The sequence below is a fragment of the Cyphomyrmex costatus genome, unplaced genomic scaffold (genome assembly GCF_001594065.2).
Source record: "Cyphomyrmex costatus isolate MS0001 unplaced genomic scaffold, Ccosl1.0 scaffold51, whole genome shotgun sequence".
NCBI classification, from domain to species: domain Eukaryota; kingdom Metazoa; phylum Arthropoda; class Insecta; order Hymenoptera; family Formicidae; genus Cyphomyrmex; species Cyphomyrmex costatus.
Window position 1 is genome coordinate 1,981,380 of NW_017279354.1, and position 72,089 is coordinate 2,053,468.

Sequence of the window (72,089 nt, forward strand, 5' to 3'; positions counted from 1 at the left end):
TCTGACATTTTTATTCGTATCTCCTGAGCACGTAAAAGCACCTACATCCACACCACATACCATTTATATCTATCATCGCGCCATAAAACAGTTACACCACCAAATACTGAACAACGGTAAATATAATTGCAACACGCTGCGCGCAATGAGATGAAAAACAAGATTTCGTCAGCATTTGAAATCGACGAAACATGTCAAACAACGTGCCGAGTCAATAATCTTCAAATAAATTGCAAGAGAAAATAGAGAGAGAAATTTTCATATTATTGTTTCTATAAAGTAGTTTGCATGTATGTTGCAATTATGTGTATTGTATTTAATTTTATAGAAACATATTGTGTTGGACATATTGCTGACAATATAATAAAATTAAATAAAAAAAATAATACGAAACTACATAAAATAATAGATATTTCTTTTTCTCAGATATGAATGTTATATTATATTGAGAAAACTATACGAGAATATAAGATTACAATTTTTACGCGAAAGCACCTAGATACAACTAGGCGACCAAATCATACTGAAAAATTTTTATTCAGTGCGCATCTCCAGCATACTTTTTCTTTTCGTATTTTACATGCAGTCGTCGTCTGTAAGAATGTTTGAATAATTAAATATATAATTTTTTGCTACGATACACTACGCGGCAGACCCTTCATCAGAACACGAAACAACCACTTTTGATTGGTCTGTGAGTAAAAGAAAGAAGCAAAAAACATTATTACGAGCTTATAGCAAATATATATAAAATTTAGCAGAGCTAAAAAAAGAAACAATCTACAATATGGAAAAAACCTAAAAGAAAAACTCAAAGAGTTATCAATAATATAGAAATGATAAATATATATGTATACGCAACACACAGAGATTTTTAGAAATAATAATAAAAAATGTATACTATACAAGACGAGAAATATCGCACTTACACACATTTAATGCAAATCAAGTGGTAATTGCATGACTTTTAGTAATAGATATATTCAAATAACCCAATTGAAAATTTATCAAATGATTAAAAATCTATGACGTCAGAAGGACAAAGAGAAAGGAATAGTGAATGTATGTTCTTCTTTCTTGCATGAATTTGCTAAAAATAGAGACCCTGCATACAAAACGTGGCTCATGTTTAAATCCTTATTGGAGAGCCTTTATATCGATCGATCATCGATAGCCAAAGTTAAAAAGAGGAAAAACGTCACTCGCATAAATTGTTCTCATCCAAATAATTGTGTCCTTGCTCAACAATTTTGTTCGGTTGCTCGATGAATAATAAAGATAGATAGATGGTATTTAGGTAAAAATCTGAACATAGCTTTAATTGTGAGTACACTCATCTCAGCTTGTTGTGTCGCGTATAGCAGTGTCGCGAAAGGTGAAACGTCGATCGTGATGCGATCGCGAGTGGCAGTAACAGGCAATAAAAGGTATATGTTCGTCTAGTGTCGTAACTCGAAATTCTCATCATAAATTCTAGAACGCGTCGCGACGCTGAAGAAAGAAATTGCGACGGTTTCATCTGTTTGCGTTTCGCATTTCGATATGTATATCGTCCATCGCGCCGCGAATAAGATTACCAACTATACTTTTTTAAAAAGTATTCTTTTTTAAGTCGTACGTAAAACATAAGCTTAAGCCTTAAGTTGCAAGAAATTGACCAATCACAGTTGAACGTGTGGAGAACAATCGACTATGATCGGTGAATTTTTTGGTTTAAAAGCTTAATAGTTACAAGTTTTATTGCAAACGTTGCTGTAAAGTCCTACGTCCACGGTGCTAGAATTCGATCCGAATTCTCGAAAAAATGTGTAACTATGCATTCAACTTGCCGATTATTTTCTTTTTGTAAAAACTATATGTTGAATGGTTACACATTACAAGACGGACCGAGTTCCAACACACAGAGCTTAAGAAAGCGGAAGTTATTGAGTGAGCGGGGAATTAAACGACCGCGTGTTCAGTCGCATCATATAGAGATTTGGAATGACGAACCGCGCGGATCGCGACGGAGTTGCACGTCGTTCAGCTCACCGCGCCGCGACGTGAAGATGGGGTGTAGAGAACGGCGCGCATGCGCGAATTAGTAGGTCGCTCGCGCTCGGACGATTTCGGCAACTCTCGGCTAAACGCTTCGAATTCGAACGCGCCCACCGAACTCCCGCCATACGTTCAGCGACGGCGGTCAGTCGGTCGATCGTACGCGACATACGAGGTTACGAGGAATCGCGAGGAGCCGCGAGGAGCCGCGAGGACTCGCGAGAGGCACACGGCCGCGCACGCGACCAGGAGGGATCGTGAGACCACAACTGGATAAAACTGCTGACGAAAAAGGGCACCGGGCTGAAGAGGACGATTCGGTGGATTTTCCATCGTCGCCGTCGTCGGCGATCGCGCGGACACGCAAGTCAATTTCTGATCTCCTCTCGAGGGATCGATTCTCGCGCGCGAGGACGACAGCTGTCAAAAGTGTCAAGTTGGAAACGAATAAGGGAAACGAGATATGGTGTACGGAGGAGGATTCGACATGGTGGAGACAGTAAGTTTTTCATTCTATTATTATTATGTTTTCTCTTCGTGCTTGATACATAAACGTTTGTCGTTTTATTACGATTTATTTTAAGTATGTCACACTCTTCAATTTTAAGAATACATTCTGTATTAAGTGGTTATATTTCAATTTGTTTCATCAGAAACTTTTATACTTGATGAAGTATAAGATTTTAATCCAATAAAATTACGTCTTTTTGTCGAACTAAAATTATTAACAGCCAAAAACAGATTTCATATTGAAACTGTATAGCTGTTTATCTCCTTAAATATGATACGATTTTCCAAACTGTCTATACTCTAATACATAATAAAAATTTGCGCTAATTTATACTAATTTCCATAGCTTGTAATACACTCTAAATTACATTAAATACCGTAAGGATACATTTGCAATGAGAAAAATTATTGAAAATGGACGAACTAGAAAATTCTGATTATATTAATAAGAGAGAATTCCGGTTATCGCATCTAAAATTCTGATAGACCAGAAAAATCTAATTCGCCCATTTTCAACCAGAATTCCAATTAAAACAATCAGATATTTTTCTCAGGGTGAAACATAAATGGATAAAAGTGTCGTAGTGATTTATAGTAATTGTAAATGTAGGCGATATATTTATATTGTTAATTATAGGACCTATTATATATTTTAAACCGATGCGACGAATTATTGACAAAACACTTAGATGCTCGATATATAGAGCATCTATATATAGAGGTACAGGTAGCGTTTTCGACCGTAGCGGATTTCAACTGATCTAGGTTGGATTAACGACATTGTATGTTCTACTATTGGTAGTGCATGTAACATCGTTAATCTAACTCGGGTCTGTTCAAACTCGCTACGGTCAAAAAATACGTCAGGACATAGAATTAAATATTAAGCGACGTCTACAATGAGATTTTATCGTATAGATAAAGCTTAAAAGTATAGATTAAGCTTGAAACCGTAAGAAATTAACCAATTGCAATCACACACAATGTGAGGAGCATAAATCGACTATGATTGGTCCATTTACACTTTAGAGCTTAAAATTTAAGTTTTATGTCTTAAAATCTCATTGTAGACGCCGGAGAGGATCTTAGAGATCTTTCGATCATATCGAGTCGTAGTAACTACGGCCCTGTCGAAGAAAGACACGAGCCGGCGCGGCGAGTCGGTCGTACGAAAGGCTAACTTTCGAATCTACCACCACTTATAAGACTGGCAATGTCGATAGTTAGGTACGAGAACCGAGAAATTCACTCGGCTGGTACGTGATGGAAAATTTCGCGGTAAAAACAGAGGCGAAACCCATCCACGGTTTTCTTAGCGGCGCACGTTTACCGAGCAGGTTTTATCATCTTCCGCAAAACATGTTCTTCAGAACTGTCATGCGATTATTGTGCGAATCGCCCTATTCTTCGATCTTTCGCGAAGCTTTTCATCACTTAGATACGCATACATCTATATTGTTTGTTCCCTCCTATTTATTTTTAACTGAATTAATTGGACTAACAATAAATTAAAGATTGGAAGAATTTTGAAGTTACTTTTTTTTTTTTTTTTTTTGAGATACACAGTTCGATGTCATTCAATATTAGCAAAGTATTATTATCATTAAGACTTTAGCTTTCCATAATGAAAAATTAAATCTGATAAAATAACTAAATTAACAGTAAACTATTTGATAGTAAGATAAAAATAAAATGAATAGAAAAGTCAGATGTGACTATTTTGTTGGTACATTACGCATTTACATTATGCACAATACGCAGACGAAAGGAAAAGAGAGACAGAGCATTGTTAATAATAAACATTACATAAATGATCTACCCTTTGAGCTTATTACATTTTTCTTGTTGTTACGCCTCAATTTAGTAAGTAATTGGTAATAATTTTACAGTAATCGACCTATCATTTCACGTAGTTGAAAACAAGCGAGCTAATTATAAAGATAGAAAGGTTTCGTGAGATCTTCGTGAGGAGAATTTATCTCTCGTGATATGCTCGGGGAACACGGTGCAAGAGATAGTTGATACAAGGCGAGCGATTAAATAACATTTTTTAATGCTTTTTCTCGACAGCTAGACTTTGACAACAAACGTCCATTATCGTTACTTATAAGAGATAATTAAAATATTTACATACGAAATCTCTGATATTCCAAGTAAACAACGTAAATTGTGTATCATTACACAACAATAACATTTTATTAGAAATGGAAAATAAGAATATAAAATATTGTTTTTATAACCAAATTTCTCGTAACAGACGCATATGCTCCGACATGCATTCGAATTTTGATCATATCCCAATTTTTGAATTAAAATACATTAAGAAAGTTTATAAAAAATTAAATAAAAAAGTTATTTGTGAAATTTTATTTTAAGCGTTAGTTTGTAAAATAAATAAATAATAAACGTTCAAGTGGTCAATATTATAAACTATAACGTTTAAACGTTAAAGTGTGCGCTTACTAAACTACCGCATACGCGATTCATGTGCAGATAGTCGGCTAAACGTAATCTGTAATTGGTTATATTTAAACCCTCACATCTCGAAAATTATTGTTTAAAATGTGCATATAATTTTTTTACTTGATTCTTTGAAAACATTTTTGCTGTAATATTTGGATTCGAGATATTCGAAATTTTGGAATATCTCATATAATTACAAAATATAAAGATACATTTCAATAAATTATGGAAATTAACCTTTATATATAAAGTTATTTTCTTTGTCTTTTCATTCTTGCATATTATCATTCGATTTTTTAAATTTCTTTAAGAAATCGCTTATCATTCGACTGACAGGAGATACATCTTTTCATATTTCTATAGCATTTATTAAATTCGTCACTTTGAATTTTTTTTAATATATGTAAATCAATCGTTGCCAAAACCACTATTCTATAATTCTTAACGACAGTGTCGGTGTTGTTACATTCTTATTATATTACGTAGTTTTTTTACCATATAAAACCTGCAACAACGACAATGTAACGATATCGCTGTTAAGAGAATTCTATAAAGTTGTCTGTTTTATCATTTTAATAAGATTTACATGTATGGTACGATTTATGTGTTAGTGATACATCACATCATTATACACTACTGCATCACTATCGCACGTATATACATACGTACAAATTTTCTAACTTTCTTAGATATCTAAGCCTAATTCCAAGAACTCAATATTGCTTGTTCATGTATTATACACTGGCCAACAAAATTAACGCAACACCTCTTTCACTCTGTAAAAATAGGCAAATTTCAAGATAGAATAATTTCGTAAAAAATTTTGAGATCTGATGTATCTTCATTCATGTTTGTATAACTTCATAAAATCTCCGTGAAAGACTGTTTTTTTCAAGTAGCGATCTGAAAAGTAGGGGTTTCAAGCTGTAAAATGCTTTTTTAAACATCTCGATACGATGATTTTTGACGAAATTATTCTATCTTGAAATTTGCCAGTGTAATATATAATCTCTAATTCAAATCAAAATTGTTTTATACATAGAAAGTATAAAACTTGTATATAAAACAATTTATTATATATTATTACATAATGTGCCTGTTATAAGAAATTTTGTTATAAAAACAATGTTTCATATTCTTATTTTCTATTTCTAATAAATGTTATTGTTGCAATGATGCACATTATACATAATTTTGTTCTTTACTTCGAATATCAGATTTCGTATGTAAAAATAGTATATTTATTATTATTATTATACGAGTCGACGCCAGCAGCGATGACAAAACTGTAATTTTCCAATTTCTTTTTATTCTTAGCCTAAAGTCGACCAATTATCGTTTATGCTTTAAATGCAGTGGAAAATATGCTTTAAGTCGTATATAAAGACAGTTGAAAAAATATTTAATTGAAAAATAATTGCCACAGATGATAAAACAGACAACCTAAAGATTTCCTTTTTAGAATTACAGACTAAGAGGAACCTGTGTGTGGAATTCAGACTTCTGACCGAAAGATCGAAACCTTCGCAGTCTTTGTTCAGGTTATCGTGAGAGTTTTTGGTTGCCGATACGGAGAAGCACGTGTTCATATCATGCGAAACTTATTGTCGGCGATAGCCGGGCAATGCCGGCATGCCGCTGGCGATCCGAGTCTCGGCCACGTAAACAGGGTGTAATTAAAAAATGTCAGTAGCGGCCGGTCTTTGTGTGCCGCGGGTGCATTGTATATAGCAGGCGTCCTTGCCAAGTCGATTCGAAATCCTGTCTCGCGCGGACTCGCATTAGCGAGGGCGTGGTTGGTCGCTCGTTCCTGGTTCGAGGATAGCCAGCCTCGTAGTAATTGCACCAGACTCGTTTCCACCGCACGACTTTTATGGTTTCGACTTCTCCCCGCGCCCCTCTCCTCCTCTCTTTCTCTCTCACCTCTTTCTTCTCTCTTTGCCGATGTCACGAAACTCAGAACTGTCACCTCACATGAAGATCTACTCTGATTTTAAATAACACGACCGGTTATAACCTTCGACTTGATCACCGTTTTGTTCACGTTGCCATCGCCTGCAGTATTTTATCTGGATTTTACCTGAAATCGGACATTCGATCCGAGTACAGTTCAGATTCCGATGTCGCGAACAAGGTACTTAATGTTAAAAGTTGCGAGAAAACATGACGGTCGATGGGACTTTCATTGAGGCAAATGTGAAATATACTTGTAAGAAAAATACTATTCTTAACTACTCTAAACTATACTTTAAAGGTCTTTTAGGTTGCCCCGTGTACTGTACGCGTGCTGTTATATGCATGAGGAAAATTATAATTAGAGGTTTGTTCTTTTTCGCTGCACAGTGCAACAAATTGAAGCAAAACGGACGTATATTTGTTTCACTTCAATTTATTGCAATGTGTGCACCAGTGCGCAGACAGTGCAGCAGAAAAGAACAAACCTATTGATATGTAGATAATGTACGACACGCTATTAAAACTGTTCAGAGATATTTCTGTTCTCACACTTATCGATAGTACCATATATACATAAATTATTCAGGAAACGTTAAACGTCAATTAAGTTCTTTGTTTTTAGAAGCTAAAGCGTGCGGTTGTTGGTATTTTCTACAATGTGTACAATAAAAAATAAAATAAAAAGTTCTCTATTTTATTGTACACATCGGAGTTGAAGGTAGAATGTGTCTTTGATCGTTAAATCATGAGAAATATGTTCGCGAGGTGAATTAAAACGATTTATTCGAGGACCAAGGCGACCCTCTTGGTTTTCTTGGAACTACGATATCGTCCTTCCTTCATACCCTTTCACCTTTCTTCTTTTTTTTTCCTACGATTTTGGCTTTGTAGAAGTTTTATATTTTATTTGCAATCAAAATTCCGTTTAAATATGCCTTAACAGTTAATTTCATTATTATTTCAACTATTTCAGTTATTTGCATACTTTTATTTCTCTTAATATTATAACTTTAGATTACACATATATGTATAAAGTCTCTCTATTGAATTTATAAATTCAGAGATTTAAATTTCTCTTAAGCCGTGATTCAATTCATGCTCACAACGCTCACGAGCATCATTTGTTTAACATTTGACAAACAACGAGAGTAAAATGATTTTTAAGCATTGTGAGGGCGAATCGGATCGCGGCCTTAAATATTCTGACATTGTCTATAGATTTTTCATTTTCGAATAGTTGTGATGAATAAATGAATAATTAAAGAATGTGTGACATTTAGCAAATTTAAGTTTTTATATTTGATATTTATATATAGTACATATAATAACGTGAGACGCATTTAGTTAGTACCCGAAATAATATCGCTTAATTCTAATGTAAGCCTGCCTGTGAATTAGCCACTATTTTCCTGTCGCTTGGGGATAAAATTCTCACGGGATTTCAGGATCTCGATATGTAATTAAAAGAATTGTCTACATTGCGTAGTCTCTGTCGGAGGGTTTGCCTATAATATGTGCCGCTTTAACTGAACGCGCGCCCATCCGTGCAGTACCGTTCTCCCGTACTTTAAGGGACATGAAAGGTCGCCGATATTTTGCTAACGCAAGCGGAGCATAAGTCGCAAGTTGCGCAATCTCAACCGGCCCTCGCAAGAGCGACGTCGGGTTGCGTGTCGGCGCGGCGCGGCGCCCGCGATCTACGATCTAGGATCGATCCCGGGCTCGAAATCGAGGACATTAATCAGCGTTCGGCGGCGGCGCTTGTACACGTGGGTGGCCGTTACTGACGCAAATCGCAATGGCTCTTTCTCCGTTTGCTGCGTGTTGCGCGAGGTAAATCGAGCGAGGTCGAATCTCCTTGGCGAAGCAAGGCAGAACAAGGCAAGGCGAAGCAAGAGCACTTGGATTTTCGAAAGGCAGTTTCAAAGGTCGATTGCCCCCTTCGATACCTCTCGGTTCCCATCGAGAAAGCGAACTCGGTGCAGCTTATGCGCTCCTGTATGAACAAAAAATGGAAAAAAAAAAAAAAACACACAAAGAAAGCGTTTCTCCGGGAAATGCCACGTGCGAATTCCCACGATTTATCGTACGCGGCGCGTATTTATCGCGAAACGATATCCGCGAATTCATTCGATCAATGTGCGAATAAATAACCGTCAAATGTATATTGCCGTAGGTCTGTCCTTTTACCTCTCAACATTATGAACTCTGCTGGATTCTCATTAGTATCAGAATACTTACGTTCAGGGAGTACATAAAAGTCAACAAAAAATCAAAATGACTTTATCTTGATTCTTAACAATTCTCTCAATAAGCGCAGTCAAATTTTATAATAAAAAATCATTATTTGTCATTTTGACTTTATCTTGGGAAGGACACACTTTTGGTGAACTCCTTGAGAACTTACGGTATTTACAACAATCATTCCACGATGTTCTTTGTCTCGTTATTGAAATAAAGCATTTACCGCCTTCGTGCCACGTCTCTTCAAGATATTTTATTAATATACGCAGTGTCGACACTCGTCGACTCTCGTAGACGTCTAGCTCTTTTTTCTTTCTTTTTATTTGATTTTTCTTACTATTGAATAGAATTAATCCTTTGAACAAACAACGAGTTTCTCGTGATTCTTCGTAACGATGTAATGCAATGTAATTTTCGAAAATATTAAAATCCTGTCTCTAAACTTATCTGTTTTCGGATTTGAGCTTGCAGAAGTTCTTTGATTTTTAATAATCTTAGGTAAGATCATAATAGATCTCTCTAAATTCGCGCAGATTCACAGATGAGGATCAAAAATATTCCCGTCGGAATATATAAATTACAATATCACAAATTACAGCGCCCTATTAGTCTACGGCATACAAGGACGCGGTCGAACGAAAAATAGATACGTGTGTTACCCCTTGGAAAAATATAACTTAAATAAAGTGAAAACGTTTTTAAAAATAATTTTTGAAATTTATTAAGTGCATAAAATGTTAATCTAAAATAACTTTAAAGTTTTTCAAGGTTAATTTAAAAATAACAATAAGATCCACACAACATAGAATAAAGGCACAGTATGAGATTTTTTATTCGTGTGTTTGTAATAAAATAATTTTTTAATTATTAAATTATTTTAATAATAAAATAAATTTGGAAATAATTTTTTTAATGGCGAGTTTTCTTATAAATGAGGAAGCTTGTATTAAAATACAAATTTGTGATTTTACAATTATTATCTTAAAGAAAACTTCACAACTGTCTCGACATTTGTTCTTCACAATTTTCAAATTTCTTTAACTTCTTTTAGTTTTTCTTATTTTTTAAGATTGTCTGTTTTAAGCAAAAGTGTCCTTACTTTTCATATTTCTTAAATTTTTTCTACAGTAAGTTTTAAGTTTTTTTTTTTTTTTTAAGTTTTCTAAGGTAAATTTTCCCAAAAGACGTGTATTCTATATTAGAAGGCTGCACACGTTTGCGCGCACCTCTGACACATTGCTAGTGTTACCGGCGCTTTACGGTTAATGCCGTCATACGGGGGCAAGATATACTGGATTAACTGTATACGGGAAGTCATAAGGGAGTAAAGTACAGTCCGATATGTCCCGACAATCGACCGGATTCCGCGATCGCAATAGCCATCGCGAAGCAGTGCGTATCCGGAGAGACGTGGGGAGACTGAATAAGTACCTACTTAGTTGCCAGTTGATCGGCGGAGGAAACAATAAAGAAGCGGCTATGAGTTTCTTTATTATAGCACGCTTTAGAGTACCGCTGCGTATGTTCCAATTACATATCTCGCACATATCGCGAACTATGTCTTACAGGCTATAGCTATCGCGCGTGTTGGACATGCGGAAGAAAATCGTAGTATAATCAAATATAAGTCGATTAAATTAAATCAGTTGATTAAATTCTTTACTCGTTTATTTTCATCAGAATCTGTGGTTAGACACATAATGATCTTGATTGAATTTTGTTAGCTCAGTCGTGTTATGCGGTAAACTTGGTTGGTTATCATTGGTATGACTAACATTTAATCTGAGGAGTAGAGCGGAGGCTGATCACTGAAGCAATTTATCATCGTTTCTATGCCTTTATTTCTTTTCTGTCGATTATTAAACTTATTGTCACGACTACAAATGTCATAACACACGCGAAAACGAGTCCCATAGTCGATTGCTACATTCTAAGCACATTACGTAGGAGTCTACTTCACGGTGTACGTCCCGTTCTCAATAGAGGAAATAGAAGTGATAATACTAACTGTCGACTTTTCTCATCGATCTAAAGAGACACTTGGCATTTCTTCAACGATTTTATTTGTAGTCGCTCCTTGCAATTTCTCTTGCATGTTATTGTTTTATTACGCGAGAAAAAAAGTGTATTTCTTTCATACACTCACGCTCTGAAGATTATTACGCCCATGATAATTTGTTTTTCGTTCCGATTCTCTGCTCTCAAATGGCTTATGATAAATGGAAACGCATGTAGATATTAATATAATATTTTCTGTATTTAAGATATCATTGAAAATATACAATCTATATCGATACATGAATATGTATAATAATTTATTGATTATTATAATTCGTTTTTAGGTTCAAAATAATTTATTTAAGACTCCTCACTGTTAATTTCCCAGTTAGTAAGAATTTCATAATATACAGTATAGCGTTCTATCTAGATAGATAAAAAAATATATACATATTATATAAGTTTTATAAGTTGTATTACGTAGGAATCAAATTTTGCAGTAACAGCTGCATGATTGAACACTTCTGTCGTCTTTCCCCCTTTTTTTTTTCAATTGGAAAATGTCAAGCGTCGTTAATGCTTTATTCGCATTTAATTTCTGTTCCCGTTTAACCGAGTACGTATGTACATACGTAGGAGAGAACTTTTTCTAGGAGTTTTAATTTCTGTGCGACTCCCTTCGGTCATTTAAAGGCGTAATCGCGCTTTCTTCCAATTCGCCTCGGTTATACTGCGTACGCTGTGGTATTTACGCGTAGCTACGTGATCCTATGTGTATGTACGTGGGTAACCGCTGCGCGGCAACCGAGTTTCTTCAGTACGTGACTTTACCGTTAGGCCGCTTCTCCGCTTCTTCTGTCCGCGAGTTGCCTACATACGGAGCAAGCCACTATATATACGCGTTTAATGAACGAGTTTTCGATGTCTCCTCTCTTCCCCCACATCTTTCTCTCTTTCTCTCTGACAGCCTTTACGCCGGTTGAACACGACACGAGCTATTGACGATCCTCGCAACATCTCCGAGCCAATAAAATTATTTTAATTTTATTGGTATCTTCAAGAAGAACGTACATAGAAAAAAAGAATTGGAAATTCTTTAACACCCTACATACGTCATATACGACATTCTGAATTCACAACAGATTAGCATATACGTGACAACGATAAAATCAAATTTTATAACAATATTACATTTTAATAACTAGAAAAATGTGTGTTTAGACCAAGTATAGCTATTTTTAAATTGTAAAACTAATCAGTAACAAGCGGTTTAAAGAATACAAGTCTGTAAAAAGAGAGAGATTTACAAAAACTTACTTTGAAATATTTGGTTCTATATAAGTAAACATTATTATACGAAGGTAGAGCAGCTTGAAATATAAGTTTTCTTTATATCTCATTAACAATGCGATTCCGAGGCAAAAGAAGATATTCTTAAGATACCGGGAAGGTTAGGTTTGCAGAAGCAACAAGAGCGCGAGAGGCATCGTCGAGAGGGAGAACACGAGTTTCATTTGAATAGAATGGGTCGATAGTGATTTACGATACTCTCGATGCTGTGCACACTCGTGACCGTTTTCCATTTCTCCTAGCTGCTCTTTACCGCTCCGGTTTGCCTCTTTATGAGTGTCGTACACACGTCGATATCAGAAAATTCAAGTATCCCCGCGTACACGACGCGAGTAAGCGCGTTATATCTGCGATTTGCGATGCGAATGGAACAAACGTGTACGATCGACAGTTACGATGAACGGCTAATGGTGAGAGTGTGAAAGTTTGGCGCGTGAATCTCTTTTCCGAAACACCAGTTATCCGCCAAATTGCAAATAAAACAGCCTACGTAATGGTTTTACAATGAATTAAGTAGAAAAGAAACATTTCATTTGAAAGTTATAGCGAAGCGTTCGAAGCAATACAGTTTCGCAATACGTGGCGCAGTAATAATCGTGTAAAGGAGTGGCAAAAAAAACTATTTTTTTATGTCGGGTATAATAAATTATACTGAAAAAAATACTAAATTGTAACAAATATAGTTATTTGAATAGTTTTAACTCAATATTTACTAAATATATAAACATATATTTATTTCATACGAAAATCATTAATTTAATTCAACTACCATTTTATTTTTGAAAATCTTTTACTGTAATAAATGTTTACTTATTGTTGGTACTATTCAAAGAAATATGTATTAAGATTTTAGTAATTTTAATTCATATATAATATACGCTTCGCGTCACGCGTGCGAAAGCCTTGCAATATGTAATAAGGGAAAGCAAGAAGATTACGATTTCTGATATTACATATACCCTGTTTCATGCACGCGGGGTGTAACGTGTGTCAGACATCTCGACGTTTGAGAATGAAGCTTCGTTGTGTAAAATTATGCGTGAACCTGCAGCAGCGGTGCATTCACGTGCAACGGTATCTCCTGGGTGACGTAGCCGTCTGACTTTGACGTGCTTCATTCACTGGGAAACGTCGACCGCGCGTAACGTATACAAGAAATGTTTCACGTAAAAGTCGGAGTCTCGGAAAAGGAAGAAACACACTTTGACGATAATTTTATAATGCGTGCCGCTTTCGTTAAGGAATGTGGCAATAATTAGAGCTCGTTATTTTAAATGAGCATCGGAAGAAAGAAAGGAGACGAATAATTACTGTTAGAGTGCACTGGATTATTATCTATGGGAGCATCGCTCATGCATCGTCTACAATGAGCAGTTATGGATTAAGGAGTACGCGTAGAAACAAACAAATCATAGTCGAATTTGAGAAGGATTATTGACTATGATTGGTCGCGATTTCTACGCCTACTCCTTGATCCACTACTGCTAGTGGATTAAGGAGTACGCGTAGAAACAAACAAATCATAGTCGAATTATGAGAAGGATTATTGACTATGATTGGTCGCGATTTCTACGCCTACTCCTTGATCCACTACTGCTACTGCCCATTGTAGACGACACATTTCATTTTTAGATTCACAAATTGCATTGTATTATATATTAATGGAATAGTTTTTATTAATATTTAGGCCAAATTAATGCTCCTGAGTAAAAACTGCGACCATATTGAATTGTGATGTCACAAGAGAGAAATGACGCGTTGTTCTTTTTGCATGACGTTTGTAAATAAAGAGAATTTGGATAAAACAAAATAATATAATAAGATTGTGCTTTAGAACACTTGAAAAAAATAGGAAAAGATCCTTTTCAAAATATTATAAACATTGATTTTGATAAATCAATATTCAAAAACTGTTACCTTCACGTCGAGAAATTATTATACCTATACTTATTTAGTTGTAATTGCTTCAATGAAATTCAATTTTTGTGTATAATGTTTTTATTTCTAAAAATTAACGTAAACTTTATGTATTTAAAATATATGATTGATTTATGCGTGTGTTCTTTGACTACATCTAAAGATTTCATAAAAAGGAAAAGAAACATGGATCGATGATAACAAATGGCATGGTGGATGACGACAACACGCGTATTCTATCTGGCGTGAATACGGAGGCGGATTCTGAGAACGGGAGGCCATTACCGGTACACGGCCGCGTACTCTGATATCTCAATATGTGCCCTTAGCTCGAATCCATTATAATACCTCGAGGTATACCGCGAGGACAATCGCGCACGGTCGTGTGGAGAGAAAGAAAGAAAGAAAAGAGAGAGAGAGAGCGCCGTTCGGTATTGCTCCGCAAGAATAGCTATCCGCCGAACCGCGCCGCGCTACGAGGTGTTCCAGGAACGCCACCCAGAGTCCTTTCGCCGCGAATTTTGCGCGACTCGTCCGCTCCATCGAAAAATTCGCCACTGCGCTTATGTTGAAAAAATGCTTTGGATAATAAAACGATATTTTATTAGTCGATATGAATTCTTAACTTGATGAGAAGGATAACACATTGGTAACCATATAATAATAATAATAAATTCGGGAGGTCGTCCATACGTGGTCCATTGTGTCTATATAATAATCATATAGTTATATTTAATTTCTGTCAGAGATTTCACTATCTTGCTGGAGATCGCAACTGCCTATCAAAATTATATCTTGTAGTGCATTCTCTAAAAGAAGAAAGTCATCAAGACTTTCATTTCTCACAATATAGAATTTTGACAGGCAATTAATATCCGGTAAGATAGCAGTTGTATTCTTATATTGCTGTAACGTAATCATTGACACACTCAACATCCATACTTAGTTCGAGGACTGCTAGTCGGCTGTGTATTATAAAACTTGTGTTTTTTAGTGATAATCACCCGTTACTAATCGCGTTGGTTATAAAAAATGAGGTTGGAGGACGTTGAGTGGTTGGAATTTATTTTTTTTTTTATTCAGTACAGATAGAAAAAGTACATTTAATCCAACTATTCGAAATCTCGTGCATAGCCTACGAAAAGTCTACACATTCCGTTCCATTTCGATTCTGCACAATGCTATAGATTGCACTTTGTGCATTCCTGTGCATGTTGTGTAAAAATGTGTTAAGTAATTGGAAAGCCCAGAGAGATTTCCAACAGGAAGGTGGCAACCGTAATAATAATATAAGTAGAGTGCTGGCGTAAAACGCATTTTAAATTTAGGATTCTGCATTATGATGCAGAGATCGATAGATCGTGATTGGGATGGACTCGGCAATTGTACGTTTCGAATTTACATTTCAATGCGAGACGATAAGAGAGCAAGTTTTCTAAAAAAAAAAAAAAAAATTAAATGTCGCATTTGCGACGGAACAAGCTCGTCGATTTTGTGCTTCGTCGTCATTTCACGAACAGCATCTCGATAAAGCCATGTTACAGCCAGTAATTTTGTAGAAAAGTTGCGGGATATTGGGGATGCATTTACGAATGCGAGTTACCGTGTCGTCGCTACGTGTCGTAAACATGGCGATGTTATGTCGTCCACATCGGAAGTACCGACGCGACGTTCTTTTTATTTATTTTTTTTTTGCAATTCCGTTCGCCCCCGTGTCGTTCATACGCGCAAGTATTTTCGCTGCGTATACCTATCGTGACATCGCAAGAGAATGCTCTCGTTATGGCACGTACTATTCTTACGTACACATTACGATATTATAGATAAATGACATTTGCGAGAGGCAGAAAATATAGATACACACTAAAAAAAAATGTATTAAATTTTAATAAATATTTAGCTGAATATATAGTGCAAAACATTTACTTAACATAAATAAATATTTACTCAATAAAAAAAGATTGTTTAAATAAATATATCTTTATATTTAGTAAATATTTAATTGGTACTATTTAACAAATGATTGATTAACTCTCTAAATTCTTCGAAGTGAAATTTTACTTCAAATAATTTAAAGAGAAAATTAGAATATTTCAGACGGATTGCGTTGGAAGTCTGATAGTAACGGCACACAGTTTTTGTATAATTATGAAATTAATTAATTTAATGAATATGTATATGAATTAGTTCAACATCTTTGGCGCTTCTTGAATTTGGGCGATGTATCTCACATAAATGGTCTTACCTTCAATCTTATTACTGTTTAGAACTGATTGGATTGTGGAAAAGATATTGCGGTATTTCTCGAAGATTATATGCAACTTACAATTAGTTTATTAAAGGCACTTGTACTACTTATATTTTTCCGAGAATGTTCGCATCTCTGTATTTCTGACGATTAATCTTTTTGACTTGAAGCAGCGCGAGAGTTCGTCTAATATGATTATCTATACAGTATCTACCTTTTACGCTCTAATTTGAGATACACTTGAGATAAATTTAAGAAAATATACGTTCCTTCTTCATCGTAGGTATATTGTGTACGTGATATAATCCGCTTCGTTCACTTCGAACAGGGATATGACAATGGTATAGTTACGTGGGTAGCGGACGAGAAAACTATGCAACGCCTACGCAAAAGGCTTTCCAGGCTTCCAAGAAGTAGTATGCTTTTGCGTTTTGCACTTATTTCGATAGCAGTCCTTTTCTTCTCTATATATTCTTGTATTTCTTCTTTCGTTGTTTGACGTTAAATGCTAAAGTAGCAATGCTACGAATAATTCGCTTATCCAAAACTGAGCGATGAAGATTCGCGTGATATTGATTAAAAGCTACACTAAATCCTTTGGAAGAAGTTTGAATAAAAAAATCGAAATTGTTTTTGAAACGTGTAAAAGTAAATTTTTGATTATTTCTATAGCTTTATCTCTTACGAAATTTGCAAGGGAAAACTATTTTTCTGTGATATCACGGTTTACGATGGAATCAATACAATTATAAGTTGATGTAAATTTTTTTGAAAATCCATTCATTTGAACTTTTTAATTTGAAACATTCACCGTGTATTGTGAGACATTTCTTATCTCTTCATATAAATTTAATAATTTTTTTAATCATCTCATAAACAAGAAAGAGGACGATTTACATACGTAACATTATAAAGCCAACCGATTTAACTCTGATGATTATTATCATCATCATTTAATTTTCAACTTGTTGCACACTCTTACGATTTTCGTCCGTTTTTTTGGGGGGACCGCACTGGGTCGGGTCTCTATATTCTCTCGACTCGACGAATCTACGCTCAATCTTACCGCATTCACCGATTCTTCTACGTATGCGAGCCACGCTTCGCACCGCTGAATTAAACATAAGTCAGCGTGCGCATAATATATGTATGCCGCAAATGTTACCGGCATGGCGGTTGTGAAATGCGATTCGATAGTTGTAATCGTGCAGATTTTTGGAAAGAATTCTCAAACCGTCTTACTCGCGACTCTGTCGCAAATACAAATCGCTTGTTTTATTTTCTCTTAACCCTTAAACACAGAATTAATTTTCGTAATCTTACATGCATATTTAAAATACATTTAATAAGAATTTATCTTTGAAATAACACTGTCGTTCTTTTTCTTCTGTAAAAAAATTTATATTTATACTATTTTACTAATTTGATACGAACGTATTAATTTGACAAAAATTTTTTGATGAAAAATGACTTTAAAATTAAAATATTTTTATAATGTATACCAGATGAATACGGATGCAAAACAATTTTCTTAAACGCGATTCTTTATGTATTATGTAAAGATCAGGAAATTAAACTGGAATTGACAATTCCAAATTGAAAATTACGAATTGAAAATTGGCACTTTTCAGGGTATGAGACGCTGATCGATAAATAACATTGTTTATCGCCAGAACTCTTCCTGAACCCTCATGTAGAACTATTCATTTTTCAAAATCTTACAAAAATCTGTGGTCAAAACTTGCGCAGAACAAAGTGAGACGCTGCGTGAAACTGGCGTCTCAGTTTGTACTTTCACTTTTTTTCCACTTTAGAGGGCAGAACTATTAGTTTTATCCATCTAGAACTACAGAACTATTGAAAATACATTCAGAACTCTCAATATGAGTTTCCACCAATGATACGCCAGTTTCACACACACAATTGCTATCGACAACAACTTACTGAGTTGTCGTTACTTTGTAGAATAGTTTAGTCAAATATTATATTAAAATCAGTCTTATCTATTGCAGATTTATTTCAACACATACTCATAAAGTACTTTAATTAACAATACAATTACTATACATAATAATAGTTTAGTCAACGTGATAAATACTTTATAGAAATAAATTCAATGTTCATTTAACAGAAGGAAGGAAGATATTATAGAAATGTTGAAATGTTTCTTGATGCAACCCGACAGTTAATTCGCCATGTTTAACTTTGAGATTGAGTTGGTTGAATCATCAATTCGAATGGTTTGTATATACTGAATTCTCGCATGCTACCAAAATATAAGACACATCTTTTTTTGGAGATATATTTATTTTATTTCCTTATTAAATATTAATAATATTATATATATAAACATAGAGAGAGAGAATATTATATTAATATTTATTTAACTATTTATTATGTAATGTTTAGAAGATAGGACGCAGTAATCATATAATCGGAGAAAAAATGCAAAGGGGTATTTATTTATCGCGTGATTGTCATGTCACGCGTCCGATACGATCGAAAAGTACATACTGCATTTCCGGACTGCATGGCGCAGTCTATGTACCGTTGCGTCTTGCCATCCATCGCGATAAAGCGCGGCGACCTAGAGAGAGAGAGAGAGAGAGAGAGAGACTCCCGTAATTATCGTCATTATCGTCGTTATTCTATGTAGCGCGGATATTCGCCCCTCTGCTCGCTCTCGCTTCGCTTCGGATCGCCGCTTATTACCGAATAAATTATGTCATAACGGTTTGATCGGCATCGCAACGCGTGTGATTGGAATGCTACTTGCATAAGGAAAAAAAAGATCAATGCTTTTTAAATAATGTATCAACTAGTTTACTAATGAACTTCTGCCATCCGATGTCTGGAGTCTTATCTGTTTTCTTATAATGAAGTAATAAACTGTACGAGAGCATCTAATCATTGCAAAGAAATAATTTTATCTACTGTTTACTAATATAATACACTACTCAAAAAAAAAATTAAAGATATCACTTGTTCCACCTTACAAAAATAGGCAAATTTCAAGGTAGAATAATATCGTCAAAAATCATCATATCGAGATTTTTAAAAAAGTTATTCTATCTCGAAATTTGCCTATTTTTGCAGGGTGAAACAAATCCTTCAATTCTTTTGAATAATTTATATCTATTAAAAAGTAATGTATACCTACTTTTTTATTGTAATATCTTAATTTCTTTATTTTTGCAATATTTATGATTGTTTATCATACAATTTATCACTTAAAAATTTTCATTATTATATTATTTAACACATGAGTGAATTTAACAGTAACATTTAATTTGCTCATGACATGTTTATACGTATTACATAGAATATACGTATAAGATATAATAAATAAAGATATTCTTATAGTCGCTGCAACATTCTGTTTCTTCTTCCTTTGCCCCTCCCTTCGTACTTCTGATCTCGACGAGTTATATTCACTCATCGAGCTATTCACAGTCGTCTTACAACTGGAGGTGTAACCGTTCCTTCTCATTCTCCTTCTTTTTCTCTCCTTGTCTTTTTTGATTCGTCTTTTTCTTCACCGTTCCCTTTTACGGGATGCAGATATTCTCTCTTGCCGCATATTGAAGAGAGAGATGGTCATTCCTCTCCTCTACCAGTAGAGTGGACCAGCCGCTTCAAGGTCGGTTACTTCAGGTTTTCCAAATTGTGGTCCTGCATGACGGGCAACTTCCTATCGCCATCCTCGTCTCGCTCGTGGGCTCCAAAGCGAGCGAAAGGAGTATAGAGAGAAGGCAGGGGAACAGCGTCGATGTAATTTCGACGGACAAAAAGTCGCATAACTACTCGACGGCAACCCTTCAATGTCGATATCGAATGTGGGACACGTGCAAAGATACAATTTTACCGATAATTTAATATTAGTTTATATTAGAGATATTATCTCGGGAATGTCGAATGACACAAGGAAAAAATTAGAAAGAAACTCATGAGTTAGAGGACTGGTCTCTCGATTCTATCGAATTGATGACGTACTTCTATTTGGTATTTATTTGCACATTTAATTCATAAACGGTTTTTTTTTTTTTATTTTCTCGACTTGTTTGCGTAACATTTTTATTCTGGAAACTTAATAAACTTTTACGAATTATACGAGTCTCTTTCTTCTTGCCTATATCCTTTTTATATTTTACTTCAATTGCTTTACATTGTCTTTGTTATTCTTATCACCAATTCTTAAAACGCTGTGTTATTGAAAAGATAAAAATAAATTTATTCTTTAATTAGAAATTGATATAAAAAAGATTATCCTTAATGTTTAAACTGCATAATGATAGATAATGATATAAATAACAACAATGACAATAATAAATAATGACAATTAAATTATTACAAGAAGATATGTATTGACAAATTAATTAATCTTTTTCTAATATTTCAAAAGGATAATAAAACCATAAATTCCAGAAACGGATTTGATTTTTTTATTCTTTCAGAGTTCAGCAAATAGCTTAAAGATTTTGCGTGGTCGACTTTTTGTTGATCAATCTTTCGATTGATTGATACTCGAAGAACGGTCCATATTAAATTAAACTAGCAATAATATTTTTTTACCATTACTAATTTAAAAGCAGCGCGCAAAGTCTACGTCAAAAATGACAAGGAGCCCCTTTGAACACGGAAGCTATCAAAATCATTTATTACATACTAATCTAACGTTGAAATCAACGTTAATATTATCTTTCTGTGATATGCACAGAATAACAAAGCGATTATACATATATAGGCAATCTTTTGTACTTATCAATCATAATTTTTTGATATTTACAACACAAATATTGAAACTGTTATTATTTTAATTAGTTTAATTCCAAATTCTACGGATGATAAATACAATATATATGTTACATCGACATTTTTATCGAAATAAATATCTTTCTTTAGCACGAATATATTATAAAAAAGTATTCTAAGTATTCTGAATAATATTTCTAAATATGGTTTCTTTAAAAAGCAAGTATAATAGAATTCCACAAATGAAATATCAATACACACGCACACACATCATAAAATATTGAATTAAAATAATTTATTAGTCCTGTTAAACAGGAGATATACATATATCGTATATGCAGCCCAATTTTTAAAAGAAATGCGATTAGTAGCAATAATCTCGAAAAAAGGTAAAAGATACAAAAGATGTTTTGCATGATATTTGTCTTTTGATGTCATCTAAACTATTTAATTTTATTATAAATATATACAATTTGTATACATATCTCCAAATTCAAAGATTTGATCCATGTTTTGGTCAGACTATTTTTTCCATGTAATAAATATGCTTTTTTATTTAGCAATATATAAATTTGAAAATAATTTATTTTTAAAAATATGAATATATTAAATTAAATGTCTTCTTTGTGAATTGCAAATTTCATAACAAAAAAATACCCAAACAAGATTTTACAGCAAGCAGAGAACTTTAGATCTCTGAAAAGGAAATGCCACTCTAAATATCTTCCATACGTAATCGAAGAATTCGATTGCGTGAAACCTGGCGCGAATTTTTCGCGATTGTAACGCTTGGTGTAACACGTCGTGCAACATGCAAGTGAATACACACGCACATAAGACATTATAGCCGCGAAGGCGATGCGTGGGCGGTAAAGTGTTATTAATAGCGTACGCCGTCGATATATCGGCTACGGGCAGCGCAACGATGCGCAATAATGAGGCAATTATTAACGAGAGTCGATTAACGGTCGTGAGAGAGTATACGAGCGCTCGAGGGAAAGATGTTTCAACGAATTTCCCATAAAATTATCACATGCGTGATTGTTACAAAGAAAAAAGTTTCATATGACACTACCGTGTATCGGCGTTTCTATTAACGTCTTCCATTATCGAGTCGTATTGTGATCATTTAATATCGGACATTTAAGATTAAATTTTCGAAATTCTTGAAATAGATGTTTGCAATTTTATTTCAAGAATACTGTAAGTGAAAAAAAAGTATAATAAGATATATCTCTCAACAATTAACATTATTAATACAAACAAATATTATATCAAGGTTAAAATTTGGTAGGAATATACATATAATAAGTATTTGTTTTCCGGACAAATGTTTTAAATTATAAATTAAATATTTTTATCTTTACGTATATATTATTAGATCCATTTATTGAAGATATATTCTACATTTTCTGGATTTAATAAGAAATAGATATCTTGGGAAGAAATACTACTAAAATAAAATAATAAGCAAGAGCCTAAGGGAAAGAAAGAGATGAAAGATGAAGGAATAAACGGAACCGACATTTGCGAATTTATCTTGCTGGATAAACGTGATGTTCGAGATCTGTAGTCTCTCTCCCTTCTGTGAGAATGAAGCTACGAGAGGTCCACTATGTAGCTGAGACTTGTGGGCCTCGGACGCAAATTTACGATCCTTGCTGGATTATATCCACTGACGTAGGATAGTGCCCTAGGACACGATCCTGTTGGGGGATCCGAGGCGCCCGTGAGGCACTTAATAACGCTACTTTAAAGCTCACTTGCGCCGGACAAAAGCCGACCTGCCATAACTTCTTCACGGTGATGCACTGACGGCATTACTGTGGCGCGTTATGCCCCCATTATGTGGTATTATGTTACTATTTACGCTATCGCGGCTGCCTATTTATTTGTCTTGCCTCGCTGACCGTTCTCGATCTTCCGTTTTTTTCTTCCGCGAGTGTTCATTCTTCGCCGGAAGGCACACACACGATTGTGAATTAAGGAACCACTGAAAATTTGTAATAACTATTAACAAGGTATTAATTACTGAAAATTGCCGATTATTGGCTTTTGATAATTTTTTACTAAAGTACTATCAACTTTACAAAAAATGTTTTAGAAAGTATAATAACAAATTTTAAATATCGTGTTTATGAAAATTTATTTTGCAAAATAAAAAAGCAGAAGACTTTGAAGCGATTTTAAAAGGTCTAACCTCATCCGATAAACGATGAGAGAGGTGGGATTTCCCTTGGGTCAGCAACGCGTTTTTCACTGCAGAGTACCGCAAGTATTCCGTGCGACGAAGAAAACGCAGCTGTTATCCCGAGATAAAGTGCAGGACTTAATGGCGACGCATACAAGAGACACGAAAATAGAGGAAACGCAGTCATTAGGACTCGCGATGCCATCGTTTACCCACCCTGTGACGATATACATATAAAGTAGCCATCGGGGTTTCGTCCCCGTGTAAAACGCGACGCTGCATTAAGCCGTCCGTAACGTTCACTCGCAGCCATCGTTGCATTTCCGTACACGAAATGCTAGTACGGACTTTTAAGAAAAAGAATACTGCTCACAAACACGAATGTCCGAATATTCGCGTTTGGTGTTCGTTCGTTCGTTAATAAAAATATATATACGCGGCTTTACGTGCATCATCGTTCGCCTATAATTTCCGTTCTCGAGTGTTACGCGGACAATAGCTATGCAACCATACTCGCACATCTGCTCTTATACCGCTGATACGTTGATTGTTACACGCTTTCTTAGCGCATTACCTGGTTTTTAAATGCGATTTCCTCTACCTTTTACGCTTGCATCATAATATACTTTACTTGATTTATAATTCAAGGAGAATCGCTCGCGCTCACTGGTCTTCTAAACATGCACTCTCTACTAATCTTTAAATTAATTGATCAATTAACGATCAATATGCGGCGCATTTTCTTACTTATCTTTGTAAAATGTGAACGCTAAAGATAATTTTATTCACTTATATTTAAATATAATAAGTGAGTGATTCTATGATGTGAATGATTCTTGATTATATTTATAAAATTGTCACGTCATATAATTTGTTCAAGAAATGGATGAATAAAAATTTTAAGAATTCAATTAAATTGCACGCGTAAAAAACACATTATACAGGATGTCCTGCGTTTGTCACAATCTGTGAAATGTTGTAAATGATTGTAAATTAATTAACGAGCGATCGCTATCATTTTTTCTACTTACTCATTGCTCGCACGCTAGGTAATTGATTGTGCGAATAACCACGCGACCGCGAAAAAATATTCTTCGCGCCGAGATTACACTTAATGTGTAATAGGGACTTTTTTCATCGGAATTAAATATCCGAAATGACCTTGAGGCATGTAGGACATAATTAATGTAACATCCACAGGTGAGATTTCATGTAAAACAGCTACCTTGAGATGAGAGAATAATCCGATCTTGATTATACGGCGAAAAAGAATTAATGTATAAGAAAAAAGTATAGATAATACGTAATGTTTAAATAAAGCAAGAAAGCTCTCATATCAAGCGCTTATTTGTTACAAAAATGATAGAAAGAAGAGATAATAAAGAGAAATAGAGAGTATTTGTTGATTTAATATAAACAACTAGAAAATGAGTAAATTATGTGTTAGAATACATTAACTTTTTATTACTTAAAAAATATACGAAAATGAAAACGTTTCGACTAACATAGAGTCTTTACCAAAAAATTAATAATAAGAAAAATAAGATAGCGCAATTTTATATGTTAATAATGATGTTTGAACGCGTAAAGAGGTAAAGTCAAAACTAGACTATACCGATTCAAGAAATTATTGTAATCACCACACAACGTGAACTAAAAAAAATTTAAAAAAAGATTCATAAAGTTGATTAATTGATTAGAAATCGATAAAAGATGCGTAGGATTGGGCAAACTGTATGTGTGATTTAAAAATATGGCTTTCACGCCATAAGATTTAATGACAATATAAAATAGAAGATATTCAGGTAGAAAAAGATGTAATCGCGAGTGTAGTGTACGGAATTGAAGTGGGGAAAACCTACGATCCACTCATAATGTTTGTATCTTCCGTAGTGATGCTGCGATACTATTTTAATGCGGCTTTATGATGTCACGGATGACACACACACACACACAGGCGCGCGCGCGCGCGATGACGATTAATCCGGGGAGAAAAAATATGCAGATGAGGTTCAAGTGTATCGGTGTTCCGTTGTCTCCGTTGTACTAATAATGCATAGAAATTAACCGCATATAATAAGTCGCAAAAATACTTCCTGCATCTTCATTCGAGAAACAAGTGAATAATCCTCGACAGTTGATGTGCTGCGCGATTGTAACGAGGTAGTAATGGCTGATTTCTCCACAGACGCATAATGAATACTCCGTATGTCGCTTTTGATACGCTAAAAGCAGAACCGCTCGACAAAGATGAACAGTGTTGTATGATTATAATATGGAATATGTAATAAGACTATAATATGTAATATCACGAAATTAATTGAAGCTGGATAAAAAAATTTAATAGAACAAGTTAATTTTTAACTAATTATTTCATGAACTATTCAGTGTGATAAATATGTTATATCTATTAAATCAAAGTATGTATTTTTCTTTCATTCTAAATATATTTCAATGTAATATGCATGAAATTATATATTTCTTAGTTTTTATGATCAAATGACTGGAAGCTGAAAGATATTTAGAATGTATTTATGTTAAATATTGATTTCATATTTGCTTGCCATTTTTATGTAAGATGCATATTTATATAGTTTTCACATTTTTTTACTTCTTTATTACTTACTTATTCACATTGTATTTATTTGCTTGTTCAAAATGTTGGCCTCTTGCAGTAATGCAAGCGTTGCATCTAATACGAATAGCTCGTGTTGCAGCCAAACACTAATCTGGTGATATTTGGTGTACTGCAGCCTTGATGCGATTTTTCAATTGCTCTCTTGAGTTAATTGACAACGAATAAACTTTCTGCTTTAGGACTCCTTCATACAAAGAAGTCTACTGGTGTTAGATAAGGTGATCGGGATGGCCAAGATATTATTCCTTCATGTCCAAGAACAAAGTAACGTTTTGTGTTTTTATTGCGATTTTCTTTAAAATGAAGCAAAAGCGAGCATATCTCTATAGGATTTTTCTTCTTAATTTATCGATCCCCTACACGCTTTCAAAATTTTGATATTTAAATTTCAAACACTTCGTATATATGTATATATAATATATATATATATATGTGTATGTATATATAATATGTATGTGAATATATAGATACATATACACATGTATGTAGGTATATGTATATATATTGAGCGTCTCTCTTTTTGATAATTAACTTTTAATTGTATATGTATGTATGCCTTGAGAAATTTCCTAATTATTTCGTCTAATTAACGTCCTCCGTGGAACGCATAAGCAATGTTTTACGCTTATGCCTATTTACTTTATATAAACATTTAATTTTAATGGCCGAAAGCGTGTCCTGGACCGAGACGAGTTTGAATGGGCGACGAACTGGAAATGGGGTTTCTAGAGTAATTCAGCGGTATGACGCACGCGAGCCGCAATTCTCGCGTTCAGGTTGAGGCGGCCTGACATCAGTTTGCCGTATTTAGCGTTAGTGGAATTAATTGCACGATACACGAACGTCCGAGCGAAATGAATACCGAACAAGGTGGAGGAATACCGGTCGCGATTGGCCATTCGCGCATCGCGTCTTGTCACAATCATAATTCTAGAGAAAATTCCTCTCATAAATATTCCAGCCCGTAAAACGACATGATGATGGAAAATAAAGATATATATTTTGTGTATATGAATATGCTTAAATTTGTATATAGTTTTATTTCTCTCATTTACATTTTAATGACAGATTCTTTAGTCAACTTTGTGTTAATCTTATCGTAGGAAAAAAAATGTTGAAATCGGTATACTTTCTGTACAACACTTTATATATAGGAAGAAGATACGTTTGCGCGATTGACTTTTTTGTGAATTCTTATAAAAATGTACTGATGAAAAATTAGAATTGCAGCATGAAGGTCCCTTTATGCTTATTTGTTTTTCATGTCGCACATTAATAACGACATTATGAAGCGATATAACTACAGATGAGGTAATTAACAAGAATATCAGGTATAGTGGAATGACTCCTTTTAATTTAATTGTTCAGTGGAATTTATATGGCAAAGACACAATCGGGAGACAAAGACGTAGTTGTGTCAATTTAAATAAAGATATCTCTTTATATTTCTCATTAAAATCCCAAGAAAATATGTAAGAATTTCAATTACGAGACTAAAAAGCTTAAGTTCATGAGATAGTTAAAATCAAAATTTAGAAATGCAGAGTAAAATTGTAGATGGATTTATATTTTGCTCTATAATACATATAAAGATCACAAAATTATTTATAAAGCTTTTACGTCAAAATAAAATCAAAAAGAATCGTGCAAATATATATTATGCGATATCATTGCTCTGATTATTTCCGCACATCTTTCTTTATAAATATTCGAAAGATCTCTAACAATGCCATGTCATATATAAAAATAACTTCTTTCAACTTAGATTGCCATTCCTTTAAGTTAGAACATCATACAAACATGTTAATTAAGATTTATCAAGGCTTTAATTAAGTCTTATTTTTGTATTTAAATCGTTCACTCGAAAGTTTCCAAGTATATTGTAATTATGAAATGACAACGTTACCATTAAGCTAATGAAGACAAAAATAAACTAATTGTGCATGTTATGTATAAAAGTCACACTTACATTAGACATGTCTGTAGTATTTTGATTTTACAATGTTAGTGAAAATGCATACACAAAATTTATACATATATGTGTGTGTGTGTGTGTGTTTATGTGCAAATATATAGGCAAAAGTAACAGCACTTCTCAGAGTGCATCTTAGGCACTCCTGTTTTTATTAACTGTCTCGTAACTTTTCACCTTTTTTGTCGTGAGCGTGCTTGGAATGCTTATTCAAATATGATGACTCGGTAGACGCCACGAAGACATTTTTACAACGCACAAACGAAAACCGCGTCTCGAGGAGAGTGCCTCGTCTCTTATTTCGTGGCCGCAGTGTTATCGAAGGTCGTGATTTCTCGCTCGAAATGTCAACGTGCACGTCCGAAGTCCGACGAGATCGTGAAAACTCGAATCGTATTACGAAACCGCGTAGCCGATAAGTCGCACGTTATCATACTCGACGGCAAACGACTCACAATGATAATAAAATTCTTGTCATCACAACATACATGTTTCTCGTAGTTAATAACAAGATGCATCGCGTCATAACAATCCGCGATAATTCACTGTTTATTGATTTTCAATTAGTGAGTGAGAAAATTGATTGTCGCTTTGGAACGACGATTAGCGTTCCTTCATGTGATGATTCGTATTAATTTTATTTATATATTTTTATATTTTTTTAACTAAAGAAAAAAAGAAGAAATAATAAAAGATATATAATAGACTCCTTCGTACACACACAATTGGCTTATTCATGTCCTGCACATATTTTTTCTTCGAAAAACTAGGAGCATATTAAGTGAATTTTTTTACACAGTCTCTTATAAATATATGCTAAAGATGTTAAAGTACAGTATATATAAAAATGACTTAGTAACTTATATATGTCTGTTAAAATGATGAAAATTAACTCGAGACACGAATAACCCATTGTATAGTAAAGGATTGTAAAATCATCGTGTAACAGATTTTAATATCAATATGTGTGTGTGTGGTTTAATTTTAATCTCGGTTCAACTAACTTCTCATCTTTTTCTATAGTTTTAAGAATTAGAAAAAGATGAAGAATAAGTTAAAAACTGGGATTAAAGTTAATTTACATTGATGGAAAAGGGGATTAGGGTTAAGTTTCAATTAAGTCTTTGGCCGGTATTCATAATCGATCCTTAATTAAGTCTCTTATATCTATTAAGTACGATCTTAAAATGTCATGAAGCAATCGGAGAGGCTGTATTAGCATCCTAAAACATTACTTAAAACGGTCTTGAAATAAGAACAGACTATGAATATGGACCAAAGAGCCATTAGCATATTATTAGATATTACTTAATTAATATTAACATATTAAAATGTTACTTAAAATAAACAATAGACTATGAATATCGGCTTTTATCTCTTGAAATCATCATATTACAAGATGTTGTAAGCGCGATGTTTTTAGATTCTCTGTTGTACCAAATGATATAGTTATGCGTACAAAAAGGTTCACACATTTTGGGGAAATTATTTACGTGGAAGCTCGATTGTGGAGAAATATGGTATACGGTGACGGGATACCGCGTGCCGCCGTGTAGTTGCGAATAAATAACGGTCTTTAAACAGGACGACCGTCTCGCGAAAATTATGAGGTCGCCCCGTGGCTGTGCAGCCCGTGACTCCGGTGGAATCCCGTGTTTTGCGCACGGAAGGGGAGAATGCAGCTGCACCAGCGATTAGTCGAACGCGTGACGTCAATGGCTTGTCTTTGCGAAAGTCTCGAGAGGGAGGTAGCAAAACTCAAGGAGAACCATTAAATGATTCTCCATAGAAGCACCGGTCTCGTGCATTTGCCACGCGAGTGTTTTATCGGCGAAGCCAATTAGATTTTCCAAAATTCCTTTGTTTCTTAATAACTAGGATATTAATTACATTTCGCAATATAAAGTGATGAGAGAACGATATTGAATGATAATCGATCGATGAGATTAAATACATGAGTGAAGGATGCCATATTTGGTTAAGGAGATTTTTTGTGCCCCAATATAATACTTCTTGTAAATCGACAATTTGCAATTATATCAAAATTGTAATATCGAAAACTGTAAATAATTTATTGCGAAAAATATTACATCTCAGCATGTATCAATCCCGATAAATATAATCGGCGCACAGTTTGCTTAAATTGGAGATTGTATAAATACACAAGTAATATTATTAGGTGCGAAAAGAACCATGCCTTGATCGAATATGGTGTTTTTCATTCATGTATGACGAGAGAAAACATAGAATATCTACTCGGGCTTATTATTGTAAGCGTGAAAAAATTTTCGAATATAAATGTCTCAACGTTAATGATTATACATTTTGGTTGAAAGTGTCGATCAGGCGTTTTTCAGATGCGATTAAGTATTTTCACGGTTGGGAGTCGCGGTCTCATGATTTTGCGCGTAAAGTAAGTCCAGGAAGGTTCGTTCTCCCGAGAGGTGCATCATCGTTCTTAGATTCCATCAGTATATAGATAAACATTCTCTTTCACCTCTCGGTGCCTTTCGAGAAGCCCCGGGAGAGAATAAGTACGTTTTTGCAGTGCTCGCTCGTATCTCTTTGGAGCTCCCATTGCATCGGTGTTCGCGTGCGTTCACGTGCACGTGAAACGTTCTCGTGCCCGTATACGATCAAAGTGGGAGAGGTATTGTGTCTCTACGTTGTCTGAGAGGGTGCGCGCTCGCGCTCGCGCGGTGTGTCTGTGGGCATAATCGTTTATTTCGCGTCGACCTTTGCGGGGCACTACGTCAAAATGTCAGATGCGACCCCGCCTGAGCGCGAGGGAAGATGTACTGGGAACGTTGTAATGGGCTTACAAAGCGTAACAAACTGATGCGAGGTCAAACACACGACGGGCAATAAACACACGTAGAGATAAATGGGCCCTTAAGGTGCACCACACCGGGCCCGCCGGGAGGCGGGCGTTTCGTCTCTCGACGCGTATCTCTCCGACGTTTTGTTTGCCGCGAAATGAGCGTCGACGATCCGAGGCCGCGATAGCCGAAACTCACGCTTGTCTCCCTCGTTTTCAGACATCAGCTAGTTATTCTCGTTCGTAAACGCGGGGGTTTGCGAGAGCAAGTCTCTCTTTATCATCAGGCGCGGACGCTTTAACGGATTTATTAATATAGAAGACATATTCCACCTTTTTCTATTTGTAGATAACTCGTATTACGTACAATATATATATATATATATTTCTAGATATACTTTTAGATATACTATATATAGATATTTCCTGAATATTAGCATTAAGACTTCTTTTTCACGTTGTGACGTATTTCTTCTTGAGCTTTGTATCGACTTTCTCTTTATGAGAATTTATGCGAACATTCCGCAACGTTCATAATTCAACTCGTAACTTTTATAGACTCCGTCGTATATTCTTGTTCATATTTCTCGTTGTCAACATAAGTACAGTTAAGTACAATTGATTAAAGATAATTTTTAGTTTATTCTCTCTGTTAATTTTTTCGTTTCATTAAGGATGTACTGAGGCGTATCACATCTTAAAATATTCAAAAGTATAAAAATTTTATAAATAGTTTTATTATTACTTCTGAATATTTGTGTAAAATTTGAGCACAATTATCTTATTGTTTAAGAATTGTTTCATTTTTTTGTCAATCTTGATTCTTATATAAAATCGTGTTTAGTAATATTTGCAAATTTGATGAGATAGCAACATTAAGAATTAAATCAAATTTTATACTAATGTACTAATCAAATAATAAATTACTCGTACAAAAATTTATTTGAATCCACTTACTTCCTTGGAAAAATTTACTTAAGGAGAACTAAAAGAAATTTAAGAAACTTAAAAATTGTTAAAAATAAATACGAACAATTTTAAAGTTTTTCTTAAAATTGTAAAATTGTGTGTGATATGAATTTGTAGGCTCTTTTCGAGTAAACTTTATGAACTTGACCTTATATATATTTTAAAACTTCAAAGCACTTAAACAATTTCAGGTGCAACGGAAATAATAAAAAATAATATAGAACCTTCAGTTTTTCTAAGATATTTTAACGTAAGTCTTTGAAATACTTAAAAGTTCTTAGGTCACTTTAGATTAACCTTTTACACATCTTGAATTACTCCAAAATTTTTTAGATAATTAACCGCATTAAAAACCTTAGCTTTATTTAAAGTAGATTTTCCCAAAAGGGTGCATAACCATTGTATAGCAAAACATCCTTAGGTATCGAAACAGTCGCACGTTCCAGGCTGCAGACAGCCGGAGTAGGATGATCGCCATGAGCGACTCGCGAAGCGTAACAAACTGACGCGGGGTCAAACGCACGACGGGCAATAAACACGCTGAAAGATAAACGGGCGATCGGGTCCAGCCCGGGGTTCAGGTCTCGGGGAAAGTATTTTGTCCGTGGATATATTGGCGCGCAGCAGTTTTCGCTTTCGATATGAAGAACAACGTATCATTCGGACTACAAAAGATGATTGGGTTTATTGTTTCTTCCCTTTGTACATTTATAACGTACACTCGCGTTTACTTTACGATCCAGCCACGAACAAATATATCGAGGCTCACCTTACCGTGCGTTATCTCCCGTGGGAATTATTTCTAACGTTGAGACAATGTACTTGGAAACGTATTGCGAACTCTGACGTGATTATCCGTTATTATCCGCGTCGAGAGACACATCATTTTTACAAAATTTGACCTTCGCGGAAGTAATCGAATAGTCTGGAATGCAATCTGGGGTAAATGTTGTATATGATTAATATAATGCATTATTTCTTGACACATTAATGTTATTTGTTCATTTATGGCCTGTTTTGAAATACCTATATCGTTTTATTTTAATTTTTCGAGCCACTTAATAAGCTTTCGAGAAATATAGAATATATAGATCTATTACAGATCTATTCTCTTTCTCTCTCTCTCTCTTTCTCTCTGACGCATCTCTTTCTCACGTTTATGCAATGTTACCGCGGTTGGTGCTACCATTATGCGTTTGCATAGGCGCGATTACAAATAGACTACCACAAAACTTCAATCGCGTTCTAATTACAAATATTAGCCACTTAAGGTTAGAGTGCTCCTCGATGGATACTCTCGGATCAATTTTGCCTTAGCCACGACCAAAGACATACACAGAAAGAAAATATTTGGTTGTATTAACTACATAGAATTCTGATAAAAAATTAATTAATTTCGAATTCTGGTTGAGTCTACTAAAATTCTGGTAGAATGGTTAAAATCTACTAAAATTACAGTATACAAGAATTCTAGTAGGAAATTCTGAATATCGGTTATCTCAACTAAATATCTAGTAGTTTAACCAAAATTCTGGACCATTTATTTTTCTGCATGTAGAGTATGGACTATATGCTATCCGTATCTAAATTAGTATATCAAATACGACAATATCAACAAAAATAAGAAGGAAGAAGTCTAAAGAGACGGCCATACTGAAAAAAATAAATCTAAATTAAAATAAATATTTATTTAAATAATGCTCTAACTAAACATTTATACTTACGGTAAATAAATATTTATTTAAAAAAGAATAATTGTTAAATCAAATTAATGTTTCTTATTGTATTAAATAATTATATTTTTATATATAATCAATATTTACTTAGCACTATGAAAATAAAGAATTTATTAAAATGTAACATTTTTTTCAGTGCAATCTTCCTGTCTTTCTAAGATATTATGATTGATTGAATAGACAGAGATATAGAAACTGTCTTTGCGTTCCATGTCTCTCATTTTTGTCGATTAATTTTATACACAGATGACAGTCCATACTTTGACTGGTTTTGACCACGACAGACATGAGAAACGCGCCCGGGCCGCGTCTCGCACGTCAGACGGCGGGCGAACGTCTTAGCGCTCCGCTTTCTCTTTTCTACATTTTTTGCAAACTAATCGTGTCGAATGACGGTATGTACGATCTACGATCTTCGATTCTCTTTCAGATGCCGCAGACGGTGCCAACCGCGGCCGGTTACTCGCCGTCATTCGACTACAACACCTTTCAGTTCGATTTGTCTCTCCTGCCGGACGATTACAGCCCAACCGGCGGCCAGATCTGTTTGAAAAGTTCGCAAATCAAGCAGGAGGTATGCTCGCCGCGCTCGGGATCGCCCACGATCTACCAGAGTCCACCATATCCGAACGGCGAGTTGCCGTTGTCGCCTAACTACTCGCATGAGGGTTCCTCGCCGGGATATCCGACGAGCCCCTATTACGTACCCAGAAGCCCTCAGAGCGCTCAGTTTTACCCCACCAGCCCGGAACCGTCCGCTAAGCAACCGGTCAAGAGGGAGAAGAGCCTTGATCTTTTGGCTATTCTTCAGGAATCCAGGTAGACACCGCATCGCGACTAATTATTTTATAGTTACCGTAAAACGGGATTTTTCTTTGGCCCAAAATTTTTAAATATCTTGATATTACGCGTTCAAAATTAGGTCAAAATTTCTTACATAATCTGATTTAATCTGTGTAAAAGTATGCAAATATTTCGAAAATTTATAAAACACAGATTTTAACAGCACAATAAATTAAATGTATTGAGGATTTCGTAGTTTAACCCGTTTTTATGTTTATATTGTACACATATCTTTTATACGTCAATTTGTGTACGATATAGCTTTAATGTGCATCGGTATATACAATGAGTAAACATGCATAAAAAACACAATTGATTAGGTATCGCAGAACAAAACGCGTCGGTGTTAGATTTTGTTTTTACTTTCACGGAAAATTTAATTTTTTGATGTATGTAAAATGCTGTTACACTGTGTTATATACGATCATTACGTGTGAGATTAAAAATCGCTAATCGCTCGCACTTAGAACCATACTTGGATGCCATACCATTATTTCTCGTGTCCCGTCATTTTCTTCGTTTACAATCTTTTAACGGTAATGGATCGCGCATTTTCGCATGATTACAGACTCTTAGCCGAGAGTCTGGGTTACCGTGAAGACTCAACCGACTGCACGGTGCCCTGTACTCCGCCTCGAAGCGAGGAGGATATCTATAACAGTCTCGACGCCGACTTTCTGCCGAAGAAGGAGAATACTGGCGTGCAGGGGCATCCGTTGCTGAAAGAGATCCTTTTCAAGGAGGAACCGCGATCAGTTTCTAGTAACAACGGTTCGTCGCCATCCTCTTTGTCCTCCTCTTCATCTTCGCCTAGTCCATCGAGTGAATTTGAGGGTAGTTCAGCGTTGCACGAACTTCTCTTCAAGGGCGCCGCCCTTCGTAAAGACCTTGTCATAATTTCCAAGACGAGTCCGCCTAAGGTGGAACGAGAATCGCGAGAAGAACTGGCGAATCCTTTGCGAAAGGAGGAAGAACTCTTCAAGGACGGTCAGAAGAGCGATCATCAGTTGCTGCGAGAAGTACTGAGGGATACTAGTTTCCAGAGGAAGTACAATCTAAGACCTGTCGATCTCGGCGGCGTCGGCACTGGCTTCGTCGAGGACATGGAGACCGGCGAATGCGTCGGTGACCTCGCCCGCGAACAGCTCGAGCCGGTCCTCAGTCTGGCTATCCAGCAATTACAGAAAGACTTCGACAACACCTGCGTGGCGCTCGGCATTCATCCAGGTGAGCCAATTCTTTTAAAATATGTATGTTTAATTAGAATTCTATAAAACAATGTTCTCTTGTCCATATTTCTGCAAATTGAGTCGTGTATTAACTTGATTATTATATAATATATCTCTTGAAGATCTCTGGAAATTTATAAGAAATGCACGGAATTTTTGTGTAATGCAAATCAAATTAATTGAGACAGCACAAATTATTGGATCACAATTTGCGTATTTATGCGTATAGGTAATCATTATAATCCATACGTATTATTGTAATCGTAAATACCGGGTAATGAATTGGAGAGCTAAAATGATAAAAGATATGATATAAAATCATACATCTTACGATTATCGATATTATCTCGCTAAAGATTAATTGCAAGTAATGGAGAGTAAGTGAGTGTGTCTTATATAAGCACGCTATTTCTATAATAGTCGCCGTGACAATGGCTGTAATCACGTGCGCGTTAATTATTATTATTACCAACCTTATGGTAATCACAAAGTAAGATTTATTCCTGCGTTTCTTAAGGTTTTATCATTACACCTTTTACTGTAAGATTATCTCGACAATGTAACTCGCGCGAGAATTATCTATTCGTGATTTTCGATGGTGTTTTATATGGTAAATTGTAGCACTTATTATCATTCCAAAACTTATGAAAGCACCAAAATTGAGTCAAGCACCTCTTTCTTTAGCTGTCTTTTAAGCTATTTATCGTGTCCATATTGGTTCCAATGCGAAATGCTGAGATTCGTTAGTATATCTCACTTCTCCATCTATAATATAAACTCTCTCTTCGTGGTCAGATACTGTGGAAATATTCACTTCGTGCCATTCGATGATGTATAGACGACATGATTATGAGCGAGCCATCAGAAATTCCGACGCGCACTTCGGTTTTCTCGGTTAAGTATCAACTATAGTCCCGTTCCGTTAGGCCTTCTCGTTACCTTGCCGCGGGCAGTAATTTCGATGATGACGATATCGTCGTCGTCGTTATATTTGTATTCGTTGTTGCACAGAAAAAAATGTTGCGGTTGCCACAACCGGAAATAATGATAATTTTCGCCCATTAATACATTTGGTTGTGATAACAATAAGATGGACATATTTTAACAGTGATAATCGTAAGATATGGCATTAATCAAAAAAACGTATTGCTATAGGTAACTTTCAGTCAGTTGGCAACCGTAACTGTTTTTCTCGTGCGTAAATGCAACTATAGTTGATCTGTTAATTTGAACCATGACGTCACGATTGAAACAAATTACCAAAGCATGTTGTGTCGGCATGCTTTCACGAGTTACGAAATTATGGTGCTGTGCCGTGACGAAGATCCACGTCATCGGTATAATTATACCTTACAGATTTGTTATTCGTAATATCCTACGCTCGCGCGTATACGCAACTATATTTCCGCGCGATGTCTTCTCAATAAGTAAGAAACGTTTAAAAATATAGCAACAATATTGCTGCAATGCTGCTGGAATATTTCATAGTGTTTCTTGCTTCCTGGGTTAACACCTCAAGATTTTTCTTGGAGGATACGAATATTTATGTAATTTTAAATCTCGTTTGCGGTCCTTCAAGCTTCTAATTTTTTACTGCTGCGTTTTTTGATTGGCGACTGTAATGTCAGATTTCCGACACTTAATTGCAGAGCCCAGACGCTGGAGCGCGGCGGATGTGGCGGCTTGGGTGCAGTGGGCCAGGCGGCAACTGCAATTGCCTTCGGTGCCTATGGAGAGCTTCAACGTGGATGGCGCGACGCTGGCCTCCTTCACAGAAGAAGAATTCTGCCAGAGAGCTCCCCAGGTAAACTCAAATATAACTCCGTTTAACTTTATAACTATCGCTTTATAATGAAACTAACAGGTAAACCTACCCAAGTGTTACACTCCGATTTTGATAAATTCTTAGTATGTTGTTCTCCAGATAAAAACAAGCGACACATTTTTTTATACGGGCCCATACGCACCTTTAAGGGGTGAAACACCTCTTTAAAAAATCGGTTTTTCTCTTTCGAAGCGAATATCTTCGAAACTATAAAAGGTAGAAAAAAATTTCTAAAATAAAAATTGAATGTTTTCAAGAGTATACTTTATAACTAAAAAAAAATTTTTTTTATTATTACATCCCTTAAAAGTGCGTATGGGTCCGTATAAAAAAATACGTATCGCTTATTGTTATCTAGAGAACAACATACTAAAAACTCATCAAAATCGGTGTGTAACTTGGGTATAGGTTTACTTGTGAGACACAGGGACGCTTAGAGAGTTATATAGATGATGAAAGTTCTCTTTCTTAAATAATGTTATTAAACTTTTTTTTTTAAATTCTTATTATTTTTCCTTGGCAGCAAATATTTTATTTAAGTGACCTATTTTTTTCAATTTTTCCATTTTTCCATTAAATATCTTACGTAATGATTAAACTTGTTTGTCTAAAAATTCTGATCTATAAAGCTTGATTAAACGGGAAATAAGATTTCGTTGTTTATTTCTGTTTTCTACGTTTAAAAATATAGCAACAATATTGCTGCAATGCTGCTGGAATAGTGTTTCTTGCTTCCTGGGTTAACACCTCAAGATTTTTCTTGGAGGATACGAATATTTATGTAATTTTAAATCTCGTTTGCGGTCCTTCAAGCTTCTAATTTTTTACTGCTGCGTTTTTTGATTGGCGACTGTAATGTCAGATTTCCGACACTTAATTGCAGAGCCCAGACGCTGGAGCGCGGCGGATGTGGCGGCTTGGGTGCAGTGGGCCAGGCGGCAACTGCAATTGCCTTCGGTGCCTATGGAGAGCTTCAACGTGGATGGCGCGACGCTGGCCTCCTTCACAGAAGAAGAATTCTGCCAGAGAGCTCCCCAGGTAAACTCAAATATAACTCCGTTTAACTTTATAACTATCGCTTTATAATGAAACTAACAGGTAAACCTACCCAAGTGTTACACTCCGATTTTGATAAATTCTTAGTATGTTGTTCTCCAGATAAAAACAAGCGACACATTTTTTTATACGGGCCCATACGCACCTTTAAGGGGTGAAACACCTCTTTAAAAAATCGGTTTTTCTCTTTCGAAGCGAATATCTTCGAAACTATAAAAGGTAGAAAAAAATTTCTAAAATAAAAATTGAATGTTTTCAAGAGTATACTTTATAACTAAAAAAAAATTTTTTTTATTATTACATCCCTTAAAAGTGCGTATGGGTCCGTATAAAAAAATACGTATCGCTTATTGTTATCTAGAGAACAACATACTAAAAACTCATCAAAATCGGTGTGTAACTTGGGTATAGGTTTACTTGTGAGACACAGGGACGCTTAGAGAGTTATATAGATGATGAAAGTTCTCTTTCTTAAATAATGTTATTAAACTTTTTTTTTTAAATTCTTATTATTTTTCCTTGGCAGCAAATATTTTATTTAAGTGACCTATTTTTTTCAATTTTTCCATTTTTCCATTAAATATCTTACGTAATGATTAAACTTGTTTGTCTAAAAATTCTGATCTATAAAGCTTGATTAAACGGGAAATAAGATTTCGTTGTTTATTTCTGTTTTCTAGCGTTAGAATTAAATGTAGGTAAATTATGTAAATATCTATTATATATTCAGACATCGATTTTAACCTCCGAGCAAAAAAGAAATTGTTAAAGATATTACAAAAAAAAATTTCGCATTAAATTTTTATTTTTTACTTTTACATCTTATCGTGTTCAACTTTTTTTTCTCGTACACTACGTACGTTAAGCATGCACAACTTACAACTTTGACGTGTACCGTTACGCAATCCTTGCGCCTGCAATGATCGACCTCATCGGGGGAAATCGTACATACGTGTTTTCGATAAATTAATCAGCCGCGTGATTTTCGAAATAATTTTATTTTATGTTAATGTAAGAAGGTTTGAGGCAAAAAGAAACACTTAAATTTACGCATGGGTGTTTTGCATGACATTTTCTCTGTATTGCAATATGAATACCTACTTGACAATGCTAGCTACAATGATACTCAATCCTGCGAAAATGTATTTTTACCTGTCTCTCATTGATAACATTGGATTTTTCATGGAACTTATCTCTCGTTACGTCGAAAATTTATAATAGATTTTGCATTTATCGCGGTAATTGTCATACGCACGATGTGTGTTTATAATTTCTATTTTCGATTCGAAAAATATGTTCATAAATAATCACATATTTCAAATTGAATTACTATACTGTATTTCATGACTGATTAATTTTGAATAAATGTCAGTATTTATCAGTGAAAGTAAAACGTGATATAATGACAGGATAGATGTAAATTGGTAAATTCATGTTTCAGTGAAATTATGGCAATTAAGTTTGAATTTGATAACCTGGAAAGTTACACGCATTGAGCGTGATTTTAACTTTATTCTTCATTATCGTAACAATTTGCGATCGTCGTGAGCAAGTTATTTGCACTCGTTCGTTGAAGAAACCAGAGGGGGACTTGAGAAATGTCCGTTGCCAAGATCTGGTGAAAGTGAATTTCCTAGTAATCGATATGCGTTATGTCCCTTCCACGTAATCAGTACCTGAAGAATTAGTGGTTAAATATACGTTGCTTATGGTTTCGACGTAACAGAATTGGAATTCCCCCTAAGAATCATCTGACGCATGAAAGTTACATGTTTGCGTCAGAGCCGGATACGATTTCAGGAAAGAGGCCCTTAAGATTGTTCACACAGAAAAAACCGCTACAGTTGCCACGATCAAAAGTCACCTATCGATACATTTTTCGTTATAAGTATAGTACAATTGCGATAACCATAAGATTTCTTTTATTAACCTATTTTTTTTTATTAGATTAAATCTCACTTGTGTATCATAATTTGATTACGTATTAACATTGACGATAAATATCAATGAGAAAGTTTAAATCAAAATATAAATTTTAACACAATTAATTATTTCTTTGCCTATACTATTTTATTTTATCTTATACAGGGTGTCTCGTAAAGATCATAATAACGCTTAAGGGTAGATTTCTGAGATAATTTCAAGACAAAAATTCTAATACCAAAATATTAAGGCTATAATAGGGTAGTTTTTTAATTAATACCATTTTAATTATAACGTTTAATTGTACCGTATAAAACTTGCGCATCTAGATGTGATACAATGTAAAATGCTAAAAGCGAAAGTTAATTATCACCTGTTGTCAATATCGATATAAATATTACACATGCGAAGATAAAATTATTGATATTTCTAATTAATGATATTTATTACTTGTAGCTTTGATTTTTGGTTGATTCGAATTTTCATCTCAAAATGAAATCTCCTTTTAGGCAATTTTACAGTCTTTACGGAACATCCTGTATAACAAATCTTATACAGAGTGTCCTGACATTTGCAAACCAAAATACTAGAAAATGTTCAAAAAATATAAGTATAACAATTATTTGTTATAAATTTATATTTTAAGCAATAGTTTGTGAAATAATAAAAGTTGTACTGAGGTATTTTTTAATAAGCAAATTTCAGAGTATATGTTGTATAATAGTGGCAATATTGATTTTTATTACAATACGTCTAGCGTACATTTATACTGTAAATGTAATCTTCTATCTTATAAATAATGTTTGACTTAAGAAATATGCGATTGCAAGTACTATGGTTTGATTAACACATGAGTAACTTAATTATAAAGTACTGTTAATGATCAGTTGTTTATATCTCGATGTGATTATTTGACGAATCAAAGTATGAAATTATCTTTATGAATGTATTATTATTCGAAGAGAACTGAGAAAATAACAAATTACAACGGCTTCTCTCTGCTGGCTTTTCTGATATTTGTGCATACAAGTCGCATTAAATCGCTTATTAAGTAACAAGTTTTATCCATCCACGGCATCGAGCGTGCTAAAAACCGGTTGTGCCAATATTGATTATATACCAATCTGTCGACTGTAGTTAACCCTAAACTTGACAAAGCTAAGATAAAGCTAAGAAAGTGAACTTGACATTGTATTATAAAATAAATATCATTTTAACAAGTTAGTTTTTTTTTTCTAAGAAGTGCAATCTTTGTTTTACGATTATTCAATCGTTGATTATTTTTATTGTAGTAAATAATTATAATAAAATAGGATGAAAAGCAAAATACATTTCTCCATTTTATTACCTAAAAGAATTAATTGTTCTCTCCACCATCTTCCTGAGTTTGCTGAAGAAAAACAGGAAATATCAAAGGCGCAGTTAAGAGCCCGTGACGTAATCGGTGCCGTATAAACTCCGGATGATTATGTTATGTTTTTAAATTGTAAGCATAAATAGGTAAATGTTGGAGTCTCATCGATTGATGCGCATCTCATTATTCGAAGAGAATTACAGGCGTAAGTCTAACGGAAATTAATAGCGAGTAGAGTAGCTGTGTATATGACGAGCAGCGGGGAAGTAGTCATGCATAATGGATTCCGTTTTGCGTCTAGTAATTGGATAATCGCGCTGCGAAGTACCACGGTAGTTCTCCCCGTAGCGTGGAATCAGGCTTGCTTATGGTCACGTTCTATCTGCAGCGATCTTCGCCAAGTCCTTTCCTCGTTCGTTCGTGCTTCGTTGATGCGACGTGCAGTCGAGTTTTTTTCGTGGACTTCATTCAACTCACAAATATTACGCACGTATACTTTGTGCATAAAGGTTTAATTTCACTTTGCATCTTGTAAGCGCGATTTAATCTAATGGATTTAAAATTAGTAGTCAGTCGTATATTTTTCTTTTTCAAGTTGCCTATAATTAATCGCTTAGTTTCTCGAATTTCTACAAAAGTATACCACAGTATAGTAGAATCATTGAAGAGATGAAACGCGACATAAAGTTCATTTCTATTGAGTTTAAACCTTTTTTAATTGAATTTTTAAAATCGAAGAATAAAAGATAAAATATCAAAGAAGTGAAAAGAGTAGAAAATTCGATTGCATTTAATATGGTATATGAATGTGGCGTTTAATGCTGACGTGTAAACCACGGACAAGTCATGCCACGTTTGCTTGTCGACTCCTCAAGGAAATAATTACGGCATTCTTTGTGGTTTGGCATCGCATCTTAATGGCGGCGATTATCGATACGCGAGAATATTTGTTTCTCGGAACATTACGAAATATCCGAGTATGATTGCGCCGCTGCATGAGGCATAAGAATACTGCGCTCGCTGCAGATTACATTGGTAAATCGAAGGAAATGCTTTGTTAATAAGCACCATATGCGATCTAATTTCAACAATTAAATCTTTTAAATAATCGTTACGTTCGGAAACGTTGCTTTGTATAATAATAGCTTATAAATACCGCTCCAATAACTTGAGATGAAATTTCTCATGGACGAGGATCTCGTGTCTCCGGATGTCGGCACGTTTGTGCATCGTGAAGATAGACCGATGAGGATGTAACGGCGATGCAGAATAACCGCGTTCGAAATGAATGTGCGTGCGTGCGTGCGTGCGTGCGTATATACAAACCGCTTCTTGAACACTCGTTCCAAGATCAGCAGGATCGGCTTCACCATGCCTACCGGTGTGCGCGCCATTGGCTCGTCAGAAACGATCGAGAAGTGGGTCAACCGCTCGAATGTCTTACCTGTTGCGTTGCGTCTCTCTCAACGCGAGCCGCTTTCTCTTCTCTCGCGCACAACGATTCTTTCGTTGGAATTCTAACGCTCCTAACGCGCTTTTCTCTCTCAGTCTGTGTCTCTCTTTTCTTCTTTCTAGCGTCTATTCTTCCCTGTGCTCAGCTTTATTTTTAATTATCTCTATGATCTTAAAATATCATTGTAGATGCCGCTTTATAAATGTCGAAGCTATGGATAATTATGCTAATAATGCCGGTACGACTGTTTATGTTGAAGTGCGGGAGTATGCTGCATGCACAATTGGAGATTTGGAAGGCCGCCGTTGAGGAATCACCACGAAACACTCTGGCCGCTTCCTGGAGTCCCACGGGTGTAGTTCAGTCTCCAAACAGCGCTGTGACTCCGACAGTTGGAAATACAATAGTTAATCTTAAGGAATCTCCCTGCACCATTGATTTCTCAGATGGTATGTTATATACTTTTTCGATCATTATTTACCGATTGATAAACTCGTTCAACGGAAAAATTAAGTGGACTTGCCTTACTTTCTTGTTTGATTCCATATAATTTCAGACATAATAGAATAGACCGCGTATTTCTATGAAGATTGTCGGTTTAGAAAGAGTGAGATAGCTTGAATCATATCGGTCTTTTTCTCTTTTCCTCCCATCCTTCTCTATTATTTTTGCTATGCTTTTCAATCGTTAATACTATAATTATTTTTCTTTCCTTTCAATATAAATTTTTATTTTTATTTTTATTTTTTTTAAATCAAGTTATTTTATTAATTGTTGTTTTGTTTAACTGAGAGGATGTTTTGCTTGAGCGTTAAAGAAAATCTCTCTCTCTCTCTCTCTCTCTCTCTCTCCCTTATTTTACTTTTACTTTATTTTATTTTATAATATTTTCGTCAAAAATTCTTTGAGTTTATTCACATACATTGCTTTCTTTTAAAAATTTAAATAATTAATATAAAAACTAGTTATAGACTCTTTTTGTTAAAAACAAATAAACAATCGTGAAATATAAGGCTATAAAGAGTCAAACGCAGTTGATCATGCGAAAAATTAATTTAATCTTACAATTAAAAATACAGTCGAACGTTTCGGTCTGTGATTTAGACCATCTTCAGCGACCAATTGATAATAAATACAAAGCTCCATATACTCCAAGTTATAATGCCAATTGAAAAACAATTATTGTTAATTAACAAAATGTTTCCGTGCACCAACCAGAGGTAAAAGCATCGTGTGAAGATGTGTAGCAAAATTTTTTAAAACAACAGTAACATGTCTGTGAAAAGACAGTTAATAACATATATTATTCTATTAAAAATTATCTAGAGAAAATTAAAACAAAAAATTTTTTTAAAAATTTAAACACTCATTGGTTTCTTTTGTTTTTCAATGTAATTAATTTTCTTTAACTTTTGTAAGTTTTTTGTTTTTTATATATTATTTTTGCTTCAATTTATTTGTTTTTAGAGGTTACAGCTTTAGAATGATAATAAATATACTTGTTCTTCCTCTTTTTCTCCTTCCCTCTTTATTTCTAAAATATTAAATTGAAAAGGAGATGCTGATATATTTGACTCTTTTTAACGGAGTATAGATGCTAAGATCAGACTGCATACTCGCAGTCTATACCTGTTATGTCTAAAGAGAGTTATGGAAGAGTTTATAATTATCGACTCTCTATTTGGTTTCACGCGCGAGTATAAAATGTAACGCAACGTTGACAAAACGCAATTACTATGATTTTACTTGTTGTCCCTCACTTCTTGCATCTCCTTGATTCTCTGCATGCAGACGAGGATGAGGATTGCGCTTCCGCTCAGAGCGGCGGAAACGATAGCAACAGCGGCGGTAAGATGCGCAACGGCGGTAGCCACATTCACCTCTGGCAATTTCTGAAGGAGCTACTACAGAGTCCGGGCGTTCATGGTTCCTGCATACGTTGGCTGGATCGCAACAAGGGGGTCTTCAAGATCGAAGACTCGGTGCGCGTGGCGCGACTCTGGGGCAAGCGAAAGAATCGGCCCGCGATGAACTATGACAAGCTCAGCCGCAGCATCCGGCAGTATTACAAGAAGGGAATCATGAAGAAGACGGAGCGTAGCCAGAGACTGGTATACCAGTTCTGTCATCCTTATTGTTTATAAGGATTTCTCCGTCTCTCTTCCCTCTCCTCTTTATCCCGCTTCTCCTTTTTTAATTGTATCTACGAATCATCTCAATCTCTTTTTTCTTTGTGCGAGTAGGCGCGATCTGGAGCGAGTGACCTCAAGAAAAGCCCACCAAGCACAAAGATCAAAAGGTAAAAAAAGAAAAAAAAATAAAATAATGATCCGCGATGCTCGATATTATCCCGATGATAACACCGAGCCACAGCCGGGTCCGCTTAGTACGCCCGTTTTGGGCGATCACTTTCGCCTTACGTTTATTCCCTTCTTTTTCCACTTTCCTTTCACTTTCTCTCTCTGTCTCCTATGTGTACGTACGTCTTCGAGTTTTTTTTTTTTTTTTTTTTTTTTTTTTTTTTTTTTTTTTTTTTACGATTTTCTACTGGGTCGGTCTTTCGTTTCGACAAAGCTCTTGTCGCGAGGTGAAGACGCGAGCGGGTGGAAATTTGCCAGAGAAAAGGGAAGAAATGACTCTTTCCTCTCTATTCTCACAATCGCTTGTCGGCACCAGTTCGTCAGATCCTCGAGCTGTCCAATAACGTATACGCGATTCGTCGATGGGACACCACATTCAGCGCGCGGAACTATTCGTCGCAGCTTAGTTCCGCCGTTCTTCGATATGAACGGAGATGTGAAATCTAAGGAGATAAACTATTTTTATACAAAAAATTTTTCTAATTATGCAGACGCCATAACTTCGTCTTTCCCTGCTGCATCACAAAATATCAGGGTTGCTACACAAAACTGAAAATCAAGAAACTCGGGAAAATATCATAGGAAAACGATTAGGAAAATTAGGAATAATTCAAGGAATTTTACAAAATTTTTTTTGAAAAATTGAAATTCTTGACTTCAAACAAGTTTAATATGCATATACGAAGAAAAATGTTCGATTGAATTAATTAATTCTCTAATTAATTATAATTCTCGTAAAAAATGAACGACCTAGAATTATAGTTAAGTATAGTAGATCTGATTAAATCTCTTAGAATTCTAATACATTTAATCAAGGAAATTTGGAACGTGTATTGATTACCTCAATTAGAATTCTAGTATGATAGATTCAACCAGAAATCTACAATAGTTAATCAAAATTTTGGATCGTTTATTTTCTATCAGAAGTTTAATTTGATCAAACATTTTTGTCAGTGTACATCACACTTATACGGTTTTGGAATGCTCAACAATAAAATGCAAGCAACATCAGTAACATTAATGATAATTTACGTTGCTACGTTAAATTGATCTGTCAACAGATATTTAACGGTTTCCAAATTAGGACGAAAAAATTCAAAATAATATTGAAAACGTTTAAAAAAATCATGAAATTTTGTCTAGGAAGAGTTATAGAATTTTAGGATGAAGAATTTGTGACAATCCTGAAAAATAAAATAAAGAAATGCGCGAAACGTGAATTTGCAAGTGCGGCGTAGCGTAATGTCGCGTGTATCTAACGGAAGATGAAAATATCTTCGTCGACGTAATCATTGCCTGTTCGCGACGGGATAAGGTTAATTATATTTTTGCACATCTTACGACCTCTAACACGCGCCGAGTTCGCGGAAATATTTTTACGCGCGCGCGCGGAGGCGTTTATTAAGTTGTCGAGAGTGCCTTAGACGCGTGCGGTGGGAATCGTGATAATGAAAGACGCGTTGCGTTCGAGACGCGAGGATTTCTGATCGGATCACAGACGATGGTTGTCGCGTCCGTGATTGACGACCATCTCGTATTATAGATCGATCGAGTGGGTTTTCCGTTCGAGAGAACGGCGGCAGAAAGAGAACAATTACGGCGATCGCTGTTGCGCTCGAGGCGTCTCAGACGCACGGCTGGTGCTGGTGATTTTGGTCCCATATATCTATGATATATTAAATATTGTATGTTCCATGAACGATTAGGAATTAAGACTTAGTTACGTAAGTATATCGGGGATTCACGTGAGTCACCCTTAAGTTACTCCAAGAGATTTTTCTTTTCTCGTTTCTAAGGAGAACAAGAAAGTTCAATTGATGTCGTATTGGCAGAATATGAAAAAAAGTATTAATTTATTGGCCAATAATCAGTATATAACGTCAAATTGTTTTGACTTTCTGGTTATCCTTAGATTTTTTCTTGTCTTACGTTTTCTTTTCTTGCTGCAGTCTCCACGTGGTCTCGATTACAGTCGACCGCGTCGATTTTTTATACTATAATATAATTTATAAGTGATTTTCATGCGTTTCTATACTTCGTCCTTTTTCATCGTCCTTTTATCTTTTTACAGTAAGTTTTAATTAATTTTCAGATTAACAGAAATTTCTCATTCGCTTATCTACTTCATCGCGCAAATTATCTGGAGATTGGGTCATTCTTGTATCATTTTCTTTCGCTTTCTGTTATATGAAATACTTTTTTTTAAATATTTTAGTAAGTTATTTGCGATTTTGAATTACAACGTATATAAAATGTAATTAATATAAAATTTTGCGCATTTTTAGTTAAGCATTAAGATTTTTACTAACGTTATGTCCACGTTCGCTCACCAATCGGTTGTATATATAAAATATAATTATTTTATGTATTCGTTTTATTTATTTAATTGAGTTTGTTTTAAAATAATAGTACAATCTGCCGTGTAATGCTGGAAGTTCTTCGGCGTGCACCTCAAGCAGAACGAAATAGTCAAATAATGTCATAATTGAATCATGATTGAATTGTCACAAAAGAATGACATAAATTCGGTTAATAATCAATGTGGTATTAAAAATTGACATTATTTTGACTTTCTTATTTTTTTGGGGATTCCGTTAATGCTTATTCTGTGACTGATATTGGTACCATTTCAATTCGTTTATGTGTATCACTAATTTAACATTGGAGATTATTACCATAGCTGTTCTTTCTCAGCCGTGCGAAAGTGCAATTACGTCCTGTTAGCATTGGACTTAAATCATTTTCAGCTCGCTTTAATCGCGCGACATTTATTGTTCAGAATTGTATGATAAATACAACGGCTGCGTTCAGTAAAAGAAGCAGCTTTGTGTGCAACTATTAATTATTCTTTAGGATTAGTTCTTACTCTTAATTCGTCACGGACTTAAATATATAAACCATATTAAAGAATCTTACAACAGTCGCAAATATTTTTTTTCTATTGGACGCAATAGATAAGTACGTTTGTTACATAAACAAGTTGGAAAATTAATTTGCATTTATTTATTGACATTTTACAAAGTAATCGTAACAACGAATTATTTTTTCCTTGCATAATTATTTGCTAATTTAATGCTGTTCGACACGTATTAATATTTACGACGAGTGATTATCCTTTAACGATAACATTCGGGCTATTGAAAAATTCGAGTCTCTTATTTCGAACACTTAAAGCCAAAGAACATGGCGGCGTGAACGAGCGGGTACCAGTCTGTCGAGGAAATGAATTTGCTCGCGTAATTAGATCGTAAAGCGCGCTTCCACGGCTGTTGGATTTCTACGACGCGATACATTATTTTTTTATGTGGCCTGGCATAGAACGCTCATCAAATCGGAAGTAGACCGCGACGGGACCTCAAAACACTGTTGTTTAATGCATCTAAATTAAAATTAAGAAAAATATCAAATTACAAATATTATACAACTTACCAAGAAACAATGCTCGGATTAATTCTTTTTGTTGCCTTCATTTTTTTTTATATTGAACTAATTTTATCAGTAGTTTAAATTCTGTGTTTATTACTTCACAAAATTATATAAATAAAACATGCAACGTAAAAAAAAGTGTCTTGATGGCATAATAGGACGACATGCGATCGCTAAAAGTATCTCTTTAAAGATCGTCTGCTGTTCATTTTGTGCCAAGCTTCACCGCGTTCTGTAAATTTAACGGTAGTTGGTTCTTCAATTCCGTAATATAAAGCGCAAGGGAGATCCAAAAGCAGAAAGACTAAGGATTTATCCTCGATAACTGTATTATAACAGAAAGAGAGAATGCAGTTCGTTGACACGGATAAAAGCAAGGAGGGCGGTTAATTTTGCAACTAGAGAGAGAGAAATAAGAAATTATAAAATTAGGCAAAATGACATGAGTAACATTGGATAGATTCTAATCGAGCGGTATGACATCACAAAGCAGCCATTGTTGTGCGTAACTGACTGTTTATTTATTAAATTATTAATCACTATATTTAAATTTTGTAAGACTAAAGGTAAGGAATATTTTTTAATACAGCGTGTTTGTCAATAGACGTATATATTTAAATTTTTTCTTAAACGGTAGTGTGAAAGTTGTTGATATTTTATATAATCTAACGAATAAGAAAAAAGACTTATTAAAACAAATTGTAAGATTGTAGTGACAAACATTTAAGCATCAATTAATTTTAAATAGATTTAATTTTAACAGAATTTTTTAATATAAAGATTTCATTATTATTCAATATTTTCAAAGAGAAAAATCTCATTTATCAAATACGTCCATTATCAAACATTTTAATTTATACATACGTATACGTATTATAAATATATATATATATATATACGTATTATAAATTAAAATATATGTATATACATATATAAGGAATTTACATATTGTTATCGAATCGTTAAGAGATACTAATGTTGGAATTTATTAGAATCAGTGCAATTTATTGTACCTTAATGAAAGAAAAAGGGGGTAGCCTAGTGAGAGAAAATTGTGCTTCCATTTTCCCAGTGATCTATGGCAATTGCAATATAATAACTGCGCGTAAAATTTTGTAAATATTTGTGACGAGAGTATATCTCTTTTTATTCGATAACCGTACAATTGAAGCGATACTGGTTTTATACGAGCAGATATTTAATTATATAGAATTATATAGAAGCGTTGTTTTTCTATGTATAATCGATCTTGCTCTGGAAGATATTTTGTTATACATATATATTATATATATTTATATATACCCATGTTCGACTGTTTTAATGAGATTAGAGTGAATATGGCGAATAGACGTGGTAATAATCAAGGCTGATCTCAAGACACGCCAGTAAATTGATATAGAAGAAACAATGCTATCAAAAATCTGTTGCGTAATTTAAAGACAGATTAAAAACGACTATATATGACGACGACTGGAAAGTTTAATATATTTTATACGCGGACTGAGATAAGCCTCGACACGAAAGCAATAATATTATTATTATCAATAAAAAATATATACATACATACATATATTTTCTTACGCCGACATTTTTCGTTGCCGATACTCGGCGCGAGTTACTAACACGAAGCAGAGAAAAATAAAAAGAAATAAAAAAATTCGTAAAACGTGTGTATTCAATATTTGCTCCGTCCTTCGTCTCCCAAACTCCTGAAGAAATTTGCACTTGTATCATTTGCGATTCTGGAAACTTTCTGGTTACGCCAACGCTAAAATAACGGAACGCACATTTTGGACATATTAAGAATCGCTCAGTAAAGAAGCGAAAGCGACGAGGTGAAAGTCTTTTGGTCGAATTTCTAATCGTCGCCAATATTGAGATCAATGGGCAAGTAAATCATTGTATCTAAATTCTTCGGCATAGTAAATGTTTTCAACAATTCGTGAAAAGAACTTAAACTTCTTTTGTTATAACAAGTGAATATTTTTTTAATATGTAAATATATATATTTTATATATACATGTATATAATATATATATGTATATAATACAGTATATTTTAAAAATATGTAATATTTCTTTCTCTTTCTCTCTTAATATGTTTTACTAAAGGAATAGTTTTATTTATTTTTTCTTCGATATGACTATCGGTTTATGAATATCGATTTTTTATATACATATATCCAAAAAATCCAAATTTTGGATTCGGCAGTGACTACACGAATTCAAAATTCTGATTTTTTGGATGCTGAACTCTTTTGAGTTGTACGTAACTCACTGCACAATTATCATAATCTGCTCGTTTTGATCTACATATTCTACATTAAGAAATAAGAGCTATTGATAATTTTGGTTTAAAATTTTGGTTTACATTCTAAGTTTTGAGTAAAGAAAAATACATACAATTATTATTATCAAATAAATTTAAATAAATTATTATTACACTGATTTGATATGATTTATTAACAAATAGTAAAAATTTTGTTAAATAGTATGAAATATCTTGCTCGTATGATGCGAAGCTTTTCTCGTTTTCAACCGAAGAATAGGTTATCAATATTAAGACTAAAAATAATATATAACGTAGTTTTTTCTATAAACTGTATATGTAAGTGAGCTAAGATGTTTTATTAGAATTGGGGAAAATTTCACTTTTTTCCTTTATATGTTATGATAATTAATAAGTATTGAGATTTATTGCATAGCTGAGAATGATTGAGTCAAGTCGAAACGTTCCATATGTATTATTTAATAAACATACATAAATATAAAATTTCATCAAAGAATGAATTCTGAATAACAATTGTTTCACAGCTCCAGGCAAATTCACAGTCTATTACTGGAAAATTTCGCGAACACACATACGTATGCACATACATATAAACTTCATCCGACTATTAACTACACGATGAAGAGAGTATTTACTCTTGTGAGAGCTTTCCTCGGGGGGCGATCCAACCAGTGCGGAGCCGAACATTCCAATTTCTGGGATCGACGTCTCTGCAAGGCAGCGCGAGGAAGAAGAGAACGCGACCGAGAGAAGGCGAGAATCTCGCTGCCATAAAGATTCGTATCGCTCTGGAAACGTCGAGGAGGAGCGCGAAGAGGCGTGCTCTTTCTCTCTCTTTTCTCTTTCCCTTTCTTTCTTTGCACCCTCTTGTGCGCGAGTGGGCGTCCCGTTTCGAGATTTACGACGATTTAATCGCGCAATTAATCTAACACCTTGTTGCAACAACACTTCGCGCCGGAACGGCGCAAGCAAAAATTTCGAGCGCGCTAAGGAGGAAATCGGGCCCGCTTCGATCTATCGCGGTCGGTATCGCGAGGTCGGTGAAGGAGCACGAAGTTTAACCACGTGTTAAAGGGGAGTACGCAGCGGAGGAGGTGGGGGAGGGTGGGGGAGGGGCAAAGGGCGAGAGAAGAGATAGCCGCGCGGGGCAATCATAAGCGCCGCGAAGGACCGCGTATCGTTGGACCACGATAAATGAGTCCTCGCAATTTTATCGAGCCGCCATTGTTTCGCGAACGAAGCAGTATAATTCGAGAGACCGCGAGTAAGTATAGTTTGAAATATGAAAATTGCTTGGTATCGATCTCTCAAATTTTTTTGTATGTGTAACATTTTTTATCAACACAAACACGACGAAGGATGAAAACGTATTAATAGCAAATAAATCAAATGAAGCTGTTAATTAATTAATACGCGGAATGTTTGCGTAATAAAATAAGCTTTATTAATTATTTATAACAGATGACTAATTCGATTTACATAATAAAGAATTGAACTTATATAAGGTGTCAATACCCAGTCAACCAAAAATAATATAATATTCACCGATTTTATTTAAGGAGGGGGGGAGGCCAAATTAAAGTTGAAATTTATTTAATACAAAACACATTTTAAATATTTTATGATCTTCGATTGCGCGCAGATCATAAATATTTATTCTATGTATTATAAAATATTTATTGTAAATGTTGGTAGTAAATGCTATAAAAGTACTTATATATAATAAAAAAAGCATTAGAATTCAAGTAAAAATATTTAGAAGAAATATTTTAATAATATTTCAAATAAAGCTTTATGTAAAAAAAAATATAAAATGTTTATATACATATATAATATTTCAAAAAATGAATAATTATCATAAATATTTTATGCTGTCTAGATTATACTATAAATTAAATTATTATTGTTTTATAAATTAAAGTTATACAACAAGAGTTTGATATTTAAAAATGTATGTAATAATTGGCAATAAGTATAATACAATGTATATGTATATACACAGCTATATAGAAGTCCATTCTATCATAAAACTCACGCAATTTACGTAGATTGAAATTCGTCCGACCGATCATCGAAAGAGAGGCGTACATAATTCGTTTCGAGATCCTCTAGGCTGTTGTTCTCGGCGACGTACAGACAGCGGAGGACACCCCCGCAAACGTTCACGCTCGCTCTGTGTGTACGATCAAGGACAACAACATTCTCCGCAAAACTAATTGCCAGGTAAATATATATACGAACAACGAGCGGCAGCGTGCGCGTTTGTGTGCGTGCGTTGCAGACGACACACGTTGCGGGGCACCGTTGTCTATACGTCGGAATTTATTGCGTTTGCCCGCAGTGGCCGATAGCCGTTGGCAGGCACGGGAGGAGAAAAGAGAGAAAGAGTCGGTCTCTCGTACGAGAACGCGTAATTTATGCTCTCATTATGCAACAACCGAGATTCATTATGGGCGACACGCGTTGTCCCGCGGATTCGGAGATCGAGATCTCGCGAAGGACCGATCTTGATCCGGGGCAAAGGTGTCGAGGCGGCGCGGCGCGGCCAAGAAGGTCGTGCCCCTTCGATGCACTTTGGGAATCAGGGTACCATCCTGCGCGTGATTTATAGAGATCATAGAGATAGATAAAGATCACAAATCGGAAAGAATTTTATAAAAATGTTATTTTGAAAGCAAGAATAGACTTGTACGTAATCAAACTGATGTTAATACATCACCTGAATTCAAAAAGTGCCAATATTAGTGGTCAAAGTTAGATATTGAACTAATACATGTACATATTCTTTAAATTAATTTTTCAGACTTATAATTGTGCGCCGTTACTATCGAACTTTCAACACAATCCAATATAAACTATCTAAAAATTTAAATACTCTAAAATTTTTAGAGTGAAAATTGTCACTCTAAAGAGTGAAATCTTATCTTAAAGATTGCAAATCGATTATGTGAGTCACTCTTTTTCTAGAAAGACTAGCTTAATATTCACTTTTTCATTCTAAAAAATTTAGAGAGTAGATACCTACTGGTCTGAAAATAATTTTGCTGGACCGTCAAAGTAATTATGTAAGAAATTAACTCAAGCGTGATAAGCAATGCTGCAAGAAATTTCGACATTCTATGGTAATCATACGTTTGAGTGTCCTACATAATTATTTTGATAGTCTAACAAACATTTTTATATCGTCAAAAATTTTTATGCAATCCGGAACAAATATATTTGCTCTATTTCATAAAAATTTCTATTACCTGACGGAAGAATTGAAATTTATGTCGTCGCAAAGTTAAATCTAATATTTAGTATCTTTTCAATGATTCTATAAGTTATAAAATAAAACGAATATACAGGACTCTTAGTATTAAAAATTGTCAATGGAATAAAAAGGCAATTAAGAGTCAATATTATTTGTGTGAACTAATAAAACATGTAATATATTATAAATTAAAATAAAATAACAATAAACTAAAATTCACACTTTAAAAGCGCACGCAAACAGAAGTCAAATCATGATTTCTTTTTATTTCATTGACAATTTTCTATAAGTTATAACGTGAAGAAATTTAGATAAGTATATTATGTATTTATAATTGTTTACCACAGATTTATCTATCGCGGTTTTATGTGAAGAAGACTGTTTTATATAATTTGCGAAAAAAATATTCGAAGCTAGCGAAAAGTGCGTATGCCCTCTTGTGCTCCTTGACCTGCTTTATCGCAAAAGGATCGAGAGAGACGGGAGGGAAGAAGCAAAAGCTGGCGGGAGGCTTGCAGGGGGTGGGTGTACCCCGTCCAGACGCGTTGCATCGCGGAAACTATCGGTCGCCGTAGTGGGCCGCGCTGCGCCTGTAATCTACGGGGCCCATAACCGCTCTTCGACCGGCGACAAAAAACCGGCGGAGAATGAAATACGGATTACAGTGGTTGGGCCGGGGCCGGATAATGGCCGGATAATGATGACCCCGGCGCCGATTGCCCTCCGCTACCACCGCCCGCCAAGGCCCGTGGATCACATATTTTCCCCGCTTTTTTCCCCCGTTTCTCTTCCCTTTTCTACCGCTGTCTTTCTTCATCGCGCTTCTTTATCGTGTATCGAGATTTCCATACAAAGTTGCGCCCGACGATCGCCCGTATAAAACGCAGCGCGATCCGCGGCGTGCAGCTCTCGCTGCGTTTCTCACGCGCGCTTATACGCTTACGATCGAGTGCATCGGCCTCGTCGGGCATTAAAGGAAACAGAAGGAAGAAATCGGAGAATTTCCCTCGAGAATAGACTGTTCTGAGACTTAAAATTTTCGAGATAACATCTTTTGAATTTGATTTACGTAAATCGTAAAATTCATTACTTTTGCTTTACGTTACATTACTTTGTTAACAAAAAAATGTCACGGTACAAAAGACTTTTATTAACCTTGTTGTGTTGTGCCGACAAATGAATTTTATTATAGCAACAAAATTTGAATTAGGGTAAACCCGGTATATACGCCTCACCTATCGAAAACTTAATTTATCAATTATTATTTACTATGTTTAAAGTAAATTAATTATATAAATAGAAACTTTGTATCATCTACTACTGTAAAAAAAATATTAGAAATCTAAAATAATTTATTTTCCATATTAAAAAGTAACTTTTTCAAACCCCTGCATTTTTGCCATTTATCCCATAGGGGGGGGATAATATGGCCACTCATATATAATTCATAAGAAAATCACAAATAATCTATAAATAAGATGTAAAATGACGACGTAACTTGCATTGTTTATTAACACAATTTTTTAAAATAGCTTCAAATCTTTGAAAATAATCTTTAAACGTTTAAGATTTATCAACATTTATGCATTAATGCAATGTATAATTGTTAGAATTAACAAAAACTTCTTAAATAGAGCGTCTGTGCTGCGGCACAGCATCCCGCTCGCTAAAAATGCCGTATATCCCAAATAGATGGGATATATATGACAACTAATTAAACAAACAATACAGGAGCAAAGCACTTGTATTTTGCTATACAACATGCTTTACTATTCCTCTACACATATGTATTGCAAAATAACCACTAAGTCTTTTACACGCTCTATAATAATCATTTTATGTAGATTATAAATTATGATGGCACTACTTATTACAGTAAAAAATCGATTTAACTCGCAATAATTTCATTAATATTAACAGTAAAGAACTGAAATCATAACATAATACTAATATACCATAAAGGCATGTAACAAAGTAATTGACGGAAAATTATCCCCACTCCTTCTATTTTTTCTGACTTCTGCGGCGTATTTGCTGACGCGGCATATACCGGGTTTACCCTATATACATGCGCGAAACAAGCGAAAATCAAAACTAAATTTTTATTGTCGCAATGAAATGTTTTGTTACAACAAAATATTTTTCCAAGTGATGGATGAATTCAGATAAAACTTGTAAACGCAGCAGATGATGTGCTGTTGATTGCGGGGGTTAATTCATTGGTTGCTTTGCTTTGTCTTGTCCGTCGCATGCTTTGACTATACAATAGCAGTATGCGAAGCAAACCGCAAATCGTTTGGGCCCGTCGTGACTGATCGGTGAATGAAGTATCGATGGCCACCGTGCGAACGCGCAGACATAAATCCAAATTAGCGGCGACTTAGCACGCGACTGTGCGCTGATCGATCTTCTTCTTTTCTCGCATTTTTCAATGCATGACAGTAAATCGTGAGGACCTATCGGCCTCGATTCATCGCTCGACACGCGTTTCGAGGACACTATTAGCTCTGCTAATCTCTTCGCTGCGCGAACTTTGTGATATCGCAGTGATATTCGAGTTGAAAATCTATATATCTCTATAATCGCTATTACCGGATTTCATTAATTCTTTTATATAGGAAATAATACTTAAGCAAGAATTCTTCACGAACTTGGATTTGCAAAAATTTATTACAAAAGAAAAGAGATAATGCTATTATATCAAATTTTATTCAAAAACTTTTATTTTCAAAAGGTTCTTGTTTCTTAAAATATATAGGTTTTCGATTTATTAAAGATTCAGACATTCACAACTTGAAAGTTGCAGAAGTGAGATTATAATTAACATGCATTCACCGACGAGTATATATAAGTTTCGCAATGTTATATGTATCTAACGTTTCATTTAATTAAAGGATATAAATAGAAAATATAAGCTGTTTATATTAGATGCAAAATGCTTGCACTGTTACAAGAGGCCAACATTTTGAACAATATCCTACATTAAGCAAGTAAACAAGTACAACGTAAATAAATAGATAATAAAAACTACGTACGTTTTTTGAGATTTTCTCCAAAACGAAGCAAAAACGAGCATATCTATAAGATATATACTTTTTTTTAGTTTATCGATCTTCTATACGCTTTCGAAGTTTTGACATTTATAATCCTCAAATTCCATATCCTGATTGTGCAACTGTAATTTTTATACATTGTTGCGAATTTGGCTTTAAACGTTAATTTTGTTATGAAAATACAGAACAAATATAGGTAAGTTATAGTGTTTTCTATGAGACATTTTGTCGGTATTTTTGCTCGTGTGTGAATTCGCACCAATACAATGTGGAATTTGAGAGTTAAATTCCAAACACCCTTGTATATTTTGTCATAAAAATATGCATGCTTGTTTATTGGCATATAAAATTAATTGTTTATGAAATATTTTCATGTTATAGCGATTGAAAATGTTATAACAACAGTCGATAACATCAGTATTCTTTAATTACTTCTGAGCTTACAATGATAATTACGAAAATTTATCTAATATCGGTAATCATATCATATTCATTGCGCCGCAGCATTTTTGCGAAATCAGTCTTTTCGGCTAGTCTTTTTCCGAAAAGACCAATTTCACAAAAAGGCTGTACACATAATTTAATTATAAATAAATATATTTTGCAAAAATAATTTGAACAAGCAATCTGTATTTTTTGTTATACTTATGGTAAGCAATTAAAAATTTATATAGTAGAATTTATGTAGCCTATAGACACATAGATATAAAAAAATATACTTTCCAATGTTTGAAATTGAAACTTGACGGTTCCATCGCAGATCGCATGAGGTCTCTGAATTCATCTTTCAGTTAGAGTTCCTCTAGTAAGAGTTAAGCCATCAGCCGGAAGCCGCCATTTTCTGGGACCACCCGACGCGCGAAGATTGAAACTGCATATTACGAATGAATTCGAAAGTGAACAGAATGAGAGTTATCATATAGGAATTGACTAGTGCAGATGCTATTGTTTCTCTTAGATGATATTCTATTAGCATAATACAAAACTTTCATCGTACACATTGAGTTTATATCTCAAATCTAGCTTAGGTTATTAAACCGTCTTTGTTCTTTATTTGATTTTACATTACCACTATCAGATTTCAAGTATATGAACTCTGTAGAGAATGTTTGTGGGTCTTTAATTTGAAATAGGTAATGAATAATTTGACGTAAATATCTATTAATTTTAACAGGTATCTTACAATTTATTAGTATATCACATAAACATTGCAGATTTCAAAATAAAAACTTCATTGCATAGAATGAGTTTATATTCGAAATCTTTCTTTTTGTTTTGAAGCCTTCAGTATAGCATATGTGATAAATTTTTTATGTAAATAATTATTAGTTTGAACAAAAATCTTATAGTAGTTGCAATGAAACATTCATCGCAAAGCGATTTCAGATTTCAAATTATCACCATTTAGTAAATCTTATTTAGTGAATCTTCTTTATTTATGCGTAAGGTTCAGCATTTCCAGATTTGAAGCGAAATGATTTTCTAATTCTAAGTTTATGTACTATATATTAGTATTCATATAGAAATTCCAAGTTACATTCAATTCTCTGTATTTTTTAATAATAAATCAAAGAAAATAATGATAATTTTGTGATAAGGAAACAGAATTCGGAACATAAAACTTCGATCATAGATCTTACCAAGTAAACGAGTCAGTTTATTAAAATAATTTTTTCGTGACTCAAGTGAAAAATAGAAAGTTTTTAAATACGTGTCAAATTTATAAAAATTCAAAACCTTATTTTTTGATAAATTGCAATTTTTATCTTTTTCATTCGAGTTACGAAAAATTCATTTTAATGTAATTTAAACGTGAAATTCTTTTTCGTAACTTAATTACATAATTATCGCATGGGAAATGATTGTCAATAACGTTTAAATTATGTTAAACTTACCTGAGTAAGAATTTCAATTTACTTTGATGTTTGGAATCTGCTCATCTGCTGAAGCGTTTGAAAGAAGTACACAATTTTATGTATGTGTTGGTTGTGCACGTACAGGTTAACTCACTAACATAATCGTAGGGTCCCAAAACATGGCGTCGAAACTTCTGACCAATCGCGAGCGACGCCGCTGATGGCTTAACTCTTACTAGAGGAACTCTACTTTCAGTGAGAGCGCCACCGACTGCCAGTGAGTTTTTCGTCACGAAGGTCACGCCGTCACGCGAGTGCCTTTGAGATATATCGGACGTGAGAGGTGAGAGTGTTAAATTCTTCTCGCGAAAATCTTCACGACCATTTGACGTGACGTCCACTGCCGCCGACATGCTGCCTCGATTCATTAGGCCCGTTGTAAATGTCACTCAGCAAGGTGCGAAACTATTATCCACGAGCGCCACGGTAAAGTATCATTACAGTGAACCATAAAACTTTTTAAGTAATCTGTGTCTTCTGAAAATCAGTAAGAAATTAATTATCATTAATATACACCGTGCGAATAATGTGTAACATTTTACTACCTTATGTTGCGAGATATCCCATGTGCGAATTAGCGATTCAGTGGAGCGATAAATCCACTTTTAAAAAAGTAATCCTTCAGGGGATCTTGTTTCTCATGTAAATCTGTATCGACGACATATTCTTTTTTTATATAGACAGACATATATATATATATATATAAATATGCAATATTAGCATATAAGGTGCTGGTTATATTCATGTTGCTATATCTCGTGGGATCATTGGTTCATATAATGAGTACGAATCTCCAATGACCTTTGACGACACATATATGGCGGGAGAGATACCGCTTGTCACCTATCGTACATCATTGAACTACAAGTGCCGCAATCATAATCGGAGCACCGTTATGCAACTGCAAATTAAATATTCGGCTCCAATACTCTTGACATGTTACGTTAGTCCATAACGTGTTCAAACCTGATTGCGAGAAAAGAATAATTCCGATGCTTTATTATATATATATATTTTTACAAATCCTTTATATAAAGAAAAGTTACAAAATAAATTAAATAAAAACAGATGTAAATTGGACAAATTTTTAAGCATTAATTGCAAATACAATTAAAAAAATTTAACAGAATATTACTTTAATTCTTAACTAAATTTCATGCCTGCATTGAGTTCTAGGCAAATTGTTTTTTCAAAATGTTAAAATTCTAATTGTATTCTTTTTGCAGCGCGATGCAAAAGTCAGTGTCATGGGAGCAAGCGGTGGCATTGGACAGCCACTGTCTTTGCTTCTCAAACAGTCTCCTCTTGTTACGGAATTATCGCTATACGATATTGTAAACACACCTGGTGTCGCTGCCGATCTTTCACATATGAATACTCCTGCAAAAGTTAAAGCCTATAATGGTCCGGAGCAGCTCAAAGATTCTCTTAAAGGTGCTCAGGTATGCGTTATTATGATATTAAAGATTATATTAGCATTTGTGTGATAGAGTTTACAATATAGATATTTAAAAAAATGTTATTTTTATACCTTTTATTTAACTCGTTAGATTAAAATTAATCGATCTCGTTTTGAATTTTCATGATTTATTTATTTATGTTTTGTTTTTAGGTTGTTATTATACCTGCGGGTGTTCCACGCAAACCAGGCATGACACGTGATGATCTGTTTAATACGAATGCCTCCATCGTCCGAGATCTTGTCGCTGCGGTGGCCGAAGTTGCGCCAAAGGCTTTTGTAGCAATCATCTCAAATCCAGTTAACAGCACAGTACCAATCGCGAGTGAAGTGCTACAGAAGGCGGGTGTCTATGATCCTAACCGCGTTTTCGGAGTGACTACTTTGGATATTGTTAGGGCAAACACATTCATCGCGGAAGCTAAGGTATTCAATATAGTAATGTACACAAAATAATCTTTAACTTATGAATAAGTAAACGTTTTAATTTATATTATCGACACAAGCAAAATTATCTCGTCATATATGTTCTAAAAGTCATCACTATAGCAACCATAATAAATTAAGACTTCATCTGTTTTGATAAATATGTTTCAATTACATTTGTTTTTTTACCTGTTTCTCAAGTACAAACATTCAGCTTCAGATTGTTCTGTATGCAAAGGATTAAATATGATAATACACACAATATACATATGTATAATACAAGAAAAATTTATAAAATTTAACGATGTTTGCGCGATGAAGGTAATATTTGATTGGAGATTTTGTCAAATATTTTTATGTGTGTGTGTAAATTTTTTACGTTTTTCCAGTTTAACTCTTAACTGATGGTTACCAGGGGTCCACAGAATCCTAAAAAAGTTTAAGGCTTTATATTTCTAAAAAAAGGAGTCACATTCTTATATATATAAAATAAATAAACACTCTTATATTAAATAAATATTTTATATATATTGACTTTACACTGTTATTTTTAAAAACAGTTTGCTTTATTATTTAGAATAAATACCTTTTTTAGAACGTATAGACTATTGCACTATTTTTTTTTTTAATAAAAATATCTGTAGAGTCATAAATTTTTATCAAGAAATATTAAAAATTAAAATAGTTATGGTTTTTTTGTTAAAAAAAAATGACGCATTTTTCAAGATCGCACTTGTACGTTGCGATTTTTTTTTAATATATTAAAATTGAAATTTTTTAAAAGCGCCATTGCATTTCCATGCAGTGTTTAAAGTATGTTTAGTAATTTGTGAGTTTAAAGAACAAAAGCTGTAAATACGACAATCAGTTACAAGTCTCTCAGTTGGGAGTCATTTTGCCCTCTGCCTGACCGACATAAGATCTCAAGAAGTGTGACCACGGCGAATTAAACATATTGCGCCTTGATCGAGATCCTCTTTACTCATTTGTGTTAAACATTTCTCGATTTATTTTCAATATTGTTTACAAAATTTATTCTTTGTTTTTAACATATATATATAAATGTAATAAATAATTAAAAAACTCCGAATGCAATAGTATATTAATTTTTATTCAATGGCATATTGAATTGAGACGATAAATACATCGCTGTATTTTCCATCTTTCGTCGAAAAAGAAAATAAGATTGTTAAGATACCGATAATATTGGTTTTTTAGGGCCTTGATCCAATGAAAGTCAACGTGCCAGTCATTGGTGGACATAGTGGCATCACTATTATCCCGTTAATCTCGCAGTGCACGCCGTCGGTTTCTTTCCCGGATAATCAGCTGAAAGCGCTTACCGAGAGGATTCAAGAAGCCGGTACCGAAGTCGTTAAAGCTAAAGCAGGAACTGGATCCGCGACTTTGTCCATGGCTTTTGCCGGCGCACGATTTGGTCTTTCATTAATAAGAGCGTTAAATGGGGAAACGGGTATCATCGAGTGCTCATACGTCAAATCGAATGTCACTGATGCCAAATATTTTTCTACACCAATACTTTTGGGCGTAAGTATAATAGATATAAAAATAAACTGCTTAACACCGCATTAACACGTGTGCTATCATACACTTTGAAAAGAAATAATAACTTTAAATAAAACAGTATCTCCTTTTCATATACATGATTTGTTTTTTTTAATCAATATAAAAATAAAATTTTTATTATGTTATCTGTTTTTAAAATAATATGACGTATACAATTCAATTATTGTTTTACATCATGTTATATTTTATAACGTATATATTTTGAGAGAGAGAGAGAGAGAGAGAGAGAGAGAGAGAAAGTATTCAAAAATTTCTTACCATTACTATTCTAAATAAAAATATACAAAATATGTTTTACTTTACATAATTACATCATCATAAAAGATGAAAATTTTTATTTGGATTATTTCAAATTTCAGCAAAATGGAATTAAGGAGAATTTGGGATTAGGTAAACTAAGCAGCTTTGAACAGAAATTGCTGGACGCTGCCATCCCGGAACTTAAGAAAAATATTCAAAAGGGAGAAGAATTTGTAAATAAAAAGTGAGGTCTCTGTCTGGCCTAGTTGGATAGAGCGTGATCTCTGGAATTTCGTGTGATGAGACTTGCCGGCCTTCGTTGCTCGCTTTATAATCATGATAAATTATCACAACAATTGAAATTTTTCAATCGTGGAAAGCGTAATAGTCTGTGAATGTATCTTCCATTTCTCTTGAACTGTTGATATGCATGTTAAAAATGTAGAATTGCAGACTGATTGTCGAATACTAAGATCATGTAGTATAAGTGAAATATATAAATGAGAGATACAGAAATTATAGAAAAAAATATCTGTAATAAGAAATTATGTAAAATAAGGAATAAAAAATTGGACTTTTAAAATTGGTATATTTGCTCGAGCAATTTCTTGTGTACGATGTATTAGGAAATATTTGAATAAACGCTCTTTCGATTAAACGTAAGAAAGTTTCTTTCTCTTTTATCACATATTTTTATATTTGTATTTAATTTGTGATGATATTACTATTCTAGTTCTGTTCATAATTGTTTCAAGACTGAAAAAGATTTCGGCACGCGGTTTGCAATTTATATATATCTACGTATATAAATTGATCCACTTAGATCGCACGCACAAATATAGGATTTCTCTTATTTAATTAGTTTTATATTTATCCTCTATCGTAAATTAAATTTAAGTTCAAATTTTCTTCGGATGAAAGTTGGTATATATTGTGACATTGACAATCAGATTTCATGAATTTATTTTAATGCCCAATTTCTTCACCTCTAAATAACTTTATCCAGGAAATATCTCGTAGAATAGAATGAAGATATCTCCTGGATAAAGTTATCCGCAATTTATTTGAAAGTGAAGAAATTGAGCACATAAATCGATTTTAAACAGAGGATTCTATACAAGAAGATATATTTAAATACAATGAGAAATTATTGTTTCTACTAATATAGTTTCATCTTACTTTCGGTTCAATTAACTTTTTATCTTTTTCAAGTTCTAAGTTTCAAGTAAGTTGAATCGAGATTAAATAAAGTTAATCTGCATTTTGTAGAAACGGACATTAACCGATAGATTTATACGCGCATGACGGGAAGTTACGTATTATCGTATGTAAATACTGAACCACAATAATACGCAAGTAGACAACCTTGAGGTGGATAGTAACGAACTCTGAAGCGTGGATACAATAATAAATTCGTCTCCGCAATTCGTACGAAAGTGTAGCGCAAAAACGCGCTTTCAAGTCTGATTAAATCACGCAATTTTAAAAAAAGAGTGCAGACATATATTAGTTCATCACGAGACGATCTTGGATAGAGTACACAGTGATTATCCGAACATAAATATTTCATGACGAGACGCCGGCATAAACGATCACAGAAGAAGGCCAAGTTTCCGAAGGTGCAGGAATCTTCTCAAAAAAATGTTCGGGCGAGATTCTTTGATCGGAGAAATAAAGATAAAGAAACAAGCGATGTTTCGCATCCGTATCAATGTTCTCCGGAATCAGTGCTGTTCGAATCACCTCACGTGGACACGCTCTGCGGTAATAAGCTCAGTCCGGAGATCATTTCCAAACAACCTAGGACGAAATTGGAGAGCTTCAAAAACGATTCGAAAATCGAGAGCGCTGCGCGAATGATGGAGCAATCGAGTCCGATTTCGTCCAAGTATTGCGAGTCGAAGTTTCAGAATTACGATTTTAAGCACGATACCAAGTACATAAATGATTATTCTAATTTAGAAAATCGTGGACACAGGCGAGATGCTATCAAATCGATCGCCAGCGACTCGTTTGATCTCACGAAGAAATATTCGTTCTGTTTATCGTCCTTGAGCAATAAGATAAACAACGCGACGAATAGAACGGCCGATGTAACACATGATGAGGGATCCTCGAATACCGTTAATGAAGAGGCCTATCGAAATATTTCGAGGTCAGCGATATTTCGCTCTAATTTGTTATCCCAATCGCGTAACGACGATGATCACTTATGCATTTTCGCAAATGTCCCAGAATCTGCAAATTTCAATGAACAACGATCTCCCAGCTCGAATCAACGAGATGATCACTACAGTATATTTGAAACGATGAACGATTGTTATTTGTTAGACAAGACGCTTTCGATGAACGACAATCTCATGCGCGAAATGAATAGCTATCTGCAGGACGAGCAGTCGTCGACGATCATCGTCAACAAATTGGAGACGGATTGCATCTCGGAATCCCCACATTTTGAGATTTTATGCGAGACCGACGAGCGAAGCGAGCTTCGTAAATCCGTCGGTGGGTCTGACGATGGATTGCGAAATAATTCAGGTAAAAACAAGAGGAGGACATCGAGTGACAATAAAAAATTCGACGTCGTGCTCGAGAAGATTGGCGAACGTTTGACAGCAAATTGGCGTGAGTTTCGAAAGATCTTCGCGTATCTGCGGCGAGTGCAGAACAGGAAAACTCGCGATGACGACGCAGTCGAAAGCAGCGAGTACTTGTTACACAAGTATAGGAGGTTCCCCTACATCTCTGCCTCGACATTGTCCCTGCCCTCCATGTTTTGCACATCTACTTCGCCGAGGAGATTGAACCATCATGAATCAGGCGAATGCGAAAGATCCAAATCATTGAAGCGAGAAGCCAGGAACAGAGAAATTCCACCGGAACCCACGACGCCTCGCATCGGATTGATGAAACGCTGTCGCCGGACGACCTTGACATTCGAAGATGAGGACGAAGGAGAGACGGCCAGTCATCGGCAACCGGCAACTCGCGCGGATATCATGGATCCGCTTTCGGAAATGAAGAAGGACGAGGAGCGTTCACTTTTGTTAGATTTGTCGTCGTTCTATGAAATGCGTCCTCAAAATGATCAAGACAGCCGCTTCCCAGAATCAACGACCACTTCCAACATCGAAATATCTGGTCGTGATTGTCCTAACGACTCTCTGCAAAAAGTATACATCATAATATGATTTCAAGTAAAATAGTATATATATATAAAGTAATAAATAAAGAGTATTTCTCATTTATATGGGTCGTAATTCAATATAATATGCATTGAGGAAAAATAGAAATTATTTTACATGAAATTTTACTAAATTGTGCCTTATATTTTCGGGTTCTTGATTGAAGAGTTGTTGCGCGTGAGATTTACAAAACTTATCCTCATGATAATTCGAAATTTCTTTCTCTATGTTTTCGAATAATTAGACAGAATATCATTGGAACGGCTCTCGTAATCACCAGGCACCCCAAATGGTTCGAGATACTCCTAGCCACATTTTTCGACGAAGAACCATTACCCGCACGATAATCACATGGCTGATCGCTATCAGTATTTGGCTGATAAAGAAATTGCTGCATCTTATAAACGTCGTAAGTTTTTTAGAATTTGTTTGAAATGAGAGTTATTCCTGTTTCCTCACTGCAGCCATATTGAATTACAGTCGAATTGTTCTATTCTTAACATATTCAAATCGCGGACGAATCCATATTCTTAGAAAAGTTTTTTTAATCATAGAAGTAATTTTATAAATAACTTTAATTACATATATATGTCTCTGTACATATAAATATTTTTTTACTTTTAGTCTTTTACTTGTAAGGTGTCTGCTATTTTAGGTAAAATTGATAATCAAATTTTTTTTACAGGGTTACAAGAAACTACAACAGAAATTGATCGTCTCACCTTTATCAAGTTCTTGGGCAAAAAAATTTGATCATCTGGTGGAAACAATGCGTTCCGAAAAGGAAACGCTGCATGTAATGTCGGAAAGGATGACGCGACTTTCGGAAGATTTTGACCAGGTAAAATTACTTTCAAAGTAAAAGTTAAAAATTATTTATTACTTGATTCTATATCGTGAGACTGAATTTAAGATTCTTATTTCTTTACGAATTTTTGTTCTGTCGTAGATACGAACAAATACCGAAACCACTCTTAATGCTTTGACAACCAATGTGAACATCTTTCGTGAAACTAGTAAAAAAATGACGGAAGATAATACGGCAATGCTTTTGGAGTTAAAGAAATTGCGTGAAACGTTAGAGGAATCTCGACTGAAATCTTCGCAACAGATTCCCTTACCTACTTCGTGTCCTTCTCGTTCACTTCCGTCTCCTCCTCCACTTTTACCTCCTTCTCCAATTTCATCTTTTCCTTCTTCTTCTTCCTCTCCTTCTCCTCCTCTTCCTTTACCGCTGTCCTCCTTAGAATTTCATCCACTACCACCACCATCTCCTCCTCCTCCTCCACCACCACCATCACCACCACCTCCTCCTCCTCCTCCTCCACCATCTCCGTTACCTCTTTCATTTCCTTCAAAAGCGCACACCACGGAATCAAAACCTTCAATACCACCCCCACCTCCGCTTCTCCCTTCAGTTTCCTTGCAATCTCAAATGCCGTTGATATTACCGACGACTCCTAACAGTAGCAGAAGTAGCAAGAATAGAACACCCACAAGAAAGTGTTCCACGCCATTGTACAATAGGCCTAGGATTACCGTCGAGGACTTACTGAAAGTCACCCTGAAAAAGGCTCCACAAACTATCAAAGTATTGTTTAAACTCTGCAAATTAGTAAAATTTCATCCATTACGATAAATTTCCAAGAATATCAAATATGTACGTGTGTGATTGCTTTAGATCTCATGAGATTTTTATCTTCTGAATTAATGAATGCAAATCATGCGAGAATTAATCTGAAGTTTGATTAGAATAGATTCATAAAAAATCAGATCGCGTATCACAAAAAGTTGTAATCCTCTAGCACTCTTCCATTTTAAAGGAATCTTCGACTGTTTAGAGATTAAAAATAAGTATACCAAAAAGAATTTTTAATTGTAATGTAAACAAAACTTGTTTTTTTAAATTTTGTTTGTGTCCTTGTTAAATGAAAAATTAATACGCTGACGTGTGTGCGAAGAATTAAGTTTTTTTTAAATATAATTCAATATTCATTTATACTTAATAACAGAGTATAAAAAATAAAAAATTGTTCTATTCCATACATTTCAGGAAAACAGACGGAACACTGTACCAGGCCCAAGAGGTCCGGTCGTGTCTTTGGAAATGTTGCGCAACGTAAAGCTGAAATCTGCAAAGCGTAAATCTAACGATCAAAGCGGAAGATCTCCCAGAAACGGCCGAATCGTTAAAAACCGGATTGCGTCAAATATCAATCTCTCGCCGATTTTAACTGGTTCGGAGGGCAATTTGGAGCGCATCCTACGACGAGTGAATCTAAACAGACCGAGGAGACTCTTGTCCAGCTCAAGCAGCTTCACAAGGGAGAAATCGTTGGAAACATTGACTTACAGCCAATCACAATCCACGCTTGAATGACCACATTATTACGTATGGATTGTGACATCAGAAACAAGAAATTTGTAAATTATAGAATTGTTAAAGAAAACTTGCGATATACATTGAAATAATTTAGTTGCTTGCATATCATAAATGTATTATGATTTATCATATTTAAGAACTTTATAAAGATTTATGAAGAGAGACAATTTATATAAAAAAAGAACTTTTTATCAACTTGTATTATTAAATATAAGTATATTGATAAAGAAAAATTAAAAAAAATGAATTCATTATGATATGTAAGACACAAAATTAAATTCTCGTTTCTGATGTCATAAGCGTTCCATTGCACGCATTTTTTTTTAATATACTGTGAACAATAAAATATTTCATGCACATTATGCGTGCAACAGAACGCAGTCATAAGATAATATGACTACAATGAAAGACCAAAAGTCCAAAATTTAAATTATATAATACAGACGTATGACATATTCGTCATATAAAATTAAAATATCTAATTTATATATATTCAAATATTTAATATTAAATTAATATTTAACACAAGAGCTTTAAAGCTCTTTGCTGCGAAATTTTTCTACAATTGGCTGGCCGAAAATTTAAATCAATCTCTTAATAAAACTGTGACCAAGGCATAGATTTATAATTACTTTATTTGTAGCTTTCTTGTGTGTGGTTTTACAGAAAAAAAAGATTGTATCCGGTGTATTCGCATCGACTGTAATACAGAGCGTAAGAACGCATGCGGATCCAAGAATGTAAAATCAATTCCTCCGAACGATGATGAAAAAAAGCATTGTTGTTTCACACTATTAATTGTTAATAGCGATTAGTTTTTATCGAAATCAATAAAATCGAACAAATTTAAAGGTGATTTAGAGTTTTTTTTTTTTTTCTCGAAATAATCCAGATGGTCTCCGATTTATATTGTACAAATGTATAACCGGATGTTGCCCCAAAAGGGGCTAATAATTCATCGGCGTTCAGAGATTGCTACCACCATTCGTTGCCACCTGACGCGTTTCTGTTTTTTTTTTTTGTTTTTATGTAGCTAAATCCTTAAAACACTTTGCCGCACAGATACATGCTATGTACTTGAGAAATATATTTATATATATGCGCTTGCGTTTTACAGCCTACGACGGCATCCGCCTCGCTCCGCAGTTCTTAATTTAGAGCTCTGTTTACCTTGCACACAGTTTTCGCGCGATTTAATCTTCTCGATTATAATCGACTCGATCATGTCATATACTCGAGTTAATGCTACCCGAGTTACTCGGATGACCCCCCGCGTCGAAATTATTTTTCTTCATTTCTTTTTCTCCTTCTCTTTAGCCTACTTATTACGTTCTTACAATTACATTCGCAAATAGGTATACTTATACTTACTTTACGAGAGCCGGTTGATATTATTTTGAATTATTTCTCATAACGTGTTTCATTTATAACATTATCAATTTTATCGTTACGATACCTAAATACAGGGGCACGATGGACACCAATTATTTTCTGCTTTTTCGTCTTCCTCGCGGAGGCTGCGGTCCGCGTTTTTCTCGCCAAATTATGCTTTTCTTGTTGTTGCCGAACGCCCTCACTTCTCTGCTGCGCTTAAACTCGGCGTCTCCTCTCCGTCACGTTATCAGCGAGAAAACTGAGTGAGCTTATAAATGGATTTTGGTAGTTCTAGCTATATAATAAGTAGATAAGTTTAATGCGTAAAATGGTCAGTAACTAGCTAAGCTTACCTCATCGATCTGAAGAAAGGATACTTTTCACTGTAAATCTCTACGATCCCGACAGACTCCTCATTATAAGAACAATGGAATGTTTCAACGTAAAAAGTCGATGGAATGGCTCGTCGATGAATCGGCGAATGGATAATTACAAATACTGATTCCGACTATCGTCCATCCGGAAGGGAAGGACGAGGATAGAAGAAATATGAATATATTTATAATAAGTATATATAGAGCGTAAATTGCGTGTGTAAATGTGCGGGTGGAAAAAGTCGGGGTACAGTCATTTATTTTCTGTTCTTATACCACAGCAATCGATATTTAGTTTACACAACGGGCGTATGAAAACGTACAACCACATTACAGACTAGCTAGATAGTTACTTTGTTTGCTGTGAGTAACGTAACGCGCTAAAAAGGCTCACCTACGATAACGTAATCTTTTTCATTTTCCCCCTTCTTTCTTTTTTTTCACTTTTTTTTTTATCACGACGCTGCTCATCGAGCTGACGCGATGGGACGCATTTACCTCGGAAGAGTTGCGTAAAAGAACCGAAAATTAAAAGATTGCCGTAAGAGAATTTCGATGATACGCCTTATCGCTTCTCGCTCGTGTCACAGAGCTCCTTCGCGACGCGGTCTCCATTCGAAAACTCACAAAATCAGACGTTATTGCATTTGACGAGGTACAGAGGGTGGGAGATGGGGAGAAGGAGACAATCGAAGTAAGCACATTCTCTTCTCCTCAGCTCGGCTATGCCAAGAATCCATGCATTTAAAAGTTTTTCTTTTTGGTTATCTATAACATTACAATTGTATCGAATCTTGTTGGAAGTACATATCTATTACAGGATACAAGCTCGAAAGCGAGGTCCGTCTTGACAACTGACAATGAGGGCGCCGCCGTTATTTCCGTAAAGAGAGAGAGAGAGAGAGAGAGGGAGAGAGAGAGAGGGGGAGGAAGGGAGAGAGGACACGTGCAAATTATCTTCGAAATAAATCAATTTACACGCTAATAAACACCGTAATAATTACAGTACGTGTGTAATAAAATATCGTGCGCATAGTAAAGAAAAAAAAAAAAAAAGGCGAGGAACGAAAAGGAGGAGATTGGAAGAGGAGAACTCCAGGTGGAGATGTAAAAACGGACAGTCATGTAAATATATCCCGATATGACGTGCAATCCATACGCCTTTTTGTTCCTCTTTCACTATTGTAAAACATAGGAATAGGACATATAATTCGTTCTGATTCACTGTGACGGAAATCAAATCTGAATTGCCGAGACTAAACCGACCGGCGCGCCGGAATCG

General features: G+C 34.7%; 4 protein-coding genes across 5 annotated transcripts in view; 3 read left to right on the plus strand and 1 right to left on the minus strand.

Moving 5' to 3' along the window:
• The first annotated feature begins 2,500 nt into the window (after positions 1-2,500).
• On the plus strand, positions 2,501-45,938 carry Ets98B (DNA-binding protein Ets98B). The gene is made up of 6 exons (XM_018546028.1): positions 2,501-2,536; positions 34,230-34,618; positions 35,211-35,869; positions 37,521-37,675; positions 43,742-43,931; positions 45,274-45,938. The coding sequence occupies exons 1-6, from the start codon at positions 2,501-2,503 to the stop codon at positions 45,624-45,626; spliced, it is 1,782 nt and encodes a 593-aa protein (XP_018401530.1). The 3' UTR covers positions 45,627-45,938.
• Positions 45,939-59,992: 14,054 nt separating this feature from the next.
• Positions 59,993-64,082, plus strand: Mdh2 (malate dehydrogenase 2). The gene is made up of 5 exons (XM_018546003.1): positions 59,993-60,205; positions 61,006-61,221; positions 61,392-61,664; positions 62,883-63,212; positions 63,611-64,082. Exons 1-5 carry the CDS (start codon positions 60,131-60,133, stop codon positions 63,737-63,739), a joined length of 1,023 nt encoding a protein of 340 aa, XP_018401505.1. The 5' UTR covers positions 59,993-60,130; the 3' UTR covers positions 63,740-64,082.
• A 795-nt stretch (positions 64,083-64,877) lies between these two features.
• On the plus strand, positions 64,878-69,114 carry LOC108778758 (uncharacterized). The gene is made up of 4 exons (XM_018546016.1): positions 64,878-66,664; positions 67,362-67,517; positions 67,626-68,267; positions 68,730-69,114. The coding sequence occupies exons 1-4, from the start codon at positions 65,060-65,062 to the stop codon at positions 69,054-69,056; spliced, it is 2,730 nt and encodes a 909-aa protein (XP_018401518.1). The 5' UTR covers positions 64,878-65,059; the 3' UTR covers positions 69,057-69,114.
• A 1,440-nt stretch (positions 69,115-70,554) lies between these two features.
• The window catches only part of 14-3-3epsilon (tyrosine 3-monooxygenase/tryptophan 5-monooxygenase activation protein epsilon), an 11,406-nt gene continuing 9,871 nt past the window's right edge, over positions 70,555-72,089 (minus strand). For both annotated transcript variants that reach the window (XR_001940858.1, XM_018546074.1), the window contains one exon: positions 70,555-72,089. This exon is cut by the window's right edge and continues 548 nt beyond it. The gene's annotated coding sequence lies outside the window, so the exon portion shown is untranslated.

Bases quoted from the DNA above. Each gene is read 5' to 3' on its own strand.
- LOC108778758 (XM_018546016.1), top strand. From the start codon at position 65,060: ATGACGAGACGCCGGCATAAACGATCACAGAAGAAGGCCAAGTTTCCG. The intron at 66,665-67,361 runs GTATACATCATA...TTTTTTTTACAG, and splicing joins CTAACGACTCTCTGCAAAAA to GGTTACAAGAAACTACAACA. The intron at 67,518-67,625 runs GTAAAATTACTT...GTTCTGTCGTAG, and splicing joins TTTCGGAAGATTTTGACCAG to ATACGAACAAATACCGAAAC.
- Ets98B (XM_018546028.1), top strand. From the start codon at position 2,501: ATGGTGTACGGAGGAGGATTCGACATGGTGGAGACA. The intron at 35,870-37,520 runs GTGAGCCAATTC...ACTTAATTGCAG, and splicing joins GGCGCTCGGCATTCATCCAG to AGCCCAGACGCTGGAGCGCG. The intron at 37,676-43,741 runs GTAAACTCAAAT...TTTATGTTGAAG, and splicing joins TCTGCCAGAGAGCTCCCCAG to TGCGGGAGTATGCTGCATGC.
- Mdh2 (XM_018546003.1), top strand. From the start codon at position 60,131: ATGCTGCCTCGATTCATTAGGCCCGTTGTAAATGTCACTCAGCAAGGT. The intron at 61,222-61,391 runs GTATGCGTTATT...TTTTGTTTTTAG, and splicing joins ATTCTCTTAAAGGTGCTCAG to GTTGTTATTATACCTGCGGG. The intron at 63,213-63,610 runs GTAAGTATAATA...TTCAAATTTCAG, and splicing joins CTACACCAATACTTTTGGGC to CAAAATGGAATTAAGGAGAA.